The 72,089-nt window shown below is 33.7% G+C and overlaps 4 protein-coding genes across 5 annotated transcripts; 2 read left to right on the forward strand and 2 right to left on the reverse strand.

The window, feature by feature from the left end:
• Window positions 1–467: 467 nt before the first annotated feature.
• On the reverse strand, window positions 468–1,249 carry LOC108335560 (small polypeptide DEVIL 6). The gene has a single exon (XM_017571595.2). It carries the CDS (start codon window positions 931–933, stop codon window positions 790–792), a length of 144 nt encoding a protein of 47 aa, XP_017427084.1. The 5' UTR covers window positions 934–1,249; the 3' UTR covers window positions 468–789.
• A 5,497-nt stretch (window positions 1,250–6,746) lies between these two features.
• Window positions 6,747–15,064, reverse strand: LOC108335865 (serine/threonine-protein kinase STN7, chloroplastic). The gene is made up of 10 exons (XM_017572052.2): window positions 14,522–15,064; window positions 14,349–14,435; window positions 13,457–13,576; window positions 13,209–13,307; window positions 12,790–12,958; window positions 12,614–12,707; window positions 8,607–8,700; window positions 8,452–8,508; window positions 7,681–8,094; window positions 6,747–7,050 (listed from the first exon to the last, which is right to left on the reverse strand). The coding sequence occupies exons 1-10, from the start codon at window positions 14,963–14,965 to the stop codon at window positions 6,889–6,891; spliced, it is 1,740 nt and encodes a 579-aa protein (XP_017427541.1). The 5' UTR covers window positions 14,966–15,064; the 3' UTR covers window positions 6,747–6,888.
• Window positions 15,065–16,534: 1,470 nt separating this feature from the next.
• LOC108335035 (probable galacturonosyltransferase-like 3) lies at window positions 16,535–18,458 on the forward strand. Its single transcript, XM_017570952.2, has one exon. It carries the CDS (start codon window positions 16,814–16,816, stop codon window positions 17,987–17,989), a length of 1,176 nt encoding a protein of 391 aa, XP_017426441.1. The 5' UTR covers window positions 16,535–16,813; the 3' UTR covers window positions 17,990–18,458.
• A 22,315-nt stretch (window positions 18,459–40,773) lies between these two features.
• On the forward strand, window positions 40,774–54,490 carry LOC108335762 (receptor-like protein 4). 2 transcript variants are annotated; one of them, XM_017571898.2, is made up of 9 exons: window positions 40,774–41,191; window positions 41,275–42,339; window positions 42,879–43,029; window positions 43,630–43,693; window positions 48,710–48,801; window positions 50,172–50,243; window positions 51,253–51,330; window positions 51,960–52,165; window positions 53,958–54,490. In XM_017571898.2, the coding sequence occupies exons 1-9, from the start codon at window positions 41,101–41,103 to the stop codon at window positions 54,062–54,064; spliced, it is 1,926 nt and encodes a 641-aa protein (XP_017427387.1). In that variant the 5' UTR covers window positions 40,774–41,100; the 3' UTR covers window positions 54,065–54,490. The 2 variants fall into 2 exon arrangements, with proteins under 2 accessions (XP_017427387.1, XP_017427388.1); XM_017571899.2 differs by having other exon boundaries at window positions 40,775–41,191; window positions 43,630–43,701; window positions 48,733–48,801.
• Window positions 54,491–72,089: the final 17,599 nt, after the last annotated feature.

Consider the following 72,089-nt stretch of genomic DNA (forward strand, 5'->3'; position numbering starts at 1 on the left):
TATATATTTATTTTGATTGAATATCCAAAAAAGCTAATCTGCATTGGTGTTGTACAGTTCAGGAAATCTTCCAGATAATCTAAGAAAACTAACAATGTTAAAAGACTAATGTTGGTTTTGGAATATATGTGTTTGATAGTCCTTGCAAGTTGCAACCATAACAATACAGCAAATCAAAACTTTTTTTTTCATGAAATTCTTACTAAAATCAGAAAAAAGTCTAAAAGATTTCAGTCTAGAAAGATATTTGAGGGGGACTGGATTCCTAATTATCCATCCGACTTAATTAACTCTTGAGTGATCAATACCATGTGTATTGGCAATATATAGTAGTATTCTTCTAGATTCTTAAAAGGCAGATTGACTTGATCATATGAACATATATCTTTCATGAATGCTTATAGTTCATGGTTATGCTACAGAGGGAGGGGAAAAAGGTGATGAAGTTATTGAATGTTGAAGGAATTTAGAAGACATGAATTTAATGGCTATTCCAAGTTAATTAATCAATGAAAAGAACATATATAGAGTAAGATGGATTTAGGACACATTATTTGTTGACATAGCTTTCATTATAATCCATGCTATTCCGATATACACATATAGCCCAGCCATGAAGGCCAGCGACCCATAGTACAAAACTTGTTATACTCTCTCCCATGATATCTCGCAGATTCTATTTACACTCCACCATGATGAATCAAAAGGAGAAAGAAAAAGAAGAAAAGAAATGAAACATAGAAAGAAGCATTCTTCCATTTCCATGGAAAGAAAAGCATGCTTGAAAAACTAGTCATGCCAACAAAGCAGCATGACGACACATCTTCTTATAATGTATAGCCTGGCCCTTTGCTCTCTGAGGGCTCCTCCAAGTCCTCTGTTTGATGATATCCTTCTCTTTGATCCTGCCATGGAAGAACTTTCCATCTTCATTTCTTTCAGTTATTTTCCTTCTCTTGAGGTTGTAATAAGGTTAAGTTTGATGAAGTTGTAAGTTGTGTTGTGTGAGAGAGTTGGTTTAGAAATGGTGTTAGAAGGGGTTCTTAAAGAGGTGTCACGGTGTGGTCCTAACACGGCTTGGTCTAGAAAAGAGGCAGCGATGGGGCATGAAAGAGTGTGCAGTGCCTCCAAACCCACCAGACAGACACCAGTGGACCCCACCTCACCACTTTGGAATCCATACCCCAATAAGGGGAAATTGATAAAACAAAACAAGAAATTGAGCCAAGCTTCTCTTTCTTGCATTGCCATGTCTCACTCTATATTCCTATGTGTAGGCAGGCACTACCCACCAGCACAATGGGTCTCCCATTACAAAAAATAGGTATTACAACCTCCCCTCAATTTCTGCATGCTAGATTATTTGTCTTCTTGTTCATGAGGACATGAGCATTATCTTCTTATTTTTTATTATGCTTCTTCTTTTGTTTTCTTCTGTTTATCTTTGGTTGGATCCACATAATCAGGGAAATGACTGGTCGATAGGGGGTTGGTTTAGTTGAATCCTACATAACAATTCATAGCAGAAATAACCATTACAGAATGCTTTCATTTGGCATGTATAAGTAGGATTAAGAGTGTTGGGAATCTAAGTGTGAGTCCAAGTTACACATTGAATAAAAATAAGAAAGTAAAACACTATATAAGTAAAAGACTTGTTAATCTATTATCCTAAAATTTTGGGAGAGAAAGTTACGGTCAATTCCTTATATGGATAGGCTCAAATTAATAAAATTATGTCTATCCAATGTTACAAAGTCCTGAAATTATGCACATATTAGGTGATAACTCAAGAAACAAGAAGCCGAATTTGATGAGCCTAACTCCATAACAAGGAAAACTTTATTTCCTTGACCAGTGGAAAGGAGGGTGTACTAGTATAATCCAATTCCAACCCTTGTCAATTTGATTGTTAGGTTTTTCTCTTCCAGATACAGAATGTTAAAATTCGACCCCATTATTGATTATTTGAATAATCTCACTCTCAGTGAGAGATTATCATAATTTAAACATAACATTCAGATTTAAATTTTACTATGATTATCCTTTTGCAATAACTTCTTTCATGAGATTAAAGATTAGAAATAATACCATGACAATGACAAACTGATGTAAATATCAATTACATTAAAAATGCGAAGTACACTCAAATTAGAGATCTGGAAATTTGAAACTTGAGTTTAATTATACTGAGACACGTTGTTGATGGTTGCTGGTTTAAGCGGGTGCTTGGAGATTTTTGTTGATATTACTTTAAGATCAGTTGGAAAAGGCTGCAAAATTGATTCGTAAACCAACTAAATATGCGACATGATTCTGACAGTTTAGGAGGAGACAGCAAGAATGGGAGTAACAAGGAAGTTTTTTGCACGAGAATAGGTTGAGGCTTTGAATCCTAAGATCCTTTACACATGATGTTCTCTCTCTTTCCCACTGCCAAAAAACTGAAAATACTATAAGAAGAAAGAAAGGCAATCAGAATTGAATATGGTTCAGCATCCTTTGCCCCAAAAGGAAAATAAAATAAGGCAAAGTGGCTTTGCATATGCCACAAAGCATTTTGCTAATGAAATGGATCAAAAGGTAAAAAGTTGCATTTCTCCACTGCAACATCACATAGGGCGCATGAAAAAAAGTAGCCAAGCCTGGGGACGTAAGTTTCAAGCTTTGACTAAGATTCCATAACCGAGGGGTATTAGAATAAGAGGGCACACAAAATTTTACATTAAAGAAATCAAAACTTAGGTAAGTGATTAGCTAAATTATTAATAATTAAGTACACTTAGGTAAAGGCAAAGAGGAGCATCTACTTGCTCTGCCTCGTGCTCTCCCCAAGCCACTTTGGATGCCAACCTGTTTAAAATCGATTGTTTATGCAGTTTTAAGCACTTAATATCGAGTTAGGGGCTTGTCAGTGATATTTTGTTGCTTTTTGCAGCCTCTTCCTGAGATGGGACAACAAGGGAATGAAATACTGAAATGGAGCCTTATATTTGATGCTAATTCTTTGTGAAAAAGAATTTATTTTATTTTCATTTGTTAAATCTAGTCTATATGTTTGTCTTGCCAAAATTAGTATGGATCTTGTTTGTCCAGTATGTTTTCTACTGAATATATGGTCCATCCTTTGGTTTTGACCAACATGAATTTGAAAAAAAAAAAAGTTCATAAGACCAAAAAAATTTTCATTAAAAAAGTTTAAGAAGCTAAAATGTCCACAAAAGTAGTGAGTCAAGCCTATGGGTTTTCTTTTTAAACATAAAAAAAATATTAATTCTTTCAAAAATCTTATTAAGTCTCATATCTTAATTCTACAACCTTCTAAGGGTATGTAAGCTACCTAACTAGTCTAAAGATCAAAATTAAAATTATATTTGAAATAATTTGTATTATAAGCAACTAAAAGGAGAAGAGACTTATTTATTCTTTTTTCTTTTAAGTCCAAACTATATAAAGTTTCATGTTACTGGCACTTTAAAAAAAAAAAGATATATAAGTCTCTCTACAACCAAACTAAGAGAAAGAAACTACAAAGGCAAAATACAAGCCTATAACAACCTATGTTACTAAAGTCCAAAATACAAGCCATAAAATCTATGTTCTTTCTTTTTGTGCTTCTTTTCACTCTTTTAATCTCTTCATCCTTTCCTGGTCTTAGATCACATCAGTGGTGGTGTGAGAATGAAGCCTAGTCAGATTCCTAACTAGGAAAAGTGGCTAGAGGAGATAGGGGACTCTCTTTGGCTGATGACTTTGAGAAGAATGAGTGTTGGAGTGATCTCAATAGCATATCATTACCAAAAGCTCAAAAGTATGTACAAAGGGGTGGGAGAGATGACTTTATAGGATGAGCCAAGCCTCCCCCACGGTGCTATCTACTAGCATAATCATCAGGCGCACAAAGTGGATCAAATGCTAGGTAGCAAACACGTTTTAAATGCAATTTTTTTTCTTCTTTTTTCTTCTTCTCTTTTTCTGCTCAGATGTTTTCTTTTTCTTGATCTCTTTCTTTTTCTTCTCTTTTGAGTGCTTCTTAGGATGAATATTTCGTTGTATGTTATCCTCTTGATTTTTCTTTCGAAAGTTCTTCTATTTAAAGGCTTTTTGGATAAATGTATGCTAGACTAAGTTCTTCTTTTTCTTCAGTATTTTGCTTGAAGTAGGTTGTACGTTCTTTTGGACACCGTTTCAAGTGAAGAACATTATGTGAATATCTCTTTTGTCTATAGCATCAACTTCTGATATTTTTATTTAAAGCTCGTGGATGCGAGTAGGATAGCTCATTAGCAAAGAATAGAGTAGATTGTGCATGCAACAAATATGTCTTTTCTTATTACTTTTGTTGTTTTTGAACGTTGAACATTTAATGACAATGCTTGCTCAGGACAACAAAGTGCTTTTTGATTTCCTACCAACGTTTGACAATTAAGCTTTTCTTCTAAAGATATCAAGCGTTGAGTAAAGACTTCATCGTTGGACGAAGTAATGTTTTAGCTCATGGTATCATTTAGACAATGTAAATGCATCTTGTGATTTTGCATGTTGAGACAGACAACGTTTAACGTTGTTTGTGTTATCTTTGGTGTTTTAAGTTTTAGTCTTTTAGTGTGTTTTGTCAATGACATGGTCTTGACATTGTTTTGTTTTCTTGGGAGTTAAATTGAATACCTTTTAGGTATGATAAGCTTTACACATTTAGCTTCAACTCTGTTAGACATTTTTGACTTGTTAATCGTCTAGCACTGCGTCTAGGTATCTTGACTTAGTTGTTTTTCTGTTTCCTAGAATCCTAAGTGTTTTCCTAAGGTTTTTCTATGTTCAAACTTCAAAACATGAGATCGTTTAGACGCATAAACGATTATGTCTTAATAAATAGACGCTGGTTTTTATGAGATAAGTAAATGGAAAATGTTTTGAATAGCAAAAGCAATAAACCATAGATTTTTATACTAGTTCGCTCAACTTGAGTTTTGTCTAGTTCTTCCTTATGAACTCTTAAGGGGTTCCACTAATCTTTTCCAAGATTACACGAGTTTTACCTCACACTTGGATTCCCAACAATATCCACCTCAAGGGTGAGTCCCTTCCATATAGGTACACCCCCCCTCCTGCGGAAGCATTCCCAACCAAGCACAACCACGAGTAGCCCTTTCAAACCGTCGTTTATCTTAACGGGACTTGCTTACCTGAATACCCTTTGTCAGGAAGGAAGACTTTCAGTATAGGGAGCATTATACTCGTTTGAGTCGGTCACCAAGACAAACCATTGGCTCTGATACCACTGTTGGGTCTATCGAGGAGGGGGTTCACCGGAGAGATACAAACACCAATGAGATATGAGCCCAACCATATAAGGGATTGACACCACTCTCTACCCAAAACCTTAAGGCAATGGGTTAATGGGTCTTTCACCTTTATATAGTGCTCTACTTTTTCATTTTTATCTAATGTGGAACTTAGACTCACACTTGGATTCCCAACAGCGTTATCATCATTTTCTTCTCTTCTATATATATAAATTCTCTTGAAAGATGACCGTTAGATAGAGAGGTTGACTTCAGAAGAGCTCGTTGTCTTCAGGAGAGTAGGTAGCCTTTAGATGTGAAGTCAAACTTTAGTCTTCTTTGTAGGATTGAGAGTTTTTTCTCATAGCTTTAAGCGAAACTGAGCTGATTGAGCAGAGGGCTTCAAGGGAAACATTCCTATAATGTTTTTCTTCTCTCACAATGTCTTAGGTGTCATGATTCTAATCATATTTTTCTACTTTATTGATCAACACGAATATCAAGAAACAAAGTATACAAGTATCAAGATTCTTTATAATACATGCATTAAATGTTTTGAATGTTGATAAACATTAGACGATGTTGCGTGTTCAAGACATTGTATCATTTATCATTTCATTCATATGTATAATCATCAAATGATATTAACATAAGATGTTTTTCCAAAGACTATATCGTTTTGCAATCATTCATCAGACAATGTTTTCTTGTAAAATGAAAAGTTCGAATTTTTTTTATCAAGGTTCAACTATTTTGTTACAGATAAATGATGAATTAATTATTACTTCACTAATGGTGGGAGGTGAGTTAATTTTACCTAACAATAATAAAAAAATGTTTAGGTGGTAAACATTTACAGTATTCCATGGCTTATGAAGAGCTTTAAAGGTGTTACAAAACTGTATATTAAGGGGTTTGAATTACATGTTGAAAAACGAGGTAACTTGAAACCAGTAAAATTATTTTATTGCACTTCATTTAATCAATAGAGAACTTTGTAACTTTTTGAAACTCAAAATATACAACAGTAAAACAATAAACACTTGTCAATTTCCATTTAGAGGAAGAAAAACTGATAGGTTGTAACCAAGCAAAAGAAAAATGGATCAGCTCCATTAGTTACTCATGATGAACGTACACTCAATATTAGATGCTTCATTGAAAATTTGAACAAACTTTCCTTCACAATCAAACAATAAAGCAAAAAATGGGGTAGTTCAACAGTAGGAAGTTACAAGATCTTGTCCTGCTCTAAAGTCTATGGGTAACATTACAATGAGGTTTGATTTATTCTGACACAGTTGACTAGAAAGGAAAGTTCCATAACATGTTTTTATATCAGCTCATTCAACAAAACACCCTTTGAAAATATATATACTATATTAATGTGGTTGCACGTGCAATCAAAAGATTTCAGGCATGCACCCGTCAGATTTCAGTTAGTTTATGGAAAACAACATAAAATCCCAGTTAGTTTTATTTTCTATTTATTTTTTAATTCATACTGAACATTGTTATATCTGAATATGAGATTTAACTTTTGATATACAGATTATAGACAAAAATTATGAAAAGAAAAATGGGTATTTAGTATTTACAATTATCATTCTTCTCTTGGGATCCATCTGCTCCACCAAAAGCTTTTCCTACGTCTGTTGAGCTCATCCATACTCTCATTTAAGGTTCTTATAATTTTCCTCTGAAGTTTAAGAGCTGAAGCTAGAGCATTCCTTGGTGCACTGGCCTTCATTTTGGGTTCGATTTCCTACATCATGAAAAATGGAGTAATAATATAAGATCATACTTAGTATTTGGATAACCTTGTTAGGGATAAATATACTTTTAATTCATGTGGAATTAGGAATGTTTGCTTTCAATCCCTGAAAGCCATCATCTCTTTTAGTTGAATCATTCATGAAAACGTATCAGTGTGATCCTTCATTTCACAAACAAAATTCATTTCCTCTTGGTCGCTTTGATTTTAGAAATAGGGACCACACATGACACATTTCATAAATGAGATTGCATTTTTAGAGACTAAAAGCTAAACTGCCCTATTAATATGGACAAACTATATTTAAACCTCACACAACAATGTCATGAGAGGGAAAGACAAAAAAAATGTATACTAGTACTGGTCATTATTTATGCAGGGTCCATTATTGTGACTTTCTCTCTTGTGCCATTAAGGAATCAAAAAGAAAAGGTTTTCGTTGGAAATCATATGGGAATTCATTGCAAAATCATAGGTAAGTGTAATTTTACCAATCTCATTAGAAAAAATTCACTTTTAATTGCTTCACCAAGGAAACTGATTAGCATTTGTCTTATTTACCTGACAAGATACAATATTGATAAATATAACAGGGAGTGGTCACAGAGTTAAGATACAAACTCTTAGTTCCTGAAGTTGAGCTTCAGTGAATCCACCATCCTTCTGAGTCCCTGATTTTGCCATTAGATTAGTAATCCACTTGGCAGCTTCTCCATAGTCCTGTTGAGTTGCCCGCAAGAGCTGCAGCCTCAGTGTTTGCATGAAAGACAATGCCAACAAGCCTTCTCTGTCAAAGTAAGGATGAGCCAATGCTGCTTTTGCACTCAGTCTTTGTCTTGCTTTGTACCTTACCATTGATTTTAGAAGTTCCCATCCTATTCCACCATCCAAATCCAACAGCTCAAAACCCCTCCTTAGTTCAGGGCCGCATCGAGGCTCTACAGTTTTTCTCCATGCAACTATGTCATAGTCACACCTCTTTAATTGACGGTTGAATTGAATGAGGCTATTATCAGTCCGTAGACCAGGGAAAGCCTATAAGAGAATGATATAAACAGTAAGCGTTTCAAAATATCAGCTTAATCAGATAGTTGGTTCGATCACCCTTTGCCACTTTTAAATGTTTTACCTGACTAAAACTCACCTACAGAATTATGAAAAACAACTCTACAAGACAACAATAGTTCTTAATATATCAATGCATCAAAATAAAACAAAGTGTAAATACATAGGAAAACTCACTTTAACTTTCAGAATACTATTATGAAGTCTTCGTTGTGATCAAAGTGATTTATTACATTAATCTTCGCAATATTCATATAAAATTGAATAGAGATATTGACTGATTAGTTCCAATAATAGGAGAAGAATTCGTCACCATTAGATACTTACCATTTGTAGAAAGATTAAACCAGCACTATAGATGTCGAATCTGTCTGGCGAATTCAACTGTTTAAAACATGAAACCATAGTACGAACCAAAAAGCCAACATCATTACATGATAAAGGGAGCTATATGTGCTAATAGTTGACAAGAAATATTTAACCTGCCATAAGACTGGGGAAAGTGCAGTTGCAACTGGAACTGAGGGTGCTGAAGGAGTTTGTGTGCTCATGATGTATTGCTCTGGTGCAGCATATCTGTATTGGAAGAATTGAGCACATCATAAATTGCCTATAGTTGTATATCATGTCTAACAAAGACATGGATTACATCTAGTTTACATATAATACTTCTATTTACTATCCTAGTGTTAAACTGAACCCAGTGGTCATTGCTAGAAAGCATGATAGAGTGTATGAGAGGAGGAAGAGAAATTAATAGGATGGTTAGGGGTTAAGAGTGTGTCTGACTGTTAGCTATTCAGTTAACAGTTAGTCAGGAAGGGGGGAGCCTTATGAGAAGGTTATGGACTTTTGTAACGGGGTTAGCTTTTGTTATTGAGTTGTATAGACAGGACCTCTGTTCCTGTTGAGGGAGAGTGCTCCCTTGAGAGTGAAGTTTGTGTACATTGTATTCGAGATTACAGAAGTAATACACATACGTTTCCTTCTTTTCTGTGTGAGTGAGGCTGTGAAGTGTGTTAGATAGACTTTTTGACTAAAGAAATCTATCAAAGCAACACCAATTTTGTTTGCGTTACCAATTGGAGGATATAAAACATTTAATCTTCATTCTCTCATCCCACTAATCATCTGTGACAGCACTTTATATTGAGGTTGTTCTTTCAAACAATGGTATATAGTGTTCATGCTAACATTATCCCTCTAGTTGGAGCATAAATATATATCATGGCCAACTTCTTGATTGCACAATGAAACACCTTTTCTCAAAGAGCTTTTGTGAGCACATTGGCTAGTTGACATTCTAATTCAATAAAAGAAAATTGTATTATCTTTTGGTCAAGGTTCTCCCTGATGAAACACCGGCCAACTTCAACATGCTTGGAACGGTTGTGCTGTATCAGGTCTTTCACGATTCCAATGCCTACCTTATTATCACAATGAATATCCATAGGTTCTACATATTCAATCCCTAAGTCTTTTAGAATACTTATCTACAACAGTTCACATACACCATGAGTCATGGCATTCTTTTCTTTCTGTACTTCTCCAAGTGACCAATTTACCTTCGGCATCCTTTCCTTTCTTCACATCTCCAAGTGACCAGTTTACCTTCGAAGATAGTGAACATCTTATATGTAGATTATTTGGCTGTTTGATATCCTGCCCAATCAATCAGAATCTGTATATCCTTTGATGTTAAACACAATTCCTTAGAGAACACTAGTCCTTTCCTTGGAGCATTGTTCAAGTACCATAAAATTCGATAAAGAACCATATGTTCTTAACTTGGGGAATGTATGATCAAGCTTAGCACATTGCAGCGTACACTATATCCAGTTGTGTGTGACACGAATAGATTAGTCTCTCAAAATGATACTTGTCTATCAGGACTTCGTTTGGGAAAACTCCAAGCTTATGATTCCTTCCTATGGGTGCTTTTGTTAGTTCACAAGCATAAATTTTAGAATTGAAAAGTCTAATACATATTTTTACTAATCCCTTGTCTTGACCTTGCCACCTTAATCCCAACAATATTTAAGTAGCCCCAAGTCCATCTCAAATATAGTAGCCAAATACTTGTTCAATTATCTCATTTCGCAAGGATCATCCTCAGTTAAAATCATATCATCAACATATACATTTAAGATTGTTACCTTCCCTTCTTTGTTTTTTATGAACAAAGTATGGTCTAAAATACTTTTCTAATGTCTAAAATTGTTCATTGTTGATCAAAGTCTCCCAAACCAAGCTCTCGGACTATTTTAGTCCATACAATGACTTTTCAGCTTACAAACATCTCTTCTACAAGCAGTAGTGCGGTTAACTCCATGCGGTAAGTCCATATATACCTCTTCAACTAAATCTCTATCAAGGAATGCATTTTTAAGAAGAAGTGGCTGCATAGATCAGTCTAAATTTTCTGCAATGGACATGAGAGACGAATTGTATAGATGTTGACAACCAATACAAAGTCTTATGGTAATCCACCACATGGCTTTGCGTATACCCTTTAATGTCTTGCTTTATATCTATCATTACTGCCTTAGCTTTGAGAAAGAGAGGGGATATTTGCAGAACCCAAACATTGGAATGTATTATTGTAAAAGATTATAAACTTTGATTCAAAACTAAGTAGCTAAGGAACTCAATGACTCTTGGCCAATTTTCAAATGTCACAATGAAAATTCGAAACATCCAAACTTAGAGAAGGATTTGAGTGCAATCTTTTGTAAATACCCAAACAAAAATTATCCTAATCTTCAACGTCATAACCATATACTAGCATGTCACTAGCTTGATTCGCATGACTGAATTCCTGTCCTTTATTTTTTGTCAACTCCAAGTAGTGGAGTTTTCCCTACCTAAGACCATAACCAAGAATCTTCCAAGTCAGAAAGTCCTGAAAAAGTTTAATATGATGGCCAAAAAATTAGAGTGCAAACAAGAGTAGAGGTTACTTAGCTAACCGACAACAAATTATATTCAACAGATGGGACAATAAGGACATTATCTAGTGTGAGATTTTTTATCAAAATAGCACATCTCGCACCTACAATGGGAGAGGTACTACCATTAGTGTGGTAGTGACAATGATATAATGAGAAATTGTTTGTAACTAATGGAAGTCCCTAGCCATATGTTGGAAGTCTCACATCGACTAGAAATAAGGTCAATTTAAAGTATATAAGTGGGTACAAACCTCACCTTACAAGCCGGTTTTGTGAGGTTGAGTTAGGCTTAAAGTCCACTTCTTAATACCATATGATCAAATGCACATGTATCAATGAATTAAGTACTATTCTCAGAGGTTAGATAATACAAACGTCTTGCCAATAATACGTGAATGGACAACATTTGCTGCGGGTTGTGGCTAACCACATTGTTAGGTCAAAAAACAAAAAAGTAGGGTTATAGAAATAATTTCAAATGCAAGTTTCAGCGGCATTACTTCAATTTGGCATTTTGCAGGATCAAACCTGCTCTGATACCATGTCAAACAAGAGCAAAAGAAACAATTACTTTCTGTAAAACAGGAAATATCTTATGTTGAGGAAACCAAACATTCTTACAGTAAACGTAAATAATTAGTGAAACAATTAAATTGACTACAAAGTCATTCTAGCAATTGCAGAAAATATACTCTAATAATTATGGTATATACAGCTCATGATAACATTGTCAAACATATATCTAAACTCTGCAGTGATATTAATCTTGAAACAAGAGGTAAAGCTGACCAACAATAGACCTAATGACCCACCCTTCCCTAGTCTTCTCATGACTGGAGCTTTATAGCATTGGACCTATATTTAATTGTCAATAAATGAAATAGGTGACTTAAATCAGAATAGTGATATCTGAAGAGAAGTAACTAAAGAAACATCCTATTGTAATTTAAGACATTCTTATGGTGTTCGGGGTCACAGAACAAGGATAATTAAATAGCTGTATACTCCCATTCTTTCCTTTAAGAGAAATAAAATACAATTGTATTATCTAGATCAGATTCAGTTTTGTACTTTTAGAAATGATGGAGGGAATTCAGATTTAAAATTTTCTTTTTTGTATTTACATGTGTGTGTGCGTGTGTGTGTATGTTAGATAGGAAACTTTTCATGTTAGGTTCTAGAAAAAATTTCCCAGATATCTATGTTCATCTTCCGAAACCTTTTTTTCAAGCAAATCACATGAAACTGCTTTTGTCTGTGATGACATTGACTCATGCTCTGGTACCTATCACCAGTACGGTATATGCTTTCATTTCAAAGCTATAAACATCATATATGTGTTAAAATCTAGACAAAATATAGGACCAATATTTTGTATGACATCAAGTTCAACTTCTTTAAGGATAATTTTAAAAATATAGAAATAAGTAAAAATGATAAGCTCCACCAGTGTATTATGCACAAGAAACACAACAATCAGCAGAGGGTTGAGTTCAAAGTTAGTTGGATACATGTATTATTAATCTCAAAGAAGATACCTTGGATCCAAAAGAAACTCCTTTGGAATGTAGTTTATGCCCACTCGCAGGTCTGTAGCAGCTCCAAGATCAATGATTTTGAATGTCCGAGACTCTGATCCCCATAGTTTAAACAAATGAGCTTAATTTGGATCATGGATCTTTTTGCATTGAACAAAAGTCTCTAGATTCTTTACCTTCGGAGAAAATAATGTTCTGTGGCTTAATATCCCTATGCACAATACCAGTTGAGTGAAGACCATCCAGTGCAAACAAGATCTGCCTCATGATTGTCTGAATGATTCTATTTTCTCTTTCTAATCCCTTGGGCAAGTCTTGAACCTCACCTAAAATTAATGTTTCAACCTGGAATTTGCGACAATCATTTGGTCTGATAAGAAAGCATGATTTACCATGGGAGCACAAAATTCAAATTGAATATAAGAAGAAAAGTGCTTTGAGTCGGAAATATAGTGCAGAGCAGTTAAAGAAATACAAAACTTTCCCCACACTAATACAAGTAAACTTTATAAACTTCAGTACAAAATATAAGGCCAAATACTATAAAATTGAAAATTTATCAATTCCAACCATAATGTTTAAATAGAGTACCAACATTATATGGAAACTCTCTACTCTGCACCAAGTCAGCTAGGGTGGCATCCCCTTCAAACCGCCATATAAGCCAGTATTCAGCAGATTTCTTTGAAGAGCTCTGCAAACATTATGTGAGAACTGTTGTATTTGTCGTGACTGAAACTAAAATATTAAATGATGTGATGAGAATGTCTTTGGTTTCCCCATACATGTATGATGATAATACCAAAAATTCGTTAGGTAGTACTAGTCTTAATAGATAAACACCTCAAGAAAACCATAGACAAAATCTGCACAGCTGCTTGCACAAGCTCTTCGTACACGCTCATTCATCCAAATTTCTACAGCACCATATTCAGTCGCCTTCTTCAAGACTAAGTCACCTTCCTTCCAGTGAGAACCAAAAAGAACCATAAGTAATATTTATATAATTCAAGCTATCTTACACTGAAATCTCAGAAGCAGATATGCCATATCAACATGTGGGTTCCTCATTTTTTTTCCTCAAACCATGACACTAAAGCAACTAAAGTTAAGACAATACAAACAAAATTTATAAACAAAAATAACACCAACATGGCCATGAAGTAGACAAGGGCACTCCAATATGACTAATGTTCATATTACAGGACACCACATGACAAAAGAAATTAAATATCAACATGAGAAAAGACTTAAATCGACAAGGAACATTTGTTTGTTCACCTTCTCTGCATGAATATGAACTTCACAAAAAGAAATACTAAGACTGATTAGATTTTAGATGTTGATACTTTGTATCATGTTATATATCAATCTGACTTGTATTGATGTTTAAAAAACTTAATTTGCTTTTTATACTACAAGTGTCTTTAAATTGTCTGGTCTACACTCGTCTCAGCTCAGGCATTTGAGACACCAATAACAAAATTATAATAAAACCCTGGCGACATGAGTCATATGAGGTGTCAGTCTCAGAAACATGTCACACCACCACGACAGCTCAAGCGGGAGAATTGTCCGTCTGTGATCCATTATTGAAAATTAATGGTTATCTTGAAATTAACTTGTGCACATGTGAAGTAGTTCATAAAATATTCAAGCAATAATAAGCTAGTACAAAAGAACAAGTAAATTTTCAAAAACTTCAGGAGCTTCCAAATAGAATATAGAGCAACACCTTCGAAGAGGGTTTGTTGGCCAGTGACACTCTATAAACCACTCCAAATGATCCTTCCCCCAACTTCTTCCCCAGAGCAAAATCATCCTGCCATCATAAACCAGTCTCAGCAAGAACTGCCACCGGAAACAAATTTCATAAAAATTTCAAAAAATCAAGTGGAATACGCGTACCTTCTTGTAACTTGGTCGGAACAACCTCTCAACAAAGGCAAGAACAAACATGTCAAAGAAACCAGGTGCCACACCAGGTGTGGCCCAAAGGTAAGATAGAGTACCCAAAGCCAGAATCACCCCAGGGACAGTAAGAGTCAAGCCATTGGACTTGGGAAGAGTGCTCCTATAGATTACATCCCCACACTGCATCACACTGCAAGGAAGTCCAACCCCAACACCCACAAAAAGGTTGTGAACTGTGTCAATCCATTCACCCCCTGGTGCAAAAACTTTAACCACTCTTGTTGGGTTTGAAAAATTCAATCTTGAACTGCATTGAGCCTCCCCAGAGGGTCGAATCCTAAGCCTCTGGCCAAGAAACAAGGACTTCTGCCTGGGCTTTTGGTGTTGTTGGAGCTTGGTCACTCCTACTCCAATTCCTGTAGTTGCAACAGTGGCCATGCCAGTTCAGTTTAGCTTTGCTCTGTTGGAAAAATCTTGAGAACTTCACCTGCAATTCCCTTCCATTTTCCACCGCAACTTTTTTATATTTTAAATTTAATTTACAATTAGATATGATTTATATTTATATTTATATGTTGGCGGTTATATCAGGTATTTATTGTGGCTGCAGTGACATTGGAAGTTCGGAAATTGGATTGAAGATTAACATAGGCCACAAATAACACGTAGATACTAATGGGCTTCCTGTTGGGCCTACGTAATGTGCTTATCTTATATTAACTTCTACGTTTTATTTTGTTTGCTTCTTTTTTGTTGTTTAGTTAGCCGTTTTATACATAAAAAACATATAAAAATAGGTTGCATTTAGGTACATTTACCAATAAGAAGATAAAATGATTTAAATTTTCCACATAAATTAATATTAATTTATACATTTAGGATTCGCTTAATGCACTTAGATATATTATAAACAATTCAATCCCTAATATTTGAAATAATATAACTAATTGACAATATGTTTTCATCATAGAATAATTGAAATCATTAACATTTCGTTCAACCAAATGCAAATCTTAAAGTAAATTCATATAGTTATGAAAAAAATATAAAATTAGAGTAAGTTTGTCTTTTTTTTATGAGTCTTTATCTATGTATCTTGTACACATTTATTAGTTTTGTTGGCTATATAGGACTTTGTGTAATTTTTTTAATAAAACATTCTTAGATTTGAGCATTTTATACCTAAACATTTCTTTTTTAGTTTTTTTATTAATATGAAACGTTCTTAATTTAGTGCTTTATATTTGGTACAAAAAATTGTAAATAGAAAAGTTGAATGGTGTTTTAAAACCTTTTAAATAAGATTCATAACTATTGTTAGTTAAATGATATTCAAACAATAGTTTTGTATTTATCAAGTAAATGGCAAAGAAAATTTTCGTTTTAAGCTGCTATGTAATGTCTCTCATGTGAAAATAACATGAAAAATAAAGAGACTGAGAAAGAGAGTATATATAATATCTTCATATTAGTTCATCTAATCACAGATATTACATTAAATTCTTAATTAATTAAATTTCACTAAGATATAACTAATGCAACAAAGTATCATATAAGTATTATTTTGGCTCACAGGGACTCATTTAAAACCCTTTAAGTATAATATAAATATTTTTTCATTTCATATTGTTTAATTAAACTTCAAAACCAAATTTTTATAGATGAGTTTCTCTTGTCCTAACATGCTTTGCTCTTTTGTCTCTGCGTGTAATGACTACATCTACTTATGAAAGAAAACACTAATAAAACACTATCATTCTACTACAACGTAGACATGAGTCTAAATAACTACCTAGTATGTAAAATAATAATAATCTTTATTCTAATTACAAAACATAAATTGAAATTATACTAATTCATTTTATAATTTATTTAGCTTTAAATTATTTTTACATTTTGTTTCTTCTGTCTTCCAAGTTAGTTTTCTAACGTCTCCTGTTCTTTTGTTCAGAATAAGCTCAACGAGAATCGAATTTCCAAACTCTACAATAAATGGGTCTAGTTCCTAAAATAATGTTGGCAAGAATCTATTTTTAAATATTCTTTGAAAAAAGTAATATTCTGAAAAAAAAAAAAAAGTCTGCTACAACATCCACATACTCCTCGCCAATCGCGATTATCAAGTGCTGACAAACCTACTACACCCAAATCATAGTTGTCAGTTTCTCACCGTGGGATAGATCAAACGGTGCAAAAAGCACATCATTTTTTCACAAGAAAACAACAAAGCACACATTTCGAAGTTTAAAAAGCCACGGTCACGTCTTTCCAGCCTGGCTTCCTACCATGTTGTTCATTGCGGGGTCCACAACCCAACTAAACCACCGCAAAATTCCAAAACTACCCCTGCACCTTCACAAAAAATACACTCCAAAACTTTTTCTTCTCTGGTTTCCATTCCTCCGTTTCGTCACCATGCCACCGACACTCTCATTCACACTTACACACTACCTTACGTTGTTGGTGGCGGTGCTGTTAGTCGTCGTCGAAGCAAATTTGCCGGCAACCGGAATCGCCAGCGAGCTTCCGACGTTCCGCGAAGCGCCGGCATTCCGCAACGGAAGAGAATGCCGCAACCGAGCGCACGGAGAGTCCGTCTTCCACATCGCGATGACGCTGGACGCGACCTACCTCCGCGGATCCATCGCTGGCGTGTTCTCCGTGCTGCAACACACGTCGTGTCCGGAGAACGTTGTATTCCACTTCATCGCTACCACGCACAGACGGGTGGAGCTCCGGCGCATAATAACGACGACGTTCCCGTACCTAGCCTTCCACCTCTACCACTTCGACGCGAACCTCGTGCAGGGCAAGATCTCGTACTCTATCCGTCGTGCACTGGACCAGCCGCTGAACTACGCGCGGATGTATCTAGCTGACTTGCTTCCGGCGAACGTCCGGCGAATTATCTACTTCGATTCCGATCTCATCGTCGTCGACGACGTGGCAAAGCTCTGGAGAATTGACCTCCACTCCCGCGTGCTTGGCGCGCCCGAATACTGCCACGCCAACTTCACTAATTACTTCACGCACCGCTTCTGGTCGAACCCGAGCTACGCGGCGTCGTTTAAGGGACGCGAAGCGTGCTACTTCAACACCGGTGTGATGGTGATTGATCTGTGGAAGTGGCGCGAGGGAAGATACACGGAGAAGCTCGAGACCTGGATGCGTATTCAGAAGCGGAACCGGATCTACGAGCTCGGATCGTTGCCACCATTTCTGCTTGTGTTCGCCGGTGATGTGGAGCGCGTGGAGCACCGTTGGAACCAGCACGGTCTCGGCGGCGACAATCTCGAAGGTCTCTGCCGTGACCTTCATCCCGGTCCGGTGAGCCTCCTCCACTGGAGTGGCAAGGGGAAGCCGTGGCTGCGAATCGATTCCAAGAAGCCTTGTCCATTGGACAGTCTTTGGGCGCCGTACGATCTCTTTCGCCACTCTCCCTCGTTGTTCTCCGATTCGTAGTTAGGGTTTTGTCGAAGGCGCATGGTTTTGTCGTGGGGACTGATTCACAAGATTGCTGCTCCTCCGGCTTGAATGAAGGGTGCGGTATGAAATGACACGTAAGGGCACGCGAGTGTTATTGAAATTTCTTTACGCGTGTCTGAAGGGTGACGCTTGTGTGTGTTTGGAGCGTATGATACGATACATTGGTGTCATCGTACCATGGATTTGGACGAAGATAATTGGATATGTACAGTATTCCGAGGTAGATACTATACTCTAAAGTATTAGTGGCATGGTATGCGCATCCTGCGCTCTTCACCGATTCCGTATTCTTGCCTAGGATGGAGATTCTTCGGCTAAGTTGTAGCGTTCTTTAGTTATTACTGATAAATAAATGAAGTGTGGGTAGAATGATTGAAATGGCAAATTATCATTGCGTTTCTGTGAGAGAGAAAAATAGAGAATTAAGAATTTGTTCTTTTTGGTATTATAATTTTAAAATAATAGTGTTAGAGTTTAATTTTTTATTCAAAACGGAGAAAATGAAAAAACTCAACTGATTTTAGGTATCATTATATCAAATTTTTGGTGCACATCTAAAATAACTGATTTTAGTGTTAAATTCGTTTCTTTATTGTTTTTATGAAGTTAAAAATATAAATTATTTGTAAGTTATCAACAAAAGTCTTAAAAAAATTATACAAAAATTTCTATAAAGTAATTAAAAAAAGTACTTTTGATTTTTTTTTTTCAGAAGTGTTCTTGTATGTAGTGGTAAGGAATTTATTCATTTTAACTCGTAAAAAGATCATTGAAAACTTTGCTTTGAAATAGTTGCTTTGAACTTGGTAGTGAGTGGTTTTGAGCTATTTTAACTTGATTTCCTTAAGGCTTAATACCTCTTTTTGTCCTTATTTTTAAGGGAAATGTTCAAGTTCGTCCTACCTTTTTTAAAAAATTCAATGTGGTCCCAAGTTGTGAAAAAAGTGTCCAATTAAATCCTTTTTGGTCACAGCGTTAAATATTTAACGATCCAGCTGACAGCGTGGAGTAATCTGTGCAACGTGGCTGTTTACCTTCATAACGTGGCAGTGATTAAAAAATTCTGAGTTAGGGTTTGGGTATTCGAAATCGTGCCACCACCATCAACCCCTTGAACAACGCCGTTTTTGCGAGCTCCTTCGTGTCATGGAAGAACCACCAAACACAGCAAATCGCACCACACGAAAGAACCCAGAGTCGCGAATACCTAATCGCAGAAACCCTCCACGCACATATCCAACGCGACCCATAACAGCCACCACTGCTTCTCCTCAGAACCACCATCATCCACCTCATTACCTTCGTCCAATCCAGCACGCAAACCCTAAAATCGCAGAGTGTCAATCCCAAACCGCAAGAACCACGCGAACCCTAAAATCGCATAGTGTCAATCCCAAACCGCAAGAACCACGCGAAATGCAAATTGAAACCACCCAGACGCGAGTTCAGAACCCAATTCGGTTCTCCATTCGAAAGCCACAAATCAGAATCGCAATACCTGCAAAACCCCAATTCGTTCATCAAGCTTCTCCAATCTACACCGCGAGTTCGAATCACCTACAGGAAAACCAAGAACAACTCGCAAAAACGGCGCTGCTCAAGTTCGTCCTCCCACCCCAAATCACGATTTCGAATACCCAAACCCTAACTCAGAATTTTTTAATCACTGCCACTGCCACGTCAACTGCCACGTTATGAAGGTAAACAACCACGTTGCACAGATCACTCCACGCTGTCAGCTGAATCGTTAAATATTTAACGCTGTGACAAAAAAGGATTTAATTGAACATTTTTTTCACAACTTGGGACCACATTGAACTTTTTAAAAAAGGTAGGACGAACTTGAACATTTCCCTTATAAAGAGGGACAAAAAGAGGTATTAAGCCTTTCCTTAACATCATTCCATCATTTTAGAGTACATTTTACATTCGTTCCAATCCCCTGCTGTTTATTAATCATTTGAGGTGATCATAAACTCAATTTAATTACAAAGTGATTTGCACTTGGATTGATACCTTCCTATACACATAAGGGGAAATTGAGATTTTTATTAGCCTTCATGCGACTAAAGTCTAGCTAACACTTGTTAAATGATATTTTAGGCTAAATTTTGAGATAGAATGTGTCAAAATGATGTAAAAAATGAATGAATGAATAATTATATTATATAGTGTTGTAGTGTTTAGATATTATTGTATAGAAATAAACATTTATAAAGTTTGATATTAAATATAGTTACATATTTACTTAGTGTTATATATGAAAAAGAGAGGATATATAAGATTATGACAATCTCATTGTAATTGTTTCAATATATATATTTATGACATGCATCATTATTATTATTATTATATATGTATATATTTATCTTATGTATAACATATTAAATTTAAGTATTGAAGAATTGATTGCACTAAGATATATGGAGTAGGGGATGGTACATATGCTTTAGATGAATGATAGAGACGTGAAAGTGGGAAAAAGACTAGGTTTATTTAAAGTTTTTGTGCTATAAATTTAAGAAATAATATAATTTGGTTTATTTTATTTCTATATTAATTTTATTAATTTTGGAATTATGTAATTGGAAAATATTTTTGGTAAAGTTGAGACTTTGTTTTAATTCCACATGTTTTAAATGTTAATGTTTTTAATTAATATCATTTTATGTGCTATAAGAATTTTGAAACATCTTAACTTTAAACACAATTCGTGACACCCTAAATTGGGGCGCTACATTTTTAACCGAGCTTGTTGAGCTTCATTTTCTTATGTTTGCTTTAGAATTCAAGTTTCATCTTTCTCTATGTTGATTTTGCTTTTGCTATTCTTTTACTTTCTCTTGTTTAACATATGTATTTAGAGTATAGAGCATGGTTTCCTAATGATTATTTATGAGCGTCCAATTCTTATTTGGTTATTAAATCTTAATCATTCTTAGCCATCTTAGAACATTGTTATACTGACTTATCTTCCTTGTTTCATTATAGATATTGTTATCATCAAAACCTACTTATTGTTAGATTCATCTAATGGGTTTTCCAGCATCTAATGCTAACATAGCATGCTAATATCCCTCATGGAGAAAAATGTAGACCTTTGAACTTCTCATGAGTTGCTTTTGTTTGATAAATTCAAGTTTAGCCCAAAGTGTACAAGAGAAGCCTTTCCAAAATGTCAACCCCTTACTCAATTTATCCCTTGTGACATAAGGTTTTCTCGTTCTAATATTAGAATATGCGTTGTATAGACAAAGTACGTGTTAAAGTAGACGAGATCCCCAACAATCAATAAGGTTTTGATCATAACAAAACACTACAGAAAATTAAGTCTTTGGTTAGAATTTAAAATGTGATTATACAACTAAGGGAGGGTGTCTAATGGAAATAATGAGAATGAGAAATTGATCAATATTGCTTGAAGATCAAAATATATTATGTGTAGTATTTCTTGCATGCACAATTGATTTATATTCATACACTATGTGTGTTAACAAAAGTGATAAGTCTGGTTAATGCAAAGGCCAAATCTAGGCATTATACGAGTCTAAGGATTATACTAGCTAAGGTATTAGATGAGTCTAACAATAGAAATTATCAATTGAATACATTAGACGACTCAAGTATCTAAACAACCTAAGTCACTCTATTAGACGACTAAGGTGTTAATGATTAAGGCATTGGATGACCAAAGGGTTAGACGACGTAACATAGCTTAAGTCATTAGACGACCTAAGTGTTAAAACCAAGGTATTAGACGACCTAAGGTAGCTTACGTCACAAAAGACCTAAGTGTCAGATGAACTTTAATGATGAAACATTTATAGTGCGCTTTGGTGATTTGAAATAGGTTTTTTATCTCTGATTATTCATGCGAATTAACATATTGATAGAAATGTTTGAAACAAAGATTCAATCATATGAATTACAACGAATATTATCATTGTGAAAAAAGAATGTTTTTGAATCAAACGTTCAAATGAAACTAATATTGAGAAATATCTTACGAATGAAATGATTAGTGCATATTTATGCTCACATTTTAGGTTTAATTTTGAACTTTTGATGGAATTTCGAAATAGTGAGAATGACCACGAACCGACACCACTAAGGATATTCATTTCTCCTCTTTAAAATTTCAGTCCCTCTGTCTCACAGGGCTCTCTTTCACTTCCTCTCAATTTTTATGTGTCTCTCTTTTACTTTCCTTCTCTTTTTATTTCTAATTAAATAAAATCTCATTATTTCTTTTAAAAATAAAATATATTATAAACTAAAAGTAAACGCCCAAATAATGCTTTTATAATATGTCAACTGATTTTTTTGAAAACGTAAGTGCTAGTTTCCAGATCTTTTATTTTTGAGTTTATTTTATTTCAAGTTCAGACCTTTACTTCTTGCACCCCCATTTATAGTTTCTTCACTTCAATACATAAAAGAAAAAGACATTTTTACCCTCAGGCAAAAATATTAATACAATAAAACAAATGTTTCTCATAAACTTAGACAATCATCTTTACTAACAAGCCAACAATTTGTTGCATTATATCAACAAAATAAATAACATAACAATTTATGTTCTACTCAAAACTTGAACACGTGACCACTTAGTCCATCCAAGAACAGTAGCTACACAACACCTTGTGAAGTCACCCAGATTCTAATAAAACATACATGAGTCTTATTATAATATTATCCATAAGCCCTACTGTCGCAACCGGAAAAAATCGCGACGGGACGACGATCCGAAAAAATAACGATATTTTTGGAAAAAAAGAGATTTGGAGTCGCCACCATAGTTTATTCTGGAAAACTACGGAGAAAACCATAAAATGATAAGGCATGGTCTGCGAAAATGAGATTCTTAGTTCGGGAGTCGGTTACGTGTAGGGAAGGTATTAGCACCCTACAACGCCTGCCCTAAGGCAGTACCTTTAACTAAATGCGCGAATATGGATGTGGTTTTCAAAATGTTTAACTTTCCCTTGAAATGAAACTCTAAAGAAACAAACAATATTTTTTTTATTTTTTTTGGGCCCGACAAGGATTGACCTTGCTCCTACGTATTCCCATTCAGAATGAGAAATCAGGGTTCCGTAGTTCGTTCAAAAAACTGCTTGAAAATTTGTTTGGAAATTGTTTGAGAATTTTATTTGTAAAATGATTTTGGATTTTTGGGAAAGTGAACCTGACAAGGTCTGGCCTTGCTCCTATGTATCTCCACTTTTGATGGAGAATCAAGGATCACGTAGTTCTGGCTAGCAATATTGATTGTTGTTTGAAAATGTGGATGTTTTTAGTTTTTGAAGATTTTTTATATTTTTTGGTATTTTTCGATGTAATGTTTAGATTTTTTTTGCGTAATGAGCACTAGGCTGATGCGTACGATCGCACGAGCACTCACACGACTTTTTCTTTGTTTTTTATTGTTTTGCGTAATGAGTACTAGGCTGATGCGTACGATCGCACGAGCACTCACACGGCTTTTTCTTTGTTTTTTTTATATTTTGGGTAACGAGTACTAGGCTGATGCGTACGATCGCACGAGTACTCATACCGATATTTATTATTACATGTTTTTTAAAGTTTTATATTTTTTTATTTTTTTATTAAGAAAGAGAGGTGAGTTGAAATATCTATGACGTAAAAATATCAAAAAGCATAGGATAAAATTGTGGTAGAAAATAGGATAAATTTATAAACTAAAAAATGATCAAAATGAATATAAGTAGAATGAAAAGAAAATGTGTACCTTGTTAAAGATTTGAAAGATGAAGTAAGACTTTGCTTGTAATAAGTTGTGAGAAGAGGTAGATTGATGGTGAAGAAGATGAATTTGTAGTAGAAATGTGGTATGAGATTTTATATGTATAGAGAGATAGTAAAATGTGAGAGAAAAATGAAGTAGAGTTTTAGGATGAAGAGGTTTGGTGTGTGAGAGAAAGAAGATGGATATTATGTAACTTTTTGTGTCTGTGAAGTGAAGAGAATGTAGGTATTTATAGAGTTAAGGATGAAGAAAGTTGATGAATAAAAATAATATAATAAGTTGGTGGAAAATTTAGATGAAATAAAATATAATAAAAAAGATGAATAGAAAAAGTTAATGTGGAAAATAAGTGAAAGAAATAATATAAAAAGTTTGTGGAAAAATTAGGTGAAATAAAATATAGTGAATAGTAAAAGTTAATGTGGAAAATAAGTGAAAGAAATAATATAAAAAGTTGGTGGAGAAATTAGGTAATGAAATTAAGTGAAAGAAATAATATAAAAAGGTGGTGGAGAAATTAGGTATGGAAATTAAGTGAAAGAAATAATATAAAAAGTTGGTGGAGAAAGTAGGTAAAATAAAATATAGTGAATAGTAAAAGTTAATGTGGAAAATAAGTGAAAGAAATAATATAAAAAGTTGGTGGAGAAATTAGGTATGGAAATTAAGTGAAAGAAATAATATAAAAAGGTGGTGGAGAAATTAGGTATGAAAATTAAGTGAAAGAAATAATATAAAAAGTTGGTGGAGAAAGTAGGTAAAATAAAATATAGTGAATAGTAAAAGTTAATGTGGAAAATAAGTGAAAGAAATAATATAAAAAGTGGGTGGAAAAATAAGGTGGAGAAAAATGGATAATAAAAAATGTTGATGGAGAAGATATAATTAAAAAATGTAAGTGGAATAATTAGAAAAGTTGATATATAAAATTAATATGGAAATGATGTGGAAAAAGTAAATGAAAAAGGTAGATGATGTGGAGGGTGAGGTGGATGGTGATGTGGAGAATGGGGTGTGATAAGAAAAGATGGGTGGTGAGGAAGTAAAAAAAGTGAGATTATTTTGGGCCATTGGATTAAGTGTTTAAAAGAAAATTTAGGGGTGCAAAAAGTAAAATAAATAGTTTTTTCATTTTGGTTTATTTTTGATTTTTTTTTTAGTATTATTTTTTTTTGTGATAAATTATATTTATCCGGACGAAATTGGGTGTTGACAGCTGCCCCTCTTTACTTAGATATTACTGGATAATATGAAAATTTGATATTTTTGTATTATCGGAGTAAAAGCTAAGTAAAGAAAGAAACACTAATTTCGTCTGGATTTCAAAATGGACAATGAACAACAGGAAAGTGAATGAGGTGTCATAACCTCGTGGAGGGTGTCGTAACCCTATGGAAGTGAATGAGGTGTCATAACCTCGTGGAGGGTGATCGTAACCCTGTAGAAGTGAATGAGGTGTCATAACCTCGTGGAGGGTGTCGTAACCCTATGGAAGTGAATGAGGTGTCATAACCTCGTGGAGGGTGATCGTAACCCTGTAGAAGTGAATGAGGTGTCATAACCTCGTGAAGGGTGTCGTAACCCTGTGGAAGTGAATGAGGTGTCATAACCTCGTGAAGGGTGTCGTAACCCTGTGGAAGTGAATGAGGTGTCATAACCTCGTGGAGGGTGTCGTAACCCTATGGAAGAAGGAATGAGTTTGATTGCTGGACTCGACTATTGCCTTGCAGAGGGCCGAGATACCAATAGCAAAAATTTTTTTTTTTTTATGATTTTGATTTTTTTTTTTTTTTTTTTTTGAGATAGAAATGAGTGTCTATTTTTTTTGAAATGAGAAACAAAATTTGCATAAGGTTGAAATTAAGAAACAAAGTGTTGCATTTTTGTACAAGTATTTGGATTTTGAAACCTCGATATGCAAAAGAAACATGATTGATGTAAATTTTGAAATTTGGAGAAGAAAACTTTGATGCATGTTGAATTTTTTGTCTTTTTGAAGAAAGAAGATTTGATGTAATTTTGAAATTGGAGGAGAAAACATTGATGCAATTTGATGTTTTTTTTTTCTTTTGAAGATTTGATGAACATTCATGAAAATGTGTACATGATGTTGACTCTTGATCCGTGATGGAAGATTATGAAACTATGACACTTTTTACTGAGTCAAGTTGTTTTTCTTTGAAATCATCCGGTCTATGAAGATTTAGACTTTCATCATCATTTTTTTTTTGGATGTCAAATTCTAAAGTTAAATGTTCAAAATGAAGCTTCTGTGCTAGAAATTTCTTGACGAAATATTAGTGCGTACATGCTTGATATCAAGGGTTGGGACAAATATGTGGAAGGATTTGGAGAGTACCGGGTTGGCTACTTGGGCCTCTTACTCCTTAAAACAATTACAAATGCCAATGTGAAGTCGTAGATACTCAGAAGTTGCCCCAGTTTGGGGGCATGGTAAAAAGATAGGTATGGACAAATGTATTTGTGAATTGTGAAGGAATAAGTCATGAATCAGGGAGTGAGAATATCATGTGAGATTTACAAATTGCCCCAATTTTGGTGATGATGGATTTTTGAAGTTCGGGGCGAACCAAAAATCATGGGAGGCCCAACAAGGGATGCCCCAGTCTTTGTATGAGCTTTGAATATTCAGATGAAAGATTAACAAAGACGCCCAATACTTTGAATGGGTCAAAACACACGAAACTCACAGAGTTGTCCCTAGTTTTGGGTATGAGTCAATTAAGCGAGGTTCAAAAAGAGGTTGCCCCCACTTTGGGTTTACAAATGATAAGATGGACAAAGCTCCAAAGTGTCTGCCCCTGTTTTGAGGGTGGATTTATGAATTTCAGTGCAGACAAATCTGAGAGGCCCAACAAGGGATACCCCGGTCTTGGTACGAACTTTGAAACTCACATAGTTTCCCTGGTTTTGAAGAACAGGCGAAAAGGTTATGAAAAGCTTACAAAGTTGCCCCAAGTTCGGGGACTCGGGGGAAGAGTTTGAATGGTATATGAATTTGTTCAGAAATTTGGATATGGAAAGGATTGACTTGAAAGGATTGCCCCAATTAGCTTGATTTTCCTTTGTATAATCTTGATCAATAGGGAGTTCCCTTCTTCCGAGGACAATTGTTTTCATCATCATTTTTTTTTTACAACTGCATTGTTAGTCATTTTTGTCTTGTCTGAAAATTAAGCTGTATGAAAATTTAAGCAACCATTATTCAATCTGTGTGGACTTTTATTGGGCTTGTAATTTGGCTTGGGCTGAAAGGTATTGAAAGAAATGATATAAAGGCTCAAATAAATTTTTGTGGGTTATTTGAAAAACAAGGGTTACCATATATACTTTGTATCAGTTATTCGTCAAAACTGTTTTGACTTTCTTGTCATTTCTCAAATTTCATTCTTTGCTTGCCATCACTTTGTGATTCTTTGCATTTTTTTTTTCACTCTTGAGGAATTTACTTCATTTGATCACTAAGTGTGTTCTTTTGCAATCTGAGTCGACTTCTACTGTGATGGTAACCCTTGTTTGGGTAAATTTTGAAAAGAAATTTCTCATTGGCTCAAATTTGGTATCAAAGGATATATTTTGTTTTTTGTTGATGAAGAAAGATGGCCACACATCATTTCAAATTTTGATTGCTTTATTTTCAAAAGATTAATTAGGAGACAAGACTAAATGATCTCAACAAGAGTCATTCATTTTTTTTTATTTATTTATTTTTTCCTTGTTTTTGTTTTGTCCTAACAGATTTAGGAATCTCCCAAATGAAGGCCAGTGGAGGTAAAGGAAAATCTGCCCCAGTGTAAAACTTGGTGTTTATTATTTGGGCTCAAGAACATGATTGGGCCAATCTCTTGGTATAGCGAAGGCTGAAGGATGATGTTTTCAAGCAATGCACACACAGATATCTCTTAAGAATATTTGACTCAAACATTTGACTCTAGGAGATTATGACATCCATTACATTTTTTTTTGAAATCTCATAAAATGGATAATTTGCATCGAAAGCAAATGACTCAACTTTTGCGTATTTTTTTTGGTTTTATGCATGAAGAAAAGTAATATGAAATGAAAATGATGATACTAGTTGAAAAACAAAAATTTTTTTGTTTTTTGTTTTTTGTTTTTTTTTTGTTTTTTTTTATTATTGGGCTTTGCGGACCAGTCTGAAAACTGGATCTTGCGGACCGATGTGGAAAATGGGCTTTGTGAGCCATTGGAAAAATTGGGATTTCTTGGCCAATGGAAACTGGGCCTTGCGGGTCAGCATAGGAACTGAGCTTTGCAGGCCAGTATGGGAAATAGGTTTTGAGAGCTATTATGGAAATTGAGATTTTTGGCCTTTATGGAAACTGGGCCTTGCGGGTCAGCATGGAAGCTGGGCTTTGCAAACCAGTATGGGAAATGGGCTTTGAGAGCTATTGTGGAAATTGGGATTTCTTGGCCAATGGAAACTGGGCCTTGCGGGTTAGCATGGAAGCTGGGCTTTGCAAGCCAGTATGGGAAATGGGCTTTTCTGGGCCAATGTGAAAATTGAGATTTTTCGGCCAATGTGGAAACTGGGCTTTTGTGGGCAAGTGTAGAAACTGGGCTTTTTTAATTCTTATTTTTTTTTTGACAACAAATTCCAAGAAAATCATGCTGATAATTTGGAAGACTGTACTAAAACATATTGTTAACAATTTGTATCTTCCACAATTATGCTGCTTTTATTTGACAAATATATTACTGAAGGAAAATTATGCAATTTACGGAAAGAAATCTTTTTGTATTTTTTTTTTTTACAGAGAAGGACAATTGGACTCAATGGGCTTCGAACCGATCTTTTTTTTTTTGTTTTTTACTTTCCGACATGGGAAAATCCAGATCGGATCAGACCTGAGGAGAAGTAACATAGAAGGAAGTTGGACTTACCAAGCACATTGACCCAATGGATCAGATGACCTGAGCCGTGTGAACTTGATACAAGAAGATGACCAAGAAAACATTTTTTTATATCTTTCAGTTTATGGAACAAGCTAAAAGAAATTCATTTTTTCATCATTTTTTTTTTGGATTTCACAAGATTGAACTAAAGGAAATTTTGCAACACTACTAGATTGAATGGGCCCAACACTATTGTTTTACAATCATGACAAAATCTTCAGACAAGGGTCTGAATTCCTTTATTTTCATTTTTTGCACACTGTTCACACAAATGAAAAGGAAATTATGAATTGAAAACACAAAATCTACATAAACATGTATTTTTCATTTTTCAGAAATTCAGATGCACTGGTTCAAGAGAAACCACATATGACAAGGGGGCCTAATGGGCCGGACAAACCCAATACCAAAGCGACTCAAAGAACTGAAATTGCTTTCAACATTTTTTTTTGTTTTAAAGTGAAGTCTCACATTATGTGAAATTTATGAAACATGATGAGGGAAATATTTTTTATTTTATTTTATTTATTTATTTGAGAAAACAAAACTAAGGAAAACAATACACTGAAAATGGGCCCAAATGGGCTCAACGATAACTATTCCTACTATCACACTGAAAAAAATTGAAATCTAACTTGAATTCGTTTTTTTTTTCTTTTTTTTTTTGACAAATCTCAGAATGATACATCATTCAACAACAAAAATGTGAAAACAAAATATTTTTGACATATTTTCAAAAGAAGTAGACTCGAGAGAAAACCATGAAAGCCATTGGGCCTAATGGGCTTGAGCACTGTTCCCTTTTTTCAATATTTTTTAGATTTATTCAGAATGTAGAAGAAGAAGGAATAAAATCAAACAAAATGGTGTGATGTGAAATTACAAATATGCCAAAATAATTCTTCACTCAAATTTATATTTCAGAAGAATTGGGTTCAAAGAAGGCTAACATGACAATGAAGCCCAATGAACCTGAAAAATGTCCTTTATCATGCAAATGAAAAACAATTTTGAACACTTCAAATTTTACATCACTCCAATTATTATTTTTGAAAATTTTCTATTTATCACATTTTTTATATTTTGTTTTATTATTTTTTTTGGTGAAATCGGATCATCTAAGAAGTCTTGTATTGGGTCGGATTGACCCAGCAAAACCCTACCCGTTTTCAGATTTTCAAAAATTTTTTTTTATTCAGAAAGACCGGGACCGACACCAGACGGTTGCAGTGACCGGAACTGTAGCTACAGTGGACAAAATTTTCGCTATAAAATGGTTACTCCTTCGCGTCGAGCGGCATTTCTCGATCTGCCTCTCTCTCTACCCCTCTCTTCCTCTCTCTTCCTTGAGCGTCTGTCGAGAGCGTCGGGTTCCTGCGACGAGGTTCTGCCTGTGTGTGCCCTCGAGAGCGTCTGAGTCTTCCGGCGAGCTTCTGTAAGCCTTTCTTCCCCGGGTAAGTCCTCTCTCTTTCTATCTTTCAAATTTTCCGCTCTTCCTTCCCTTTACGCTTTCCTGTTTCTCTGCCCTTCTCACCTTTCTCCGTTTTTCTTTCTTTCGATGCTTTCTGTGTTGTCCCTTTTCGATTCCCCGCTTTCCTTTCCCTCTTCCCTTTCTGTTTTTTTTCTTTTCTGCTTTCTCTTTCCCTTATGCTGTTCGGTTTTTTTTTCTTTCTCGTTCTGCCTTTTTTATTTCCTGCTTTCTGCTCTTCTTTTCTTTTATGTTTTCGCTTTCTGTTTTTGCTTTCCTTCCCCTCTCCCTTTTCTGTTTTTTTCTTTTTTTTTTTTTTGCTTTCGTTTTTTTTTTTACTGTTTTTCTGCCCTTTGATGCTTTCTCTGCTTTTTTTTTTCTTCTTCCCGTTCCCTTTTATATTTCCTTTCTTTATGCTTTGTCTGCTTTTATTTCCGTCTCGCCTTTCTCTGCATTTCCTTCTGAATCTTCTTTCTTCCTCTTTTTTTTAATTTTCAAAACATAAAACACTTAAAAACACAACTGTCTTAAACTTAAGGGGTATATAGGCTGGAAACCAGACGTTAATCTCCCTTCGATTGAAGGTATGGCAGAGACAATCGGGTAGAACAACGCCACGTACCCCATAAAATCAGAAAACTTAAAAAAAGAATTAATTTGTATGAATCGAACATGGACAAATGGACAAGGACAAAAGGACAAGGACAAAAGGACATAGATCCGTTTAGGACCCTTTTGCAAGGACCGTGAAACAGATCCGAGACCAGACACTGAAATAACAAAGACTGACCGGACAAAATAAACTAAAAGGAAACAAAAACGAAAAAAGAAAACACTGAAAATATTTTTTTGTTTTATGCTTTCGTTATGTTTTTGTTCTTTTTATTTTTTATTATTTTTTGTTTTAGAAAACTTAGAGAAGAAAAATGAACGAGATGGAGATGGAGAGGTACACCAGTCAGCGGTGGAGACCTACTGACGATCAGGTCAAGATGATGACCAGAATCTACAACTTTGGGGTCACACACCCAAGCAGAGCGCAAGTTGTCGAGATCGCGTCTCGACTAAGGACCTTCGCAGATGCCAGCGAATACAACGTGCACTGCTGGTTCAACAATCACGGCAATCGGGTCAGGCGCTGGCAAGCGGAGATAGACCCCACTGGCACTCAGTTTTCACAACTGCCGCTATACATGTATGGTAAGCATCCCGATCACCTCCACCCCTTTTTTTTTGAAAATTTTCTTCTTCATCTTATTATTGAAATTTTTGTTTTTTTTTTTGTTTTATTTTTGGAAAGAATACGACTGGGTGATCATGAGGGCGCCGAGGCTGCTGGACTTGTTCCCCGTTCCGATCATCATTGACGACGACAGGGACACACGACAAATCCCTCCACCCATGCTTCTCACATTCCGGACCCGAGCTCCCTCGACGGAGCTCTCCCTCAGACCACCGCAACCAGCTCGGGAATTTTTTCGCTGAATTGTTGTTTTTTTTTTTTATTTTCATGGTTTGTAATATTAACGATCACCAGTGATCGAACCCTGAACAATCTTTTATTTGCTTTTGTTATCTGCTTTATTTGCCCTTTTTTTTTATTTGAAATTGTGATTTTGCACTTTTTTTTGTTATATCTGCTTTTTTTTTCTTCTTTTTTTTTTTTGCATTTTTATTTTATTTATCAAATGTTAAGATCGTATGAGTGTATTCAGAATGATGTCATTGTTCAAAAATATCTCTCCGACCTTACTGTAAATCTTGCTTTTGATGATGAAATAAAATGGATTTTGATGCTTTTTCTTTTTATTTGGTCCAAAGAAAAAATTCTAATCGAATAAACAAAGAAGAAGAGGACTTTGAAAAAATTTACAATGAACGAAGATAGGGAAAATTAACTTCGAAAAATGAGAACGAGAGTAAAACTCAATTATTTGCATGAAACAACGAAGAAATGGGCTCAAGATAAGCCTTTGATGGAAAATATGATGAAATACACGCTGACACCACTGTAAAGATGGAAAACATGCCTCGCAATAAATTGGGGAAAATCTGACACTGTAACCTTGTTTTTGATTTTCAAATTTGCTATTTTTTTTTTATTTTATTTATTTTTTTTTTTGAAAAAAAAAAAGAGTTTGGTAATTTACAAGACAAGCGACTCAAGATTTTTTCTTCAAAAATTTTTTTGTTTTTTTTTTATTTTATTTTCTCCATGACACCCTATTAGGACATGATTTCCAGTAAACCTTGGAGATTACCAAGTAATGAAAGTTTACATTAAAATTCATGGATGAAAACGTGATATCAATGAGCATAAACCTCATAGCGAAGCAAATTAAAGCTCGAGCAAAACAACATCAGTCCCAACTTATGCTTTCTCAAATGATCCGCGAGTCCTCTTCCCTCGTCATGGCACTTTGTGATCTCACGCTTTGCCACAGTGCTGGATTAACTTTCTTCAAACTTTAATTATCTTGAATGAATCAAAGTTTGCCTTCGCGCTTGAACCACCAGCACTTTTGGAACGATCAATGGCCACTCCGTGGTAATCACCTTTTGTGTATGTTGTATCATGAGTCTTGAGGTATTGAGGCTTTATAGGCTTCATGTAACAAGTAACGACCAAGCTTTTTATGTAGGAGATTTGGAAGAAACGTTGCATAATTCAGAAGGTTAGGAGTGAAACTCATAAGCCTTTTCTCTTGATCAAACATTTTTCTACCTGACAGCTTGGTGGGAAGTTGAGTTTGGGTCGAGTCCAGTTTTGTCTCAGAGCGGTTTCCAAAGGGTAGGCCAACGGTATTTGAGTAGTGGGATGTGATTGGGCTCTTTCTTCTCTCTTTATCCTAGGCTTAGACCGAACTTGTTAACATTTGCCATCATGGTAGGACCTTGAGCGATCTTTTCAGTCTTCACACAAATCTCAAGTCTTTCTCTGATTATCACCAAGTTTGCAAAGTTTTAGGGAAATACTGCTCACCATGGTCTCACAGAAGGGTGATTACAAAGTATTCAAGAATAGGGCCCGCATCTCCTTATCAGTCATAGGAGGCTTTTCTTGAGCAACAATCTTTTTCCTCTTATAAGCATATTCTTTGAACGAATCTGACTCCTTCTTCACCATGCTCGACAGTTGTAGTCAACCAGGCGCTACATCCAGGTTATATTTATAGTGCTTCCAGATGCCTCTACCAGATCCTCCCAAGACTAGACGTGTGAAGGTTCAAGATAAGCATAATAATCAGTGCCATGCTAGCCAAACTACCTTAGAAGAAATGACTTGACAACTTTTCATCTCATGTGTGCACAACCATTTTCTTGCCATACACCCTGAGATGGCTCCTAGGAGAAACGATTCCCCATGTTTCTCACATCGGGGTAATTTAGACTTTGTGGGACCTGGGACTAAGCATAGTCGTGCGACATTTACACTTGTCGACCTCAACATCCACTGGTGCAACGACATGAGGAGAAGATTTCAACTCGGGTTGCCTTGTCATTGTCTTGCTTATTACACTGGGCTGAATCATTTCTGTAGGGACCATGAAAGTGGTTGCCCTAAGCTTGTTTCTTCCTTCAACTGCGTTATTTTCTGCCTTTTGAGTGCGAAATTGTCTCGAGTCCACTTCCAAGGATGTAGTGTCATTCTAGGGAAGACCATAAGGAGGGAAAGTTTGTGCTCTTGGAACTCTTCGTTGCGCTCATGCACGCGAATCTACACGGCTTTGCAAGGCATTCAGAAGCTCTAGAATTCAACTCATTTGCTCATTCAATTGTTGGACACCTACTTTCATCCCTTCTTGAACCTTTCCTTGGTTCTCCAAGATTCTGTAACTGGTTCAAGTCCTTTAGGGTATCTTGGATGTTTAGCCGTATTTTAGTTTTTTTTTTAGTTTTTTTTTAAAAGAAATTAAAAAAAGGAAAAAAATAAAAAAAAGAAAAGAACAGACAACGCAGTTCAAAATCTCTAGTCAGAAATTATAAAGCTGTGAAAATAATTGCCCCAGTATAACTTTGGAAATTAACACGAAACAGAGTCAATAAGGTGATTCATCATTCAGAAGTTCCCAAAATGCGAGACATAGGAATTCTTGGTCAACCATCGCAGGCTTTAGTCATCACATTCTTCATTGGTCTGATCAGTTTCTCGCAGCAATTGAGGAATGTTTCAATCCCCTTAGGCGGGTTGATGATTGACATTACAGACCCAGCACCAGCTAATAGCTTAGGAACATTTTCAATGACTTCATTGATGAAGAAAGCTAATTGTGAGTGACTTGTCCTTCTTCAACGACATATTCCTTCATCTGACTCATTCAATCTTTATGTCCCCTTTTAGCTGAATGGCAACATTCCTTCTAATTTTGTCACTGCTGCTTCTATCCACTGCTCATCATTTTGAAATTTCTTTTCGCAATTTGGGTAAGGGAAATTAATTACAACTTGATTGTCTTAACCCTTTCTGTGATTCATTGGCTAAGGGAAACTTTCATTAACAGTCCATGATCTTGGGCTTTTCTTCGAAACGAACAACATTGCCCCCAATTGTCTTTAACTTGATGGAACATTTCAGCGAAGATTCATTCCTCATATGATCTGCAATGTGGCGAGAGATGCAGGTGTTAGCGATCCTCTCAGGATACTCAAATTATTTTTTGCGCTAACACAGGATTGCAATTAATACAACACCTAATACCCATGAGGGGTACATTAGGATACCTCCCGCAATGACATGTAATCTGCAATCTATGCTCCCAAGGGACACACCATTTAACTTGTTCTTCATTTAAACTTGCACAGAGTTGCGCCCATTCATTTACTCTTTTCACATGTGGTTCACAAGGAACAGCCTAAGACAAGCGCAAAAGTGCCTAAAAGTCACTTCTTTTTCCAATGGTGACCCATGTTCACCTGACTGAGTACCTGTGATGGACTTTTTGTACAAAATCCAATTTTCTCTCGGGTAATCGTTTACAATGTCCTTGTAATCGATTACATACTACAATAATTCGTCCATGGGGTACAGGGAATTTAAGGCGTCTCCAGTCTCACGGGAAATGAACCACAAATACACCACTGGTAGACAACATAACATCTTTCCCTCTTTAAGTTCGTAACAACGATTAAGGGTCCCATAAACCTCAGCCAGGACGGGACATGGGTATATTGCCCGATTTAGTTGTATAGAGCTTTGGCCTCAAGACTTGCGTTTAATATTTTCCCAAATTCTTCCCCTCTGACAAACTCACCAAATTCTTATACCCCTTGACTCAAATTCCATGTTAATTTCCATTTTTAGCTTAAGGGCCTTAATCACAACTTTATAATTTTTGACTAGAATCCACAAAAATGTGACAAGACTATGAAGAAAAACAATGAGCGAAGAAAAAGGAAAAAGCAAAAGAAAGAAAGAAAAAAAAGATAAAAAGATATGATGATATGTACAAGGTGCGTGATTTTTATTAAGCGAACATGAGGGTTATAAGAATACACATTTCTCCCTTTTGTGCCTTATCAAAGGTTGGATGACAAAAGTTCTAAGGCCAAATATATGCACTCACAAGGATAGCTTCCTAATGCTTAAATCAGGCCACCAGAGCTATGGCTCTTTTCACTGTTTCTCCACAACAGTCAGAGTAATCAACTAGATGTGGAGACACAAATGAAAAGAACAGACTCTAGCTGGGGTTCTCACGATAGCCAAACAGGAAGTACATCCCAGAGTGACACCGCTACACAACCCCTCTATTTCTAAGTTGCGCTCAGACCCGGGTATAGGGCCTCACTCATGATATGCATATGATGTGTGTGTGTGAAGGGAGAATGCAATTGTACACCCCAAACCCTCACCTGCAAAACAACCAGAAAATTCCCAGGCAGATATAACATGTTTTCTACCCTAGGGTTCAATATAATCAAAACAAACACACATACAATTATGACAAATATCAAATAAGGATAAAAAAAAAGGAAGAAGAACACAAAGAAAAACCACATTGAATTTGCACATCTAATTAAATGGCCTGACTCTCTGGTGGTCCCCAGTGGAGTCGCCATCTGTCGCAACCGGAAAAAATCGCGACGGGACGACGATCCGAAAAAATAACGATATTTTTGGAAAAAAAGAGATTTGGAGTCGCCACCATAGTTTATTCTGGAAAACTACGGAGAAAACCATAAAATGATAAGGCATGGTCTGCGAAAATGAGATTCTTAGTTCGGGAGTCGGTTACGTGTAGGGAAGGTATTAACACCCTACAACGGCTGCCCTAAGGCAGTACCTTTAACTAAATGCGCGAATATGGATGTGGTTTTCAAAATGTTTAACTTTCCCTTGAAATGAAACTCTAAAGAAACAAACAATATTTTTTTTATTTTTTTTGGGCCCGACAAGGATTGACCTTGCTCCTACGTATTCCCATTCAGAATGAGAAATCAGGGTTCCGTAGTTCGTTCAAAAAACTGCTTGAAAATTTGTTTGGAAATTGTTTGAGAATTTTATTTGTAAAATGATTTTGGATTTTTGGGAAAGTGAACCTGACAAGGTCTGGCCTTGCTCCTACGTATCTCCACTTTTGATGGAGAATCAAAGATCACGTAGTTCTGGCTAGCAATATTGATTGTTGTTTGAAAATGTGGATGTTTTTGGTTTTTTGAAGATTTTTTATATTTTTTGGTATTTTTCGATGTAATGTTTAGATTTTTTTTGCGTAATGAGCACTAGGCTGATGCGTACGATCGCACGAGCACTCACACGACTTTTTCTTTGTTTTTTATTGTTTTGCGTAATGAGTACTAGGCTGATGCGTACGATCGCACGAGCACTCACACGGCTTTTTCTTTGTTTTTTTTATATTTTGGGTAACGAGTACTAGGCTGATGCGTACGATCGCACGAGTACTCATACCGATATTTATTATTACATGTTTTTTAAAGTTTTATATTTTTTTATTTTTTTATTAAGAAAGAGAGGTGAGTTGAAATATCTATGACGTAAAAATATCAAAAAGCATAGGATAAAATTGTGGTAGAAAATAGGATAAATTTATAAACTAAAAAATGATCAAAATGAATATAAGTAGAATGAAAAGAAAATGTGTACCTTGTTAAAGATTTGAAAGATGAAGTAAGACTTTGCTTGTAATAAGTTGTGAGAAGAGGTAGATTGATGGTGAAGAAGATGAATTTGTAGTAGAAATGTGGTATGAGATTTTATATGTATAGAGAGATAGTAAAATGTGAGAGAAAAATGAAGTAGAGTTTTAGGATGAAGAGGTTTGGTGTGTGAGAGAAAGAAGATGGATATTATGTAACTTTTTGTGTCTGTGAAGTGAAGAGAATGTAGGTATTTATAGAGTTAAGGATGAAGAAAGTTGATGAATAAAAATAATATAATAAGTTGGTGGAAAATTTAGATGAAATAAAATATAATAAAAAAGATGAATAGAAAAAGTTAATGTGGAAAATAAGTGAAAGAAATAATATAAAAAGTTTGTGGAAAAATTAGGTGAAATAAAATATAGTGAATAGTAAAAGTTAATGTGGAAAATAAGTGAAAGAAATAATATAAAAAGTTGGTGGAGAAATTAGGTAATGAAATTAAGTGAAAGAAATAATATAAAAAGGTGGTGGAGAAATTAGGTATGGAAATTAAGTGAAAGAAATAATATAAAAAGTTGGTGGAGAAAGTAGGTAAAATAAAATATAGTGAATAGTAAAAGTTAATGTGGAAAATAAGTGAAAGAAATAATATAAAAAGTTGGTGGAGAAATTAGGTATGGAAATTAAGTGAAAGAAATAATATAAAAAGGTGGTGGAGAAATTAGGTATGAAAATTAAGTGAAAGAAATAATATAAAAAGTTGGTGGAGAAAGTAGGTAAAATAAAATATAGTGAATAGTAAAAGTTAATGTGGAAAATAAGTGAAAGAAATAATATAAAAAGTGGGTGGAAAAATAAGGTGGAGAAAAATGGATAATAAAAAATGTTGATGGAGAAGATATAATTAAAAAATATAAGTGGAATAATTAGAAAAGTTGATATATAAAATTAATATGGAAATGATGTGGAAAAAGTAAATGAAAAAGGTAGATGATGTGGAGGGTGAGGTGGATGGTGATGTGGAGAATGGGGTGTGATAAGAAAAGATGGGTGGTGAGGAAGTAAAAAAAGTGAGATTATTTTGGGCCATTGGATTAAGTGTTTAAAAGAAAATTTAGGGGTGCAAAAAGTAAAATAAATAGTTTTTTCATTTTGGTTTATTTTTGATTTTTTTTTTTTAGTATTATTTTTTTTTTGTGATAAATTATATTTATCTGGACGAAATTGGGTGTTGACACCTACATTTTCTCGGGTCTTACAAATTACATTATCGAAAAGAAGATTATAATAACAAAAAAGTCCTAAACAAAACTCAGTCCAATCTTTATATAAAGAGACTTAGAGAAACGCATTAGGGGAGCTTGGAAGCCTTTAGGGGTTCAAATTTCGTCCTCTCTCTCTTCTCTCATATTCTCTACTTTTTTTTTTCTATTTTCATGTACATTTCAAGGAGTGTTAAGCCTTTGGGGTTAATTATGTTGTAATTTCTTAACTAGATTCTAAGGTTAGATGAATAATTTTGTTTGTTCTTTTTATTCTTATTGTGGTTTATTTTTATGGTCTTTTGCTTAATCAAGTAAAAGTAATGATTTTTACATTATAGCAAGTTACATGGTGTTAAATCTACATAATATCTCATCATATGAGTCCAAGGGTTTTTAATTTTAATTGAGAATCTACTGTGATTAAATTTAGAAACTTGCATGTGATTGAATGAGTTTTTGCCAATAATTAATAATGTACTTTGATTAAAGGTGAAAACTTTAACAAGAATCAATCAAGAATGTACTTTGATTAATTATGTTTTTAATTGATATAAGAGGTAAAAGAATAAACATGATTAGACATAGCAATATATAATTGAGAATGTACTTTAGTTAAATTTACTATGATTAATCTACAAAGTTCTTGCTTTTAGTAGTATTAATTTGATCGCGTCAACGGCAATGTTATCAATGACCCACTCGGATCAACTCATTTATCTTGTCACGGAGGGTTGAGCACTCCTCCATTGTGTGTCCCAAGTTCTGGTGATATCGATAATGCTTCTTATTATCCGCATTCCCTAGGGTAGACTTTCTCTTCATGGGCAGGAGAAGCTCAACACCCAACGCCTCCTCCAGAATCCTTGCCCTTGGCGCATTCAAGGGTGTGTATTAGTGAACTTCGACCCTCGAGGAAGATCCTTCGGTCGAAAGTTGTTCCCCTTATCACCTCTAGTGACCTACTTCTTCCCTTCTTCTTCTCATAGCTCGTGCTCGTGGCCTTCTATTGCTATTTTTTGTGGTACTCTCGCATGTCTTCAACTCGCATAAACTTTGGAGCTCGCTCCATCGGCTCTTCCATAGTCTTTGCTCCATCAGCTCTTTCATAGTCTTTGTTGGCCTCATGCAAAGGCTATTGACGAATGATTCGGCACTCAAGGCTATGGTGATATGGTGCAGGGCAAACTCCAGGCTCATGTCCTTGATTTGTCATTTGGTTTTATTATAGCGGTCCATGAAAGCCCACAGGGACTTGTCTTTCTCTTGCTTCGTGCTGATGAGAGTGATAACGACCTGGTTTTGAGTTCGAATGGTCACATACTATCGACCAAACAAGGTGCGAAGGGTAGAAAAACTATTTACGAAATTGGGTGGTAGGGATTTGAACCATGCCAATGTCTCCCCTTTAAAGACAAAAAAGAAGGCTTTACACCACAAGAGATTGCTTGTCATGTAGAAAGCCATCAAGTTAATAAACATCCTCAAATGTTTGTTCGAGTTACTTAATCCGTCATATTTTTCAAAGGTTGAGGCCTCATTGCTCATACATAAACGTCTCCATGATAACTAGAGCAAATGGTAGTAGATTGGATATATGGATTGTGTACCAAAGGAGCTCCTTGCTCATTCCTCTACTTCCATGAAGACCCTTATTATACAATAACAATTTATTATACTTGTTGGTATATTTTGGGTGTTATATAAACACGCAAACAAGACTCATAATTTTAAAATGGTGTTCCAACCCAACTTTTTTGGATGGACTCGGGTCATCGAACCCTTTTTATAATATTCCTAATTATATTCTATTATGCATTATGTTAAGATTAAAATTGGGTTGTCTTTCATTCCTTATACAGTCAACAACATTAGAAATAATTATATAGTCAATATTGAAATTACAAGAAAAGAAGAATACAACATTATTGAATTAAAGAAACTACATGCAAGAAGGGGAAAAGTCTTCAATCCTAAAAAGAAGGCTTCATGCATAAAATACTTCTTATTTTTGTTGTTTTTAAATATTTTATGATTTTATTTTCTGAACTTTCTTTTCTTGTCAGCAATTTTCCTCGCTTGAATCTAAAAGAAGCATTAATATCCAGTGTTGGAAAAAATACTATCGAATGGATTTCTCGTTGCAACGGTGCTTGCTTGGTCACGTGTGCAAGACTAGGACAAAAAGCTCAATTTATTATGCATATCAACGTCAAGTTCACCAATAAGTCACAGCACTCACTCACAGAGTAATCATAGCGAAAACTCCCACCGTTTTTGTACAGTAATTAGGATTTTCTAATTTAGATTCTTTCTCAGTTCTCGCTCACTCAGTCCCAACCTTGTTTCAACCACAAGCAAAGCAAGAAAGAGTTATTAAAGGTCCAAAACTTAGCCACTGAATTTATCACACCCTATCACTCACGGCACACAAAACACCTTGTTTCCTTACAATCTTCATTCTCATTCGATCTAATTTCTTTAGATTGCTCCATTATTATTACATCATTACGCAGTCTTCTTCCTTTCCCATTCGACACACACAATGTCTCTCTTTCTCACTCTCGCACTCTTGAGCACAATCTTGGGCACCACCACTTCCACCAATCTTCCTCGTTCATTTTCATTCCCATATGGTACGCATCTTCCACACACAGACAAAAGCACTCTTAACAGTTCATTTCTTTTATTTAATATATTTAATATTTGATATTGAAAGGTTTGTCGTATCACATCAACTGTGGAAGTCCGACGAACACCACGGATCCGTTCAACACCACGTGGCTGTCGGACCGGTACTTCAGTGGTGGCGCCACCGGGATCGTGTCGGAGCCGCTTAACTTCCACCATGCGCACGAGAAGACTCTCCGCTTCTTCCCAATCTCCTCCGGCAAGAAGAACTGCTACGCCATCCCTTCCCTCCCTCCCTCCCGCTACCTCCTCCGCACATTCGTCGTCTACGACAACTACGACGGCAGGTCCCACCCTCCCTCCTTCGACGTCGCCGTCGCCTCCACTGTCGTATTCTCCTGGCGCTCCCCGTGGCCCCCGTCCCTCGCCCGCGATGGCGCCTACGCCGACCTCTTCGCTACAATTCTCTCCTCAGAAGCCCTAATTTGCTTCTACAGCCTCGCCACGGACCCGCCGGTGATCTCCTCCATTGAGCTCTTCGCAGCCGATCTGGCCTCCTACGACGCCGCCGCAATCGCCGACAACGGCACTGTGCTTGTCAACTACGGGAGACTCTCCTGCGGCTCCGACCAGTGGGGGCCGGGCTTCTCCAACGACTCCGACCTGTTCGGCCGCTCCTGGCAGTCCGATTCGGTATTCCGAACAGGCCAGAGTAAAATCGTAGCCGTATCGACGCGGAACAGCATAAGTGGGGCTGAGGAAAAGCCGAATTACTTCCCGGAGAAACTTTACCAGACGGCGGTGATGACGGCGACGACAGCAGAGGAGAGAGGCGGGGTTTTGGAGTACGAGTTGAGAGTGGACGCAAAGCTTGATTACTTGGTCTGGCTGCATTTCGCTGAGATTGAAGGCCGGGTGAGAAGGGTTGGGGGGAGGGTGTTTGATGTGTACATAAACGGTGATAATTTGACCAGGGTTGATATATACAAGCAAGTTGGGGGTTTTGCGGCGTTTACTTGGCATCACACGGTGAAAAACTTGAGTAGCAGCGTCTTGAGCGTGAAGCTAGTGGGTGTGGTGGGTGCGCCTTTGATCTGTGGGATTGAGAATTACGCTCTGGTGCCTAGTGATCCTTCAACTGTTCCTCAACAAGGTGAGTGGGCGGGTGTGTTTTTCGACTTTTTTTTCCCGGGAATTGAGGGATTGAGAAGTATGATTTTGGTTAATTTAAATTCTGTATGATTTTGGAAATTTGATGCATAGAAGGGATCGGGTTTTGTTTTCTTGATTTGGGGAGGATTTTCTGTTTTTAATTCATATTTTCACGGATGCAAATTGGGAAACTTTGATGACCGTATGGAAATTGACTTCGGATTCATCCATCGCGTTTTCGCTAATAATTTTGTGGGGAATTGATGTCATAAGGTAGTGTTATTGGAAATTTAGTTGGGGTGTTATGATTTACTAATTTTGTGAAATATGCTAACCGATTATTTAGGTGGTTGGTGGGCAATTTTTTTCTATAAAAATTATGTGGCGATTATTTTGGTGGATTTTTATTTTGGTAATGATTTTTATTTACATCAATGTGCAAGGAGGGACTTGGTCAAAATTTTGTTGACTGGAGAGCAGCCACAAAAGAATTATGGTCACTGAATTACCTTTTCTTTCTTTTTCTATGTTTGGGTGCAGTGGTTGCCATGAAAGCATTGAAAGATTCACTTCGGGTGCCTGAAAGAATGGGTTGGAATGGTGATCCTTGTGCTCCTACTAATTGGGATGCTTGGGAGGGAGTTACCTGCCGTATGAGTAAAGATAATACTGCTTTGGTGATAAGTCAAATGTATGCATTGCTTCCTATTCTCGAAAGTTATTGAGCTTCAAATTGGTTTTTGGAAAGAAGATTATTGCTACGTCTTACTAAAAAAGTCTCTTAATAATTGACATTTGAAACTTTATGCGTAAGGTTAGTAGTTTTGTGGTCGGTTAGGTTTCATATGCTAAGCGAACTGACTACTGAGGGTGGGTGAGTCTAAACTGCTCATGATATGTTGTGGCCATATCATTCATTATATCAGAAAGCTTTTTATAATTCACCAAACTAGGAAAAAGAAATAAAAAAAGGCTTCTTATATTTCACCAAACAATAGGAAAAAGAAATAAATAAAGTCTTATTCCTTTTTTGTACAATAAAAAAGTATTTCTCCCTCCTCTTAATTATTCTGCGGATCACCTTTTGGAGCTTATTAGTACTCTTTACCCTAAATAGCTTGGTAGGTAGGGTATTATGGGTTCAACTCATGCTCTCTGAAACTAGAAAAAGAAAAATAAAATGGTGGAAGTTACAACTTGTTTTTTGCTCAGACAATAGTTCTTCAATCATTTATGATTTAGTTCTTCTCCTACATTTTTTATTTTATCCTTGTTTCAATCTTGATTTCAGTGATTTGGGCAGTCAAGGCTTGAAAGGGTTCATAAGTGGCCAGATTAGTCTTTTGACAGATTTGGTAAGCCTGTAAGTATCAGCAGCCAAATGTTTATATATACTAGTTTTCTTTCACATCATGCGGTTAAATTGATATGAGGTACCCTGGTTGTCATGTTATAAAATAGGCATAGTTTCCAGTCATTATTATGTTCTCATTATATTTTGTTTAGCTCATATATTTGTTTTTTCTATCAGAACCAAGGATGTTGACCCAAGAGTCTATGTAAACTTACTGTTTACAAAGATTCAAAAAACTCAGCTTAAAGTCATAAAAGTTTAACTGCTGCAAAAATAATATTTTTGTAGAAGTGTCAAGTGTTGTTCTTCTAGTAAGTATTCCAAAATCAACAACACCTTAGTCGTAATCCTTTCACCTTTGACGTCTTACACCGGGCACCCCTCCTGTCCTTCTAACATGAAATGACAAGAATTAATAGAAACATTATCACAAAAATCAAAAGAACAGAACTCAAATAGAACTTAATCAGACATTTTGCATTGGGGACAAGAAAACATATTCAGACATCCTTAGGAAATGAAAAACAACAAACAGAATTGTGCTTTAATTACTCACCAATCCAGTAAAACAAGCACAGTATAATGTCAGTTTGGAAAATACATAAAACACATTAACACAATAGAATACCGGAAAACTTGAGCATAAACAATACATGAAACAACAGAATACATGGAACCTGAGCAGGAATAAAACACGTACTAAACTTGGTTGTATTTGAAACTTGAATGCACAGAATAAAATAGATTTGAGGAAATCATTGGATTGTGCATTTGGGTTTTATTCCTTGATGAGCCACTTCCAGGATATACTGTATCACAATATGCAGAGAATGGATTTCTTGTTTCTTGAAAGATCTGCTGAGTTTTATTGGTAGCTAGCTGTGGCATAACTGTGAGGTTTCCATGTGTTTTTTCTTGAAACTGAATGATGTGCTGAAGGGGACAACTTAAACATGGTTTTAGGCAAATTGAGTGCAGAAATAAAATTTGATTCTCATAAGTCACTTTTTTAGCCGTCACTAAAGCACTTATGTACTGGTTTGGGACCAAAACAGGCTAGGAATAATATATGAAATGTAAATAACAAATTATTAGATAAAATCCAGTACATAGTTACTTGGACAACAACTTCTCCTTTCGTGAAACTCGAGATTGGAAGCAATAGGGATGACTACCTAGTTATCAAAATACAACTTCTGCTTAACTTCACAAAATTTCATCCTTGAAGTAGTTGTTAATCCCTAGAGCCATAGATCTATATTCAGCATGTGCCCTGAACAACAACACTTTATTTCTTATTGGTCTGTATCTCGGGCCCAAGCTGGAGTGTACTGTACCATTTATGTCCTCTTAGGCTCTTCACTTGCATAGCCATGCAACCTTTAGCCTAGGGGCTAGTGGTCTGTACCTCAGGCCCAAGCTGGAGTGGACTGTACCATTTACTATCCTTTTAGGCTCTTTACTTGCATTGCTCATGCAACTTTAAGCCTAGGGTACTAATGGTCTATACCTCAGGCCCAAGCCAGAAGTACTGTACCATTTACTGTCCTCTTAGGCCATTCACTTGCATTGCTCATGCAACTTTATGCCTAGAGCGCATCTCGAGCCCAGGTAGACATTTGCTACTCTTTGGGCCCATGGTATCATTTAAATCGTCTAGGTGCCAAGATGACCGCATTAACTCGGAATTGACCCACTAACGTCACTACCTCCTATATGCATGATGCATAGAGTGGAGGTGGTTACTGTAGTGGCTGATCATGGGTTAGATAACTTCAGTTATAATACGAAGAAGGAGGATGTAGACCTTTTATAAATGGGGGGATGGTTTCTCCTCTGGGGTAGATCAGACATCGGAGGGAGAGAGAGAATCAACTCTAACTTGAGTGTCTCCGGTCTAAGTTCCATTTAAGCTTAGACAGGAACACTTATGTTTGCAGGAGACAACATTCCCTCCAATGAATATACAATATCTTGTGGTGGATCTTCTGTTCGTGGGACAACCAACCAAATATGCATGATAGCATCCCATAATTTAAGTATGTCCTTTGTCCTTAATCCTTGTCCTAGAACCTTTTGTGTATGTGAATTACAACCTGGATCAATATGAGGATTTTGCATGAATAGACTAACAACTCCCACAACCTAAGAAATATTAGGCCTTGTAATACTGAGATGAATGAGTTTTCTCATCAACCTTAAATATCAGGTCCTGTAATATTGAGATGAATGAGTTTTCCCTTCAACCTCATTTATCTTTCTGGATCTGAAAAAGTTTGACCTTGGTCCATTGTCAACTGTTGATTTGGATCCATGAGACTATCAATAGACTTGCAATTTGCCAACACTGTTAATCTTGTCAATATACATCCTGTTAAACTAACTGCCATAAAACAACATAATTGGAAGTCTAATTTATGCCACAAAGGCATATCTTCATTTGGAACATGGTATCCTTTACCAAATGATCATGGTATCCCTGACCAAGGAACCACAACTCCACAATCATGGTCTAAGTAAATGGTTCTTCCAATTGAGTTTTTTCATGGTAGTAGGAGTAGCATTAAAAAGGTAGTAGAGATAGTAAAATCCATTGAAATGACAAAGAACCGCAAAGAGATTTGTGTGGAGAGGGTTAAAACGCTAAGCTTGAGGAAAGAGAGCCTTGACCAGCTACCCAAGTGTGTTGAACCAAGAAGTCAAAGGCTGAAATGTGTTTAAAAGACATTAGCAAGACAAATGATGGTGGTCTGGTGATATTCTGACATTGGGAAGGTGACACATGGGACACGTATATGATGAGGGCTAATGGAGATTGGCGTGTGGTGGTGCCTCACATAGCTTTTGGTCACTTGATCACTAGGGTTGGGTCACACTTCTCAATGCACTCCTAGATTTGACTGTCAGAAAAAACGACATATGGTTGCCAAAGACAAGAAACAATGATGACCTAGCGATAGGGTTTTTGATAGCAACTTGAATTTTAATGATAAAAAATAGTTAGTTACTGTACTTCTTTATTGTAAATATATATATATATATATATATATATATATATATATATATATATATATATATATATATATATATATATATATATATATATATATATATATATATATATATACACACACATACACACACATATGCAAATACATGAAAGAGAAAGGAGCACATTACAAGGAAAAGGTATACCCTACAACACCCAAATCTACAAACTCTACTCGTGAATGTCTGCAATAGGTAGAGTTCAGTACACTAAAATCTACAAACTCCACCTTGGACTATCACAACTTTCACCTAGAATTACTACTAGCAATCCATGTTCAACAAATGCAAATAATGCATGTACTTGCTCTTGAGAATTGGCTTCATGAAGACATTTGCTGGATTCTCCTTGGTAACGATCTTTTTCACTTCAATTCTCTTGTGAATATTAAAGAAGTGATATTTGGCGTTGGTATGCTTTGTCCTAGCGTGCTGAATAGGATCCTTGGCCAAACAAATTGCACTCAAAACATCCATTAGATCCTTCAACCAAATGTCATCCTTAGTAACTTTTGCTAATGCAATACACTTTGCTTTAATGATAGACAAGGCATGTTGGAAAGTAGTTTTCCAACTAACTAACGATTGCCAATATTGAATGTGTAGTCCGTGACTGACTGGCATCCAAGTCTATTGTATAGTCATACTTGAGAATCTTGCTACAGTACATTGTGAACCACCCTTAAAGATAATTTCAATGTCCTCAGTTCCCTTCAAGTATCTTATAATCCACTTCATAGATTGCCAATGCTTTTTCCTTTGGGTGCTCAGGTCTACTTACCACACTAGATGCTTGAATAAGGTTTGGTTTAGTGTATATTATCACATACGTCGAACTTCCCACTTCAGTATTATAAAAAACACATGACATGTATTGCTTGTCCTCATTATTGAGTACAATTGAGTTCAGAAAGATGTATGCCATGTGTGCGAATTATTTTCTTATGACTTTAACACCTTCCATTCTATAATGTCTGAGCAACTCTTGAATGTACTGCCTTTGACACATAAAGTACTTCTTTTGGGCTCAATCCTCTTGATAACCATCTTAAAATCTTCACAATTGTGTCCATATCTTTCATTTCAGATTCACTACCAATTAGTGATTTCAACCTTTTGATCTCATCCTTTTCACGAAATGCTATCAATATGCTGTCTACATACAACAGGTAGACAAACTCACCATTCTTCACCTTCTATAATTGACATATGGATTATAAGGACTTTCATTGTGCCCTTGAGAGAAGAGCACATCAAGGTTCTAATACCATTGTCTAGGAAATGTCTAGGAGATTATTTCAGCCAATACAGAAACCTCTTCAGTTTACACACCTACTCCTCCTAACCTGCTTCCTCGAAACCCTTTGGCTAACACATTAGAATGCCTTCCTCCAGTTGGCCATGGAGGAAGGCTGTCTTCACATGGAGTTGTTGGAGTTCTATTTCTTGACTTGCTACTAGAATAAGCAAATGGGTACCTGAAGTTGTAAACGGGTACGATACTATGACAGATTCTGCCAAGAAAGAACTTTAACAGTGAGTGCAATCTATTTGGCTACCTAAATTTGTAAATGGGTACAATATTTATGAGGTTCACTTGCTAGTTTGACAACCATCACTTTGACTGTATGAATTAATATATTTTTTCAAATATGATCAGCTTTAGTGCTTTCAACTAAACTTGTTTTCTTTGCGTGGCTTCAGTCTTTATATTATGATATGACACATTAGGTTGATGCAATAATGATAAAATGGAAACTATTCTTAATTTTTGCTGTTCTTAACCTCCAATAAATTCCTTTGATAGTTTTGGGCTAGCCTTGTTGTACAAGCATCATCTTGGCTAGAAATTTTGCATTTGGATCTGCTCATATACTTTTGTAGTAGATTGGATTTAATTAAGTTTATGTTTTTAGTATGCGTTTTCCTAGAAAAATTTAGTCATGTTTTTGTTTGTTTCAATCATCAGGTAACATCTCTTCAATTTTACAGGAATTTGAGTTCTAATTTGTTGACGGGTGAAATACCTTCTGGACTAGGTCAAAAATCCCTGATACACCTGTAAGCTTTGAGTTTTTGTTTTGTACAAGTGATGCATAATACTTTAAAGTTCCCATTTACATTTCTATTATTTCTATAAGATATAACATATTACTGAAATAATAGAAATAATGATTTAATACTTCTATAAGATATATATTATTGAAATACAAGAAATAAAGTTATTTAATCACGTTTTTGCATTTAAAATATTTTCTTTTCATGTCGATTCATATGATATTTTTCAGCAATTAGTGTATGTAAAGAGAAACTTTCACGTGTATTCTTATTATTAATTATGAAAAAGTAATTCAATGCAATTATTTAATGATCTTTGGACAAATTAAAAAATATATTTGATTTGAAAAATGTGTACTTCAGAGTATTTTTCTGAAAGTAAGAAAAGTAGAGAAAAAAACATTCATGGAAATGTATAAGAGAAATTTATATAATATATGATGGTTATAGTAATAGAAAATAGAAGTGGGATTTTTTTATTTCTTTTATTTCTATTTCACTTCATAAATAGGATTCAATATTAAGATTACTTGATAAAAGGAGAGATGATCTATGCGTAGGAGAGAGACGGGATTATTTGTTTCTTGAATGTACTTAAGAGTATTTTTCTGGAAGTAGGAAAAGTGGAACAAAATATTTTTTTATAGAAATGTAAAGTGGAAATATGTGGTGCTTCCAGTAATAGAAAATAGAAGTGAGTATTGTCTTTTTTTATTTCATTTCATAAATAAGATTCAAGAGTAAGATTATTTGATGAAAGGAGAGTAGCATGTTTGAGGATCTGTGTAGGAGAGAAAAAGGGCATTATTTGTTTCTTGAATGTGTTTTTAAGTAATAAGATTTTGACTTGCATATCTTTTTAGTATCTCAAAATTTGAGTATGTTTTTGTCCCCTAAATTTAAAATTTCTTTCTTAGTCCCTGTAATTGGAAAAAAGGTGTCTTATTAGTGACTTTGTCGCAACTATTATTAAAACTCTTGCGTATATGCTGAAAATTACAAGTTGTTTCAAGGTAACCTATTTCAATCTTTTATTCTTATTATCAAACACCTTATTACTTTTCCTTTTGAAGAAGTATTCATTCTCACAATGTTTGGACATAGGTACTAAAATAAGCTTTTTTTCATATTAAAGAAAAGATGAATTTTAAAATTGAAGAGCCGAAATCAAAATTTTCTCAAATGATGGACTTAGAGAAATTTATGGAATTGAAAGGAAAAACGACTTCGTAAATCCAGGAGCAATTAATGGTGTACAATTTTTTTGTTGAAAGAAGTGTGTTTTTGATTCACATGTTTATCTATTTAAAAATATGTAATGTTTGTTTATCTAATACATTCATTGTTTTTTTTTCTTTCGAAAAATACTATAGGGACTTGTCAAACAATCAGTTAACGGGCTCAATACCTGATAGTATAGGAGCCTCTTCAAGTCTACAGCTCGTGTAAGTATCTACTGCCTTCAGGACACACAAGGATAAAATATTGTTGACTGAAATCATAAACATAAATACTTCCTCAAAGAAATAAGGTTATTGATACATGCTCGTCATGTGTTGTGTCGTGTGTATCACAGCAACTTTCTTAACAAACTCTAGTGAAGTCTCCAAATTCAAGAGAGAGAGAGATCTTTCATTATTTAGAGCACGCTTTGTAAATTGTTAGGTTTCTTGGGAACAAGAAACTGGACTTTCAGATTCAATAAAGAAATAAGCACTCAAATCTTATTGCACAACGTAAACGTAAGATAATACTTTAATTAAAGAAAACATAATACAGAAAACATCCAACAGCTTCCAAGGGGAAGAAATTCCCTTCAACACAGGTTCTGAATAAACTACTCAACCCCCTTTTTCAGACAAGTTTCCCCTCTTAAAAGATAACCCATCTTAGGCATCATAACCGTCTCCTAACTGCTACAGTTAACCCCTCTTAACTGTCCAACCACCTCTCTCCTTACTTCTAACTTCTATGTGTTATTTTTGTCAAAATGCCCCTTTTTATTTTTGCCAAACTGTCTAATACATTACATATCCTATCAGAAATTGTTCCCTTCTAGTCTTCTATTACCAAGAACTCAGTTAATATGATTGAGTGGACATAATCGTCTACGATTAATGTTTCATTCTTAGTATATCTTAATTCCCTTCAGTTTCTAACTGCCTAACTAACTGTCCTCTTCTTGTGTGGACATTTAGTATCCTTCTCTTTTGATCCCAACACAAATACATCAGGCTTGATTACTTTTTGTAAGAGAAAAAGTTATGCGCATCTTATTATTTTTCATTGAAGATACTATTTTTCTTCTCTGTTAAGTGGTTTCGCATTGTAGAAAAGAAATGGTAGATAACACTTGACCTCTAGTGAGTCTTAAGCAGTTGTCCCTTCTACCCAACTGGCAATTTTTTCTTACTTGATTCATTTTTCTAATCCATTCTTTTGAGTAACTGTCAGGCTATTGAATGGTAACTTATTGGAAGGACAAGTACCAGAACAACTTTATTCGATTGGTGTGCATGGTGGAGCTATAGAGTATGTCAATTTAATCCAATACTTTTATTCTTTAATCTTCTGGATAATGTGTTCAGATTGAAATAACTTCCATACTTGATTATCTATAACGTCATGTTTGTGTGTTTACTTATTTAAAATAAGCTGCTCGCAAAATCACATCCATATAGGCGTATCATGTCGTCTATCATCTGCATTTAATACCAAAATTAACTGATGACAGATCTTTATGTAAAGTTTCCTGCTCTGTTACTTTCATTTGTTCTGCTTGTATTTTACAATAAGGATATCTAAATTGAGTTTTTTATGTAAGCTGAAGTAATTTTAATGATCTCTGAAATCCTTAACTGTGTTTTACCTTCAATCTTTAAAGGACGAGTTGTCAATGATTTTGTTTTACCGAATAGTGAAAGTACATATATGAAGCCAATTTATACATGGATGCTCCTGCTAAGATTTTTTTTTTCTACTGGGTAATTTGTCAGCATTAGTTGTTGCCTAAGTTTCTTGGGATTTAATAGGTACTAATGTAGTATATCACCAAAAGATTGTGTTCCATTGTCCACTTATTAAAGCTGAATTAAATTGTAGTTATGTAATTCAGTCGTAAATAATTTCTGACACCTTCAATTTGATTTGTTTTTCCTCAGTCTCTCTGGAAACAAAGGTTTGTGTGGTGTACCATCTCTGCCAGCTTGTCCTATGTTTTGGGAAAACGGAAAATTATCTACTCCGGGTAAAATTGCAATAGGCGTGTCCTGTTCTTTTGTTTTCTGTGCGATACTGCTGCTGGCCTATATTTTCATCAGGAGGAGAAGGAATGACTATGACTTTGCTCTACCTCATGAATTAACATGTAAGTATGATTTCATTTTTATTTTCTTCAGTTTGAAGCCAACTAGTACGGCAGTGATTACTCTACAGATGTGGTTTCTTCTATATTATGTTACACAACATAATTTTTCTGTATTTACTGAGGCTTTTATCACAAACATTGAAAATTTTAACTATTTTTGGAATGATGGCAGAATTAATTCATTGATAGTTAAAAGGTAAAACTACTTATATAGTCAGCAAGCAAAGTTAAATCCTATTAAGAAAGTAGGATTGTTTTAGTCAAAATTAGAGTATGCAAAAAGCGTCACCATATTACGTATGAACCCAACTATGTTGACATTGTATAATATTAATCATTTGTGGTATACCTAAATAGCATAAAAGTAAAGAAAAGAAATATAGAAAAGTAGGGGGACCATATTAAAATCTACTAAAGATACAAACAAACCTGTAGTAAGATGGCAACTGTTCGTTTATTTATAGATGTGGTGGTTCTTCAACAATGGCCTCTTTATCAATTAGATGTGAAAAATGCATTTGTGAACATAGATTTGTAAGAAGATATTTATATAGAGTAATTTCCAAGATTTGTTGCTGAGGAGGAGTTTTCTAGGGTGGTATGTCGTTTTCGCAAATCCTTATATAGCCTAAAATAGTGTCCTAGGGTTTGGTTTGGAAAATTGAGTAAGTTGTTCAACAATTTGGTATGACTTGGTGTGAGGTAAATCATTTAGTCTTTTATCGTTACTCAAGTGTTGGATGTATCTACTTGATAGATAGTATATGTTGATGACGTTGTTCTTACAAGTAATGGCAATCATGACATCTCTCACATGAAACAACATCTTTGCAATCATTCTCAAACCAAAGAACTTGACAAACTCAGATATTTCTTAGGTATTGAGGTGACACAATCTAATGATGGTATTATTAAATCTCTAAGAGAGTATGCACTAGATATTTTGAAAGAAACTAGGTTGATGAATTCAAAATCCATTGACACATTCATAACAGGAGAGCCTATGTTAGACCCCAAACAGTATAGAGGACTAGTTGGAAAGTTTGATTATGTTGCAGTTACTTGTTCTAACATTTTCTTTCTGTTAGTATGGTAAGCCAAAGCCAATTTCTTAATTTCCTGTGTGAAGATCATTGAAATGCAGTTATCAATATATTAGTATTTTAAAAGATCTCTTGGAAAAGGATTTATGTATTACATTGAAATGAAAATGTGTTAAATATGTAAACAACTCAAATCACGTAAACAGATTTCACTACTTGCCAACAAAACGTGCTCTGAGATTCACTGTCAAATCATTAGAAATGTCTACTACTTTCAACAGGTTGGACGGCTTTACTAGCTATTCTTCTGGTTTCTAGTCGTTTTAGTTTTTTTGCCCATATGTTCCATCTTTTAACTTTGCTTATGTTGGGAGCGAATAATCAACTTAAGGAGAAGGGATTTAAGTCCATCTTTTACAGTGGCCTTGTCCATATTTCTATTCTCATATGTCTATGGCTCTATCGTCAGTTCTCTTCTGGAAATTTTTATCTAAATTGCCTTTATAATTAATTTAATTAATAAAGATGAAAGGGATATTTATATTCTAGACAGGAACTACTTAAATAGAAGTGACAATAAACCTTTAGGAGCGTTAATAGACACATCCTGTCTTTAAATCTAAAATGTTCAGTAAGGAATCGTTTAAATTCCTTTAAATGACTAGAAATGTTGCGTTAAAATAATCTCGAATATGTTTGATGCTGAAATCCTCTGCTAACTGCTTACTATTTTGTGGTTTCTCTTGCAGCATTAGCAGCCAAGAGAAACCGATATCAGAGGCAGAAATCCTTGATGGTTCTTGAGATGGAGAGTCAACACGCCAAGGGACCACCTTCACATTTTACAACACAATAACATTTATCTTAATGGAAATGGAATCTTGATTGTCGTAGCTTTCGGCCAAACATACAAAGACACAGCTTCAGAAAGGGTTTGAATGTGTTGCAGCATTATGCCTTGCCATGATGTGAACAACATTGCGGCTTTAGGGAAGAAATGGCTTTTCTCGTACAACTTTCTTTGTCTCTTCAAGGTTTCTGGAAGCTACTTATTGTACAATGCATGCTCCCTCTGTCACATTGTTTCTTGACCCATAAAAGAAATATATACCCTGTAGTGTCAATACGTAGCCCGCGGCTTTTGCTGAATGTGATAGGTACAACCCATTAATGTATGAAATTTGAGCCACAAGTTAGTGTTGATTTTTTCTTGGCACATTGACTCTGGTTGATTCTTGTATACCGATCAATGCAGCAAAGATAAGTGAATGATTTTACTGTACATTGCATTTCAAAGATTTTATTTAGCTAATACCCAAAACTAAATTTCTTAGTCGCGCGCGGTAATGCTTTCTATTTTTTGTTCCACGTTCTGTAGTATGATTCTAAGACCTTCTGGGAATCGCTGCTTTAATTCAGAGGTTTGTAATTTAGGGATGGACTGCACTAAAATCCTATATAAATTTCTTTCTATGATATCAGATGTTTGATAGAAAAGAAGGAAATGGAGAAAAACAAAGATAAGAAAATAGAATACAAGAAATAGGATGAAATTATATATTTAACTCGAGAAAAAAAGTGATTACATTTTAGAATATTCATAAAAGATAAAAATGAATATTATTTTTTATTATTACTATTATATTATTGTTGTTGTTATTGTTTTTATTGGAATTTGGAGGGTGAGTTTTTGGACATGTGGCGATATCATAAGTGGATGTTAAAGACAAAAAAGATATTCACGAAATGTTCTCATGACCAAAAGTTGCATTGTAAAGTTAGTACAATCTACTTTTGATAATGTATTAAAAGAACATGTCTGCTTTAACAAGTAGACTTGAACTTATGGTCACTACCTATGAAAAAAGCTATGAAGATTTGAAGATCAAAGACAATCATCATCTAATAGATATTTTCTCACGAAGCCTATAAATAGAAGATCACTAGATGAGAAGATTAAGAGGATAGACACACAAATAACATAAAAAAAATCATCCTCGTGTAAGAACAAAATTTTTTAAGATACACTCCGACCTATATAGAGTCAGAAGCTTACTTTTGTAAGAGGGGTGAAAAACCTACAAGGTCTACTAGATTGAGTTATATTGTAAACGCATCCTCTCTGTGGGAGCTATCTTTAGGACTTGTAAGCAATCTGATTGACTGCACATTCTAAAGAGAATTCAAACACTTGTTGATTAACTCAATTGAGTTAAACGCTAGCTAGGCAGCATATCAAGTTGATACAGGGATTGTCTAGTGGAAACCAGGAGTGGGTGAAAGAATATTGAACAATCAAGAATGAGTGATATCCGCGACGGGTAGTAACTATCCGCGGACTACTAATTTTAAAACTTTAAAACTAAAGTATCAATTCTGAGTACTAATTTTATAAACTACTACCTAATTCTTATTTTCTATTGTGAATATAAACATGAGGAAGTAACGTCAATTATTTTTGGATCCAGATAAATAATTTTTAAAATATTTTTCAATTTCTAATAAATAAGTAACTAAAAATAGTATTTAACACATCTTTATTTAATTTTTAGGAAAATAAATAAATGTTTAAAAATTAAATGTAATTTTAAGATGGACACAACAAGACCTTAACATCTTTAAATGAATTGAAAATTAACTTAAATTGAATCAACAAACATTAAAATATCCAAAAATAATGTATCGAACTAACAATCCCGACATTTTATTTCACAAACTTAAAAAATCTATATAAATTAATATTTTAAGCACAAAAACTTCCACTGAAATTAAATATAAAATGAGAACATAAATATATACTCATTAACTTTCTTTGTTATAGTTATAGTTTATTGTTTTGTATTGAACTATTGTAAATGTTTCTTTTATTATGGTTATATTTTGGATAATTGTAATAGTTACTTCTATAAATGTTAGATTATTTGTTTTTTTGTTATTGATTATGTGATGCTTCATTTTAGTAACTATTAAAAATGATATGTTACATTAAAAATTTTATTTTTATAATCAAATTAAAGATAATTGAATCAAGAAATCAATAAGAAAAATCAACCCAATTAAGTAACTAAAAAAAAGTAATCAACAACCAAAAGTACAAAAATCTTATGTTAAAAATTATTCTGACTACAAACTTCCAATCGAATATATGAATAGTCTGCTAATTAAATTTTCACCAAAAAAAATAAATTGACTTCCACTAATATATAGATATGTATGTGTAGATTTTTTTATTTAATATATAATAAGGAATTTATGACACATTAATATTGAAAAAAAATAGTTTGACTTTGTAATAATTCATAATTTAATAATAAATAAACATTAATTTATAACTATTTAATAAAATTTTGTATTAATTATATTCTTATCATAAAATAAATAATTTTATTTATATGACGTTTTTTCAGTAAATATTTATGGCACATACTTTTATTTTTTTAAATATAATTATTGAGGATAATTTTTAATTTTTTTACTATTGTGAATATTATTTGTGACAAATAAAAAATTACTCTCAAATAAAATATAAATTGTGACAATTTATATTTATGACCAAATTTTGGTCAAAAAAAATCCTATTTTTTGTAGTGTGTATATTTTGTAGTGAATGTTCACAAAAAGAAAAATAGAGACACCTTTATTGCATTAATTCACTTGTATATATTTCAACCATGAACCATACATGTTCACAATATTATTCAGGCCAGAAAACCTATCATAGCTATTGGATAATGAAATCCTAACATTTATTAAAAACTTTCATTAAGTAGAATAATTCCATCGTGACTCTCGGTTCCTTCATATCATATTACCTGCAAATTTGAAAAAAAAATAGTGTTAATAAAAGTAATATGGAAGATATAAGTCAAAAATATTAAAAAAAATTGGTATTCTTTCTTTGGTGAATATTTATAATAAATAGAAAATTCTTAATATATTTTAAAATATTAAAATGAATGTCGAAGTTTAATGAATCAGTACTACAATTTCAGTAGAATCAAAGTTCAAAAAATATTTGAAAAAACACTCTTTTCTGACAAGAATGACAAAAAAATATTTGAATTTAGACTTTGATAAATTTTTATATTAATATATAAAGATGAAATAAAATATATTAAGAGAAATATGTGCTTCTTAGAATGATAATTATGCTTTGAGAACATCGATAAGACAGTGAAATTAAGTACAGGAGATTACATATAAAAAAAACTTTATATTAATTTACAATAGCATTAACATTTATAATTAATTAAAATTTTAGTACCTGGTTTGAAATTCTTATGATCGCAATTACAATATCCCTCGTAGCAAGAAATGAATTCAGGATTACAAGGTAGAGCGCTTGAGTGTTTGAAACAATCTCCCTTGTCTTGACATGCAATTACAACTATATCACTTTTTGAAAGTGAATGTCCTACAAACATAAATCTCTCTGTTTTTAATATAAATCTAAAGAATAAAGGTAGCATTATTCATTTTGACAAACATTAAAAAAATTAATTTTTGTAATTTTTTGAAAATAAATAAATAAAACATAAGAAAAAATAGTGTCAAATTAATGTAAAAATTATATGTATTCAAATCTAAAAAATAATAACATTCGATGGAAAAAGAAGAACACATACCATAACAAACTTCTATAGCAACAATTACAAACAAAAATGACACTATCAATGAATTCTTTGACATCTCTTTCAAACTATAATCTCAGGACAATGACAAAATTTGAAATCTGAAAATTTGTTAATGATAATTTTGTAACTTAATTCTTCAATTGCACAAATCCTTTATCTATTTATAAGAGAAAATGGACTTTCTTAACATTAAGATTCATTCACAATAAAATAACAATTATTCTATATTGGATCTTTTGGTAGTTATGGTTTTAATTGAATTGACTTTGTATTATAATTATGTATTTTAATGTTTAATTTAATATTAAGATTCATTTACAATAAAATCACAGTTATCCTATATTGGATCTTTGGTAGTTATGATTTTAATTAAATTTTGAATTGACTTTGTATTATAATTATGTATCTTCTTATATCTACCATATTTTAACCTAGATATATATATATATATATATATATATATATATATATATATATATATATATATATATATATATATATATATATATACATGTGTGGATATTAAAATTCAATAGAAATATGTAATCTTTTTACGCGAAGCATACTTAAAATAAATTACATAAAATATATGTATGATAACACACTTCTCATCTTATATATATCTAACACTTAATTATTTAAAATAATTTAAATATAATAGAATGTATTTTTTTTAAATATTTTCTTTCAAATAAAATTTTTGGAACACACTAAATTATCGATTCTTATTATATGATTTGTATGTGTATTGAGTATAATGGTTTGTACTATCTTATACTCGTAACAATGTTAACTATTAAAGTATATTTTTTTTTAAATACTAAAAAGTATTAAAACTTTAAAACTAAAGTATCAATTCTGACTACTAATTTTATAAACTACTACCTAATTCTTATTTTCTATTGTGAATATAAATATGAGGAAGTAACATCAATTATTTTTGGATCCAGATAAATAATTTTTTAAATATTTTTCAATTTCTAATAAATAAGTAACTAAAAATAGTATTTAACACATCTTTATTTAATTTTTAGAAAAAATAAATAAATGTTTAGAAATTACACTAACTTCAGTCATTTAATTAAACGTAATTTTAAGATGGACACAACAAGGCCTTAACATCTTTCTTTGGAAAATCGACTTTCAAATTCAAATTTAATTTATAAGACTCCTAACATTCTATTTTTAATAAAGTAATATTATTAAAATAAGTATCACATGATCAATAATAAAAAACAAGTAATCAAATAAAAGAAATGTTATTATAGCTATCCGAAATATAACCATCAAAGTATAACCATATCAGCGTAAACATATATAAAAGTTTTATTAGTCAGAAACTATTACCGAAAAAAAAAAAAAAAAACTTAAAGTCTTTAAAAAGGTTCTATACCATCCAAGTCAAGCCTAAAGAAACTAAATGATTGCATCTCTTTCATTTTGAATTGAGTCAACTTCTATTTCTTTATGTTCAAACTAATGAAGACGATCATTGAAAAAAAAATACAAATATAAAACAAAATCAGATAGAAAGAGTAAGTTAATCTATAAAGGATTTTTATCTAAGAGAACTAAAGTTAACATCACACTAAGCAATCATAGAGGTAAGCATATAACAAATTAAAGACTAGGCAAGACTCAATCATCCATATACATGTAATGATATTAGATTTTGAGAAGTTTTGTACTTGTGGTGGCCTCTATAGCTTTGTAGAGCTAATGGGTTTCATCCTATCACTCACAAGATTAGTCCATTCAGGCCAAGATAAAGTCCCTAGACCAAGACCTCCAACTACTCTCACCACATAACCCATCCTCCTTTACATAAGTCTGGATAGTTATTAGAGTGTCAAGATAACCTCCAATATTAAATCCATATATCAATGCATAGACTAAAGAACTTAAGCCTAATCCACCTTGGATTAGTGAACACCATCTTCATACTGATGACATACACAATTAATTCCCTTAACTTAATAAGATTATATTACAAACACCAAAATCAGTAATCATAGGAATGTGTGAATAACTTTGTTAGTCCCACTTAGCAAAAGTATCCACTCACTCAATGAATAGTGTTCGAGGGCCTACTTGTAACACCCAAATATTTTAAAGGGTATTACTGATAGTAGAGACTAAATTAATTTGATATCTCATATAAACAATCAAACTTTATTTCAATTACTCCAAAGTACAATACCAAACTTACAAACTTTAAACAATATAGTCTTCACCATTGAAATTTCAACTTATAAGTTTTACACAACATAATCTTCCCAATACAAATTTATTCTTTTTACAAAAATCCCTGAAAGTTTTTCCCCGCATCTCTCTCATCTCTAAGCTTTTTCAACCGCATCTGCAACATTATCTAATCACATATAACATGAGTTATATGATCATAGCACAAACAAATAAGGGTAAGCCAACCATATCATATCAATCATTAAACTTGTAATAAGAATAGTTCAATCATGTATTTCTACAATTACTAAAATATCATTACCCCGATGTCATTAATTCATCATTATCAAAATCATCTTCCTCAATTTCATAAACCTTACAATTTTACCATGTTTACTCACGAAGCCTTATAGTCAGACCGTTCTCTGCCTGCTTCCTTAAGCCTCACCTGTATACTATGTCTTACTCTCTGAAGCCTTATGGTCAGACCTCTCTCTGCCTGCTTCTATAAAACTTATGAACCACATATTTATGTCAAAGCCTTATGGTCAGACCACTTGCTGCCTGCTTTCATAAACCTCAGGTGTTACTTTGCTCATATCAAGCTCTCATGGTATAACCGAACATACTACTTCCCGTAGGAAACATCATTTCATAAGCAATGATTTCTTATATCCACTCCAAAATTTCATCAAATCAACATTTCATACCCTCTTATCCACTCCAACATTTCAACAAATCAACAATTCATAACCTCTTCTCCACATAACTCAATCATGTTCATTCTCTAATCATAATTTGACAATAACCTATTTTGGTGTCAATAAATTAAACATATTGCCAGATATCATACTTCATATTATAAACTCATTTTGACCATAACGAGTATAACTCAACATATTTTCACCAATCAAAGATTCATAGATCAGCCAAAACATTTCAACATATCTTAGCAACTACGTATTAAAGTCTGAGCTCAATGTAACGATAAATAAAATATATATGAAGTTTTTACCATGATAACTTTATGCATCTACAATTGACTTATTTTATTTTATTTTCATCCTATTAGAGATCTTTCTTTACCCCAATTGGTCACCGGAGAGGACCCAGATGTCTGAACGCATCAAACTCACCTTCGACGCCAGCACATATGACTAGTCACAACTGACTGGACCAGGCCAGGGCTGCTCTATGATCAGGGATGTGCCAACTCAGGTTTTTAAGGTTCCTCTATCCTACCAACAAAGGGAGGTCCTTAATAATTAACAATTTATTTATTTAATTTATCTACCTTGTTTTCTTATGCTCTAAATCTAAAATGCCTAATTTTAATATTTTACTTCCTCTCACAACAACCTCAAACAGTATCTGCATATCTATTTAATACCCATATACAAGCTATTACAGAACCCTTACTCCAAACCTTCCAACAAGATCAATTTCAGCCAACAAACTCATTCAATAAATTCATCACAATAAACATCCATAATAGAATTCATACAAGATAATTATAAACAATTAACAATAATAAAATATTACTATAAATGGTCATAGAAGAATACAATATTTGACAATCATAAAAATAATCTTAATATAAAAATTCATGGGGAAACAAGAAGTTGAATCTGGCAGAGCCGGTTAGACAACTTCTAATCCATCCAACAATACAATATAATTAAATAACAAGAACAATACATGTCTGGGGAAATAAGAAGTTGAATCTGGCAGAGCCGGTTAGACAACTTCTAATCCTTCCAAAAATGCAATAAAATAAATAAGTAAAGCAATAAATAGTTTGGGGAAACAAGAAGTTGAATCTGGCAGAGCCGGTTAGACAACTTCTAATCCTTCCAAAAATGTAATAAAAATAAATAAGGAAAGAAATAAAAAGTTTGGGGAATCAAGAAATTGAATCTGGCAGAGCCGGTTAGACAATTTCTAATCCTTCCAAAATACAATAAAATAAATAAGGAAAACAATCAAATGTTTGGGGAAACAAGAAATTGAATCTGGCAGAGCCGGTTAGACAATTTCTAATCCTTCCAAAATACAAAAATAAACCACTAATAACATACAAATGGCATAACATAATCAACATCACATTTTACAACTATCGCACTTGGATATCAACACAAAAGCATACTCATTTAAAATTCAAGATCATACAGAAACAAAATACTCCATATTCAAGATTTAAAATTAGACAAAAGAAAAATATAGCATATTCAAGACTCAAGATAATACAAAAAGAAATACTCAAAGTTAGCTTCCCTTACCTCTATTACAGACTTAATCTCCTCGCTCTCTGAAAACTTCCAGAATATCCCCTTTGAAATTAGAAATTCTTCCAACTCTCTTCTCTCAAAAATTTTCTAAGTTCTTTGGTGTAAATTTTCAACCTTCCCCCCTTGGCTATTTATAGCAAAAAAATTTACTATTCATTTTTTACTATTCATTTTAACTATTCATTTTTTTATTCATTTTACTATTACAAAAATAATTTTTTATTTGCAATTTGATGAATTCTGATCTCAAAGCTACGTGGAACACTTATCCTTTCCAAATATTATTTATTATATTTTTTTTTTTACTATTCACTTTTTACTATTCACAATTTACTATTCACAATTTACTATTCATCATTTTTTTTTTTAACATTTAACTTACAAATATTTTTAAGGATCTTACACTACTCACCCAACCACTGGAAGTCTCACTCAATGACTCTAATGATGGAAAACTTTTAGAAATAAATCACTCAACGATCTCAATCATTGTGTAGGGAAAATGCCACTAGAGCTCTTAGGGATTTAATTCCTCAAATTCGCCCAACAAAGTTCAGACGCACATGAAACAACCAAGTTAGTGAACTATTTGACTTTAGATTTGCTCAACAAGAATATCATCACCTAGTGATCACCAAGTTAATGGACTATCTAACTTTAGTGTCGTTTAGCGACATAGCTTCTCACCCATCGAATTTGCATAATTGCAAAAAATGAAATTTTGTAATTATTCAGATCCAATCGTGTTAATCCTAACATCAAAACTTCAAACAACCCACCAAGCATATCAATTGCGAATTAACCACAATCAAACCAACATATACATTTAAAATAAGTAAAAACTTTGAGACCACAGTAGAGCAATTCTTTTATTTTTTTTAGTAAATATATATGGCATATACTTTTTTTTTCTGAAATATAATTATTGAGGATTATTTTTTAATTTTGTTACTATTGTGAATATTATTTGTGACAAATAAAAAAATACTCACAAATAAAATATAAATTGTGACAATATATATTTATCACCAAATTTTGGTCACAAAAAATCCTATTTTTTTGTAGTGAATGTTCACAAAAAGAAAAGCAAAAGAAAAATAGAGACACCTTTATTGCATTAATTCACTTGTATATATTTCAACCATGAACCATACATGTTCACAATATTATTCAGGCCAGAAAACCTATCATAGCTATTGGATAATGAAATCCTAACATTTATTAAAAACTTTCATTAAGTAGAATGATTCCATCGCGACTCTCGGTTCCTTCAAATCAAATTTCCTGCAAATTTGAAAAAATTTAGTGTTAATAAAAGTAATATGGAAGATATAAGTGAAAAATATTAAAAAAAAATGGTGTTCTTTCTTTGCCGAATATTTATAATAAATAGAAAATTTTTAATATATTTTAAAATATTAGAATCAAAGTTCAAATAAATATTTGAAAAAACACTCTTTTCTGACAAGAATGACAAAAAAATATTTGAATTTAGACTTTTATAAATTTTTACATTAATATATAAAGATGAAATAAAATATATTAAGAGAAATATGTGCTTCTTAGAATGATAATTACGCTTTGAACATCGATAAGACAGTGAAATTAAGTACAGGAGATTACATATAAAAATTTTAACTTTATATTAATTTACAATAGCATTAACATTTATAATTAATTAAAATTTTAGTACCTGGTTTGAATTTCTTATGATTGCAAACACAATATCCCTCGTAGCAAGAAATGAATTCAGGATTACAAGGTAGAGCGCTTGAGTGTACGTAACAATCTCCCAAGTCTTGACATGCAAGTACAACTATATCACTTTTTGAAAGTGAATGTCCTACAAATATAAATCAATTTTTAATATAAATCTAAAGTAAAGGTACATTATTCATTTGACACATAGTAAAATGTTTTTCAAAAAATTACTTTTTATAAATTTTCATAATAATAAAAAGAATATAAAAAAAGATAGTATCAAAATGAATGTAAAATAATTATATATGTGTTAAAAAGTATCATTTTTCAAATTTAAATAATAACATTCAAACTGAGAAGGAAGAACGCATACCATAGCAAACTTCCATAGCCACCATTAGAAACAAAAATGACAATATCAATGAATTCTTTGACATCTCTTCCAAATTATAATCTCAAAAGACAATGACAAAAACTTTGAAATCTGAAAATTTGTTAATGATAATTTTGTAACTTAATTCTTCAATTGCACAAATTCTTTAACTATTTATAAGAGAGAATGGACTTAACATTACAAAAGTCATTTAATATGAGATCTTAATTTTTATTTTATTTTTTTAATCTTTGATCGGTTGCTCATTTTTAAGACTCTTTTTTACCTATTTACTTTAATAGAAGGTTTCCATATTTATTTATTAATGTAATATATTCTTATTTTTATGATCAATGATCTTATTTTAGACCAATAACGAAATCTTATATATACATATGAAGAAATTTGTGATTTATTTTATTAACATAATTTCAAATAGTATCTTAATCATAACTTCCTATATATCAAATTATAAATAAATATGTTTTCATTTTTAAATCTTAACATTCCCTTTATTTTAATATTTATTTATTTAAATTGATTTTAGAAAAATATTTATATTCTAATACTTTTTTCTCTCATATAAACTATATAAATAAAATAAGTAATAAGTTTATATATATATATATATATATATATATATATATATATATATATATATATATATATATATATATATAGCGTGAATCTGCTTCGGACATGTATAGAGGTTTTAAGTGTGTACGATATCTTACAAATCAGATACTTCTTATAACAGGTACAGAGGTTTTCTTATATTTATTTGTAATAAATATATTATTTAATCTAGTTTAATATTATGTTAATAAAAAATTATTAAATAATTTCAATTTTATTGTTTCGTATACGTCAAACATGTAACAATATCTTATACATAACTTACAAAGAATAAGACTTCAAATATTTTTAATATTTTAATGAAAAAATAATTATTAAAATATTATATTTAGTATGTCATATATAAATTATTGAAACATTAATTTTATTTATTTAGTTTAATAAAGAAAAAGGTTAAGAACACATATAAATAATATCTTAATCATAACTTTCTAAATTGAAATTATTTATAACTAGCGAAAAGGCAGGTACTATCACGCTTATATATATATATATATATATATATATATATATATATATATATATATATATATATATATATATATATATATATATATATATATATATATATATATATATATATATATATATATATATATATATATATATATATATATATATATATATATATATATATATATATATATATATATATATATATATATATATCTTTTAGATATTTATTATAAAAAAAATACAATATTCATTTGTATACAATTGAAAAAAAAAATATTAATTTTCTTAAAAAGGTATAATATATCTTTCAATGAGTTTTTTTTTAATTTCGTATAAATATATCATACATAATTTTTCAATTTTAAAAAACTAAAAGCAAAAAGTAATAATATAATATATGTATGACACATTAATAAAATATAATGTAGTAAAAAAAACTGAATAAATAATCATAATCTCCACAGATTCGACAGTAAAATATTTGTTCTTTAAAATATTTTATTTTATTATTTTATTTATTATTATTATGACAAATATTAATTATTACTAATATTAAAATTGTCATATTCTTATATTTTTACAATGTTTTACATTTTGTTTAATATTAAATTTCTACTTTAGAATTTGTACTGTATGGCTAAAATCTATCAATCATGCTAATCACAGTCTACAGTATATTGGAGGATAATTCAAGAAAGACTAGGTTGGATGCTAGATACTGTACAATGGCTTTTGGTGTCTATTAATGTAAGGACCTAAAATTTTATTATTTTAAAAGGGGATGGGGGGAGCAATCAGTGGTGAGAAGCACCACCAGCCCATAAAAAGAGGAGAATTTTGTTTTATTTGGAATATGGGGAGCAAAAACGTCCGGGTTTTACTCTCATTGCTGGCACCATTCAACAAGCTGCAGACGTAGGAGATATAAGGGGGTACTGGGTTCTGAAATGGGAGAAAAATTCTTGCTGCAAATTGTGAGGGAGGTGAAGTTCAGAGTTGCTGGAGTGGCAAAGAAGCCTTGATTCTGCAAGTCTTGAGGGAGATAATTTCAAAGATTCACAAAGGAAGTCTTCAAGAGGTAAGGGGAGTTAGATTTTTCTTTTGATTGTTGAATTTTACTGTCTTTGAAGCAAATCTGGGAATTTTGGAGATGAAAAATGGAGTTTTCTGGGTTCTGGAAAACCTCATGCGATTCTGCAGAATTCTGCAGAAACGCGCGCTCGTCCAAAACGGGTGCTCGACCAAATACTGGTCGGCCAATTTCTGAACGTTCGGTATTGTATTCTGAACGTTCTTCCGAATAAAGACCCAATAGTGGTACGCCAAATCTGTGCGTTCGTCCGAAAGGTGTTTACATATTTCCTCTCGTAGCAATTAATCTATGTGCGTTCGTCCAAAAGGTATTTGCATAGTATTCAGCCTGATTGTATTGGATCTCGTAGCGTTCGTCCTAATAGTACAGTGTTGGCAGATAGCGAGCGTCCATAGGTATTATGAGCGTTCGGTCTTGATGTTGCTGGTTTTCAGTAAGCGAGCGTCCCTAAGTAGCATTGAGTGTTCGGTTTTGATCATCTGTTTCAGTCGTAAGTATAGGTTGAACCATAAATTTCTACCGTTCGGTTAAGTGTTGATTCGGTCAGGATTATAGACGATCGTCCATTTTCTTAGAGGTTCGACATAGTAATTTAGGTGTTCGAGTTATATTCAGAATGTTCGTTCTAGGCTTGTATTTGATCTTCGGTTTTGGTGTACTGTTGTTTGAAATCGTTCGGCCATAATTGGATATTATAAGTTCGAAACCTTTAACGATCGGCCTTAGTATATTGGAGAGTATGAGCGTTCGTTTTTAAACTTAGTATTTTCGGATAGCAATGTGGAACGTTCGGTCTTCATTTGATAGTCTTAAGTTTAAATCTTGAGCGTTCGGTCTTGTTTTGTTGAGCGTTCGGTTTTGATGGGGGTATTCCCGCTTGGGGAGTGTTCGATTTTAATTTGGATTCTTAAGTTTCAATCATAAGCGTTCGTTCATGGATATTTAGGATTGTTAGCGTTCGGCCTCAGGTTGGTCTTCTTAGGTTTGGATCTTGAGCGTTCGGTTTTGGCTTAATTGTGATGTCAGCGTTCGGCCTCGTCTGTTTGTGATTGTGAGCGTTCGACTTTGAGTTAGTATTCTTAGGTTCAATCGTTGAGCGTTCATCAAAATAGTAGTCGATTCAATATGACGTTCGGTTTTAGCGTTCGGCTTGATAGTGTTGAAATTCATTGTTGTGCTCGGTTTTAACGTCCGGCCTGATTGTGTGGATCTCATAGCGTCCGTCCAAATAGTAGTAGCGTTCGGCAATATAGCGGTCGGCAACTAGCGTTCGTCCAAGGTCGTTTTGATGAATAGTGTTCGGCCAAATAGTGTTCGTCTGGTGTTTGGGAAATAGCGCTCGTCTAATAATGTTCAGTGAATAGTGCTCGTTTGAATGGTATTGTACAAATAGTGTTGGATTCTAAGATAATTTTCTCTTGAATTGAATTATGAGTATAAATGTTTGGAATATATTTTGTGATGTGATTTATGGGAAAGTATGCGAATGTACGAGATATGATGAATTACTGTGATGATTTGATTGTAAATGTAAATGATGTATGTGAGTATGAAGTGGACATCTCGGGTAGAGATGGATGAAAGTGGTTATGTGGTGTTGTATTGTCGTGTATAAACTGTATGGAGCTTTGAAATGGTATGTCTATCCCTACACTCAAAGCATTGTTCATACTCAAGTAGAGAAGAGCAATGTAAGTGGTGAGAGTAGAGGGAGGTCCTCGTCTATAGTCTTTGAATTTAGACATAGACAAATTGGGGGATTTACCTTGCTAGTGTTGGAGAAAGACCAGCTGAACTATGCAAGTGCAAAGACGACCAATAGTTCGACAGTTATACAAATCCAGATGAGTCGTGTGAATGTGTGAGTTGTGGTTTAATGAGCATATGACTAAATTGTTCTTCATATGAATCTATGTATGATAACATGCTTTTTATATCCAGCTCACCCTTGCATTGTTTATGTTGTGTGCCGTTGGGATATGTTTCTTTGGCGATGATCATCCACTTGGATGGGAGCAGATGTTGTCGCGGAGATTCCCTTGGAGCAAGAGCTGGAGGTTGCTGATATTGCGGAGTAGTCTTCTTAGAGTTGCCTGATCGAACACTTGTAGTGTTTAATCCTTTCAACTGTTTAAGTTTAAATTTTTACTCCTTTATTTTGGATGACTGTAATTTCATATTTAATTACACGTCATACTCCGAATTTTCTCTATATTTGGATGTTAACGTCCTCATTATATAATATTGATTATTATATAATTGGGATGTTACAATTAACGCATGTAAAAAACGAGACTTGATTCACAAGTAAGTAGGCTATTAGGCCTCAAGGCTAATGGACCCTTCATTTGTGGTCCATTCAAATGGAGTTCATGATCAAGGCAATCCTATATTAAATATGATTTGATTTTCATTTTTTACATTTAATATATATTTAACCTGGACTCTCTAACAAACTACTCACTTAAGCCTACAGGACAGAAAGAAACTATTTTCCAATTTATGAAAGTGACTATTGAAACATCAATAAACAACAATACCACAAAGGTAAAATGGAAATAATAAATGTATAATAGAAATATAAATATGTACATAAGTTATATGTTTAGAAATTACGACTTTCATTATTTCAATTACTTTATTAATAAATAATATTATCAATATTAATATTGTCATATTATTAATATTAATAATAAATAAAATAATTAAAAAAATTTACTTATATTGTTATAATCAGGTCACAATGGGATCACATAAAATGTTTAAAAATGATTCGAGAAGTCATCATCCTTGTTACGGAAAGATAAAAAAAAACTTGAAAAAATGTGTAAAAGAAAATGATTCTTTAGATTTGATAGTGTATTTAAAATAGTGATATTTGATTATTTTAATATTAAAATACGAATGTATAAATAAAACTTTTATAAATGAGTTTCATTATTTAAAAATACTCCATCTTTCTAGAAATCACTTTTCTAGAGCTTTATCAATTGTTTCTAAGTTTTCTTACTCCCTACTCCTCTATTTGAATATTAGAAACGACTAGAGTAATTCTCGCGACGAGCTCTTCAACCGTGTCCAATCAGTTTATTCGTTATAATAAGTTGGTTTTTTATCTTTTTTTCTTAGTCTCTTTGTTCTCTCTTTGACATGTGAGTTACTCTACCTTGCATCTGGTGTTCAAGTATTTTATAAGATTCTCTATTAATAAATGGTTCTAACGGTGTATCCTGGTTATGTTTGTGTTGTTCCTAGAGTAGATAGATATTCCTATATGTTTGAGGGTATTTTGTGGTCTTTAACCATATTGAGTTGTCTCATAGGTGAAGGAAGTCAACTCTTGATTTTCTCTATGTATCGAATTACTCTGTTGTTTGATTTTGGTTATGAGATTGATTGTTCTAAGTTCTTTTGGGCTATAATATTTGATGAAGAGTGTAAGCTCCAAGGGTTTAAATGCATGTCATGAAATAAGTGATGTGGTCTTGAAGTTCTAACTTATTTTAAGTGTATATGTTGGTTCGATTGTGGTTAATTCGCAATTGGTATGCTTGGTGGGTTGTTTGAAGCTTTGATGTTAGGATTAACATGATTAGATTTGCATAATTACAAAATTTCATTTTCTGCAAACTCGATGGGCGAGGGGCTACGTCGCTAAACGCACCAAAGTTAGAGAGCCCACTGACTTGGTGGTCATTAGGTGAGGATATTCTTGCTAAGCACTTCCAAAGTTAAAGATTTCACTAACTTGATTGTTCCAGGGTGTGTCTGGACTTTGTTGGGTGAATTTGGGAAATTAAATCCTTGTGAGCTCTAGTGTCATTTTTCCTACACAATGATTAGGATCATTGAGTGTTTTATTTCTAAAAGTGTTCCATTGTTAGAGTCATTAAGTGAGACTTTTAGTCGTTTGGTGAGTGGGCCCTCGGCCACTATTTGTTAAGCGAGTGGATGCTTTTACTAAGTGGGACTAACAAAGTTTTTCAGATATTCCTATGATTACAAATTTTGGTGTGTGTAATATAATTTTATAAGTTGCTAAGGGAATTATCTATGTATGTAATCAGTATGAGAACGGTGTTCACCAATCCAAGATGGATTAGGCTTAAGTTCTTTAGTATATGCATTGATATGTGGATTCAATATTGGAGGTTATCCTAACACTCTAGTAACCATCCAGACTTATGTAAAAGAGGATGAGTTATGTGGTAAAAGTAATGGGAGGTTTTAGTCTAGAGATTTTACCTTGGCCTGAATGGACTAACATTGTGAGTAGTAGGGTGAAACTCATTGGCTCTGCAGAGCTATAGAGACCACCACAACTACAAAACTTGTCAAAGTCTAATATCATTACATGTATCTGGATAATTGAGTCTTGCCTAGCCTTTAATTTGTTATATTCTTAATTTTATGATTGCTTAGTGTGATGTTAACTTTAGTTTGGTTAGATAAAAATCTTTTATAGCTTATCTTTTTCTATGTGGTTCTGTTTTGTATTTGGATTTTTTTTAAGGGTTAAATATGTTTTTCGTCCCTTAAGTATCACACGATTTTGGGTTTAGTCCCTACTCGAAACTTTGATGGTTTTTAGCCCTCATAGTTTTAAAACTCTTACTATTAGTCCTTAAAATTGGACGGCGTTAACTTTTAGTAGATGTGGCAAACGGCGAGACCACGACTTATGTCAGCTTGCCTTTTCACTCTCTGCCACGTTCGTCTTCTCCCGTAGAGCCTAGCCTCCATCGGACCAGTCGTCGTGCCGGACCTTCCGCTCAGTCCAAGGCGTCGTCGACGACACCAATCGTCACCGGGAACGTTGTCGGCCGCGACGTCGATTTCTCCCTCCTTGCCTTTTCTCCGCGCGAGAGAAAAGCTCTCTCGTTCCTCCGCCAATCACCTTGGAACCACTACCTTTAGACGAAAACCCAAATTTCAAAGTATTTATCTTCTCCTAATATGTAAGTGCAGTAGCAGTTCTAGATTAATGACCAAGCATACATTTTGAAAACATAATATCCACAAATAGCTATGGTCATCAGTAAATCCATGAAAATGATTAATGGTTGAAAATTTTAGTTCTGGGAACTGTAAAATTATCAGTTTTGTATAACAACTTGTTTACAAACTATTAGTTCCAGATTGTTCTCATAGAATTTTGGCTCAGTTATACTCTTGCAAGGGGGACTTGTTACTCTTTCTTCTAAGCTACATCTTTGTCTGGTTGTAATGATTTTTCTCATTCATATCCCCAAAAAACAGAAGACAAAATTCTACGTGATTTACTGCTATTCAACTCAGTTAATGGTTCAAAAATGAATAAAAGGAGAGTAAGGAATCAGGGAATATATAAAAAGGAACCATTGTTGAGAATACAAATGAAAAAAGCTTCTGATATTTTCTGCATAATAACATAATACAAATTTTCTATATGAATGCTTATTGTTGACAGAAAATATGTATCTCTTTTGATCATTCCTTCCCATTTCAAATCATGTACCCCAAATACTTCCTCCATC

The sequence above is a fragment of the Vigna angularis genome, chromosome 10 (assembly GCF_016808095.1).
Source record: "Vigna angularis cultivar LongXiaoDou No.4 chromosome 10, ASM1680809v1, whole genome shotgun sequence".
Lineage (NCBI taxonomy): Eukaryota > Viridiplantae > Streptophyta > Magnoliopsida > Fabales > Fabaceae > Vigna > Vigna angularis.

What these genes read in the sequence shown, in the direction of transcription:
- LOC108335762 (XM_017571898.2), top strand. Translation starts at nt 41,101, where the DNA reads ATGTCTCTCTTTCTCACTCTCGCACTCTTGAGCACAATCTTGGGCACC. An exon ending in TTAGTCTTTTGACAGATTTG is followed by an intron (nt 43,694 to 48,709) that starts GTAAGCCTGTAA and finishes TTCAATCATCAG; the next exon opens with GTAACATCTCTTCAATTTTA. An exon ending in CAAAAATCCCTGATACACCT is followed by an intron (nt 48,802 to 50,171) that starts GTAAGCTTTGAG and finishes AAAATACTATAG; the next exon opens with GGACTTGTCAAACAATCAGT.
- LOC108335865 (XM_017572052.2), bottom strand. Translation starts at nt 14,965, where the DNA reads ATGGCCACTGTTGCAACTACAGGAATTGGAGTAGGAGTGACCAAGCTC. An exon ending in GTAGAGAGTTTCCATATAAT is followed by an intron (nt 12,959 to 13,208) that starts GTTGGTACTCTA and finishes CGCAAATTCCAG; the next exon opens with GTTGAAACATTAATTTTAGG. An exon ending in CTCAACTTCAGGAACTAAGA is followed by an intron (nt 7,051 to 7,680) that starts GTTTGTATCTTA and finishes TTCATGATGTAG; the next exon opens with GAAATCGAACCCAAAATGAA.
- LOC108335560 (XM_017571595.2), bottom strand. Translation starts at nt 933, where the DNA reads ATGAAGATGGAAAGTTCTTCCATGGCAGGATCAAAGAGAAGGATATCA.
- LOC108335035 (XM_017570952.2), top strand. Translation starts at nt 16,814, where the DNA reads ATGTTGTTCATTGCGGGGTCCACAACCCAACTAAACCACCGCAAAATT.